This window comes from Euphorbia lathyris, chromosome 6, assembly GCF_963576675.1.
Source record: "Euphorbia lathyris chromosome 6, ddEupLath1.1, whole genome shotgun sequence".
Taxonomy (NCBI): domain Eukaryota; kingdom Viridiplantae; phylum Streptophyta; class Magnoliopsida; order Malpighiales; family Euphorbiaceae; genus Euphorbia; species Euphorbia lathyris.
In genome coordinates this window covers 54,394,668-54,466,756 of record NC_088915.1, presented here as the reverse complement: position 1 = coordinate 54,466,756, position 72,089 = coordinate 54,394,668, and the positions used below count along the sequence as shown (strand labels likewise).

The 72,089-nt window shown below is 38.2% G+C and overlaps 3 protein-coding genes across 4 annotated transcripts; 1 reads left to right on the top strand and 2 right to left on the bottom strand.

The window, feature by feature from the left end:
* Window positions 1-41,690: 41,690 nt before the first annotated feature.
* LOC136233169 (cation/H(+) antiporter 15-like) lies at window positions 41,691-46,574 on the bottom strand. The gene is made up of 3 exons (XM_066022772.1): window positions 46,254-46,574; window positions 43,752-44,729; window positions 41,691-43,152 (listed from the first exon to the last, which is right to left on the bottom strand). Exons 1-3 carry the CDS (start codon window positions 46,485-46,487, stop codon window positions 41,812-41,814), a joined length of 2,553 nt encoding a protein of 850 aa, XP_065878844.1. The 5' UTR covers window positions 46,488-46,574; the 3' UTR covers window positions 41,691-41,811.
* Window positions 46,575-48,165: 1,591 nt separating this feature from the next.
* On the top strand, window positions 48,166-50,188 carry LOC136233970 (uncharacterized protein ycf23-like). Its single transcript, XM_066023708.1, has 9 exons — window positions 48,166-48,443; window positions 48,524-48,589; window positions 48,665-48,739; window positions 48,818-48,880; window positions 48,965-49,024; window positions 49,350-49,439; window positions 49,524-49,631; window positions 49,704-49,826; window positions 49,916-50,188. The coding sequence occupies exons 1-9, from the start codon at window positions 48,249-48,251 to the stop codon at window positions 50,045-50,047; spliced, it is 912 nt and encodes a 303-aa protein (XP_065879780.1). The 5' UTR covers window positions 48,166-48,248; the 3' UTR covers window positions 50,048-50,188.
* Window positions 50,189-50,293: 105 nt separating this feature from the next.
* LOC136233971 (high mobility group B protein 14) lies at window positions 50,294-54,162 on the bottom strand. 2 transcript variants are annotated; one of them, XM_066023709.1, is made up of 6 exons: window positions 53,984-54,147; window positions 53,625-53,741; window positions 51,443-51,500; window positions 51,293-51,337; window positions 50,512-50,592; window positions 50,294-50,430 (listed from the first exon to the last, which is right to left on the bottom strand). In XM_066023709.1, the coding sequence occupies exons 1-6, from the start codon at window positions 54,070-54,072 to the stop codon at window positions 50,380-50,382; spliced, it is 441 nt and encodes a 146-aa protein (XP_065879781.1). In that variant the 5' UTR covers window positions 54,073-54,147; the 3' UTR covers window positions 50,294-50,379. The 2 variants fall into 2 exon arrangements, with proteins under 2 accessions (XP_065879781.1, XP_065879782.1); XM_066023710.1 differs by lacking the exons at window positions 50,294-50,430; window positions 50,512-50,592 and adding an exon at window positions 50,612-51,181 and having other exon boundaries at window positions 53,984-54,162.
* Between the last annotated feature and the right edge of the window lie 17,927 nt (window positions 54,163-72,089).

Below are 72,089 nucleotides of genomic sequence, written 5' to 3'. Positions count from 1 at the left end.
CCTTCCGAACTCGTGTGTAATTCCCTCAAAGTTCAGTTCATTCCACCATTTCCAAAGAGCCCAGCAGCTAACTGCAAACACAATCGGCCACTCACTTCCCTTCCAACGCTCCTTTGATATGATATTCTCCATCATCCACATTTGAATATCCCGTGTGAAGAACTCTACTTGTCTGTTGACCGGAAAAAAAAACTTCCAGAACCTCCTCGCTTCTGCGCAGTCCCTAAGGAGGTGTATCATTGTCTCGCATTCGACGCAGCTAAGGCAACTCTCATCCATGGTTAGATGTCGTCAGGTTCCGTTGACATGGGTGAGCACAGCCTCATGACCGACAAGCCACATGAACATTCGAACCCTCTCCGTCACCGCCATTCCCTATATTTCTTTCCAATCTGCACTCCTCAGCATAGTTGCCGCTTCCCTTCCATTAGAAATTTGTAAAGAATACGCAGATTTAACCGTAAACCATCCTGAGTCCCTTAGCCTCCAACACCAGCTATCAGTCTCGGTTTCATCATAGAAAAGTGCCACTACTGCGAGTTGCAGCATTACCTCGTGAGGAAGAAGAATTTTAAGCTGATTCCAGTCCCATCCTTGATCTCTTAGCCAATATTCTGCTACGATTTTGTGCTGCTTATCCTCCAGCACCGGGATTAACGCTTTATCATTTAGTAACGCCTCCCCGATCCATTTCTTATTCCAGAATTCAGTATCCCTTCCATTTTTCACTATCCGACTTATCCCTTTCTTCAGGACCGTAGCCCCTTTCATTATACTTCTCCAGTTCCCACTTCTCGGGCTTCTATTCCGAAACATCTCGAAGCATTTCCTCTCACCAGAATAGATGCCTTTTAGGATTTTGACCCAATAGCACTCAGGTTCCATCAACATTCTCCAGCTAAGTTTTGCAACATTCGCAAGGATAGCTTTACGAGATTGTCTAATGCCCAGCCCCCCCGGTCACGAGCTTGACAAACCAAATCCCAGTTCACCAGGTGAACCTTTCTTACTTCATCGGTGCTCCCCCAAATAAACTTCATACTGATTCTATCTAGGGTATTACAAGCACTTACCGAAAAAACTGTCATTTACATAGTGTAGGTTGGGAGGGCTGACAGAACGGACTTGACCAATGTCGTTCTTCCTGCAGCCGATAGGATTTTTGCCTTCCAGCCAGCTAGTCAATTTCGAACTCTATCAATTACGTGATTAAATGAATGCCTGTTTATCCTGTCGTGGACAATTCAGACACCAAGGTACTTTCCCAAGTTTGTAGTGTTGTTTATTCCCAGTTCCCCCGTGATCTGATCCTGGATATGGGTGTTAACGCTATCAAAAAAATAGCAACAAGATTTCCTAAGGTTAACATTCTGACCTGAGCCATCGCAGAAGTAGTTGAGTACCCTCTTTATCACTCGAGCCTGCTCCATGGAAGCCTCCGCCCTTAGAACAATATCGTCGGCAAAAAACAGTGAGAAATTTTAGGCCCATTCTTCGAAAGGGTGATAGCCTTCCATTCTCCTTGCTCAACCGCATCCATAATAAGGTGGCTTAGTCGTTCGATGCAAAGAACAAACAAATAGGGGGAAAACGGATCACCTTGACTTAGACCTCATGACGGGTAGAAGCGTTCCCCCTTCTCCCTATTCCAAAGGACATGCATAAACAGAGAGGTGACACGGGTCATGATGATTGAGAGTAAGTTTTGTGGAATCCCCAGTAGAAGCAGGGTGTCTTTCAGAAAGTTCCAGTTTATACGGTCATAAACTTTTTCCAGGTCAAGCTTCAGAATCACTCTGTTTTTCCTGCTATTCTGGATGAGTATCACATTATCCGAGATCTGTCTTTCGGGAACAAAGTTGCTCTGCATTGGGCCAACAATATCAGGTAGGAGGGGTTTGAGGCTGTTCACAATGCATTTAGTTATTAGTTTATAACTGACATTGCAAAGACTTATCGGTCTGAATTGGTTGAAGCTTTCAGGGTCAGAAACTTTGGGGGATCACCGATATCAAGGTAGTGTTCATTCCCTCCTCCACAATTCCCTCATTTAAACCCTTAAGAACACATTCATAGGTTCGAGCCCCCACCGTGTTCCAAAACTTCTGAAAGAAGCCTGCTTGGAACCCGTCAGGTCCCGGTGCCTTCCACGATACCATACTCTGGAGAGCCTCCTTAACATCCCTAGGTTGAAACGGGCGGTCCAAAACCTCACGATCTTCATCACTAAGTGCTGGGAACGAGTGGCGAGAGTCTATTTTAACTCGAAGCGGAATCTCCTCATGGTATAGGTTTTTGAAGAATTTCACCGCCATTGTACGCAGGCAATCGGCATTCCAAATCCAAGTCTCGTCCGTGTTCTTCAACCTAAATTTCCAATTTCGTCTGTTTCGGATGATTGTTGACATATAGAAAAAGTTTGTATTCCTATCTCCCTCATTGAGCCATTGAAACCGAGATTTTTAGGCCCAAAATACCTCTTCCTACTTCAAGATTAAATTTAGCTCAGACATAATTTTCCCTTCTAGCTGCAGCATGCCGTTCGTGCATCTCGTAGCCAAAGGTCGTTGGACGCCCCCCAATCTGGCATAAGCACGCCTCTTGCGATTGAAAATATTACCAAAATCCTCTTTATTCCAGACCATCCGCCATTCAACCATATTTTGGAGTGCAGCACCAAGCGGAGCTTCCTGCAACCACCCATGCGAGATGTGATCCTGAATAGAACTATCCTCCATCCAAGCAGCAATGAACCGAAAAAGGGTTGTTTTTCTTGCCCTCCTCATAAAAAGAAATCTACTAGAATGGGGGAATGATCCTATTGAAGCTGCTAGATATGTCTGACGATTGCATTGGGGAAGCGAATCCTCCACTCGGCGGTACAGAGCCCTATGTCCAATCTGCAAGAAACTCTGGTTCTGGGTGAAGAGCCTCTATACCAGGTGAACTTGGGACCCATGTAGCCGAGGTCGATTAACTCAAGTTGGTTGATCCAGTTCGAAAACGGACCACATCTGTCTAGAGTTTGTGCAGCTCCCCCCTTGCTTCTCACTGTTATCTTTAATGCAGTTAAAATCCCCGCATATCAGCCAGGGATTGTCCACAATTTCCCACAAGTCTTTCATATCTGCAAAGAACTTCTGCTTCTGAACCATCTGTGGTCTGACATACAGTGCAGTGAAATCGAACTCTGTATTATGCCACTCACCTCCTACCATTGTAACTTGACAATGAATGAACTGAGTGTTTCTAACTCTCACTAAAATCCTTGCCTTGGTATCATCCCAGTAGATCCACACGCCCCCACTGAACCCATCTGCTTCGACAAGTTCACAATTTGTGAGACCAATCTGCTTACCAATAGCCACAGCCCTGGCACCCAAGATACGGGTCTCCAGTAAACAAACAATGGAAGGCTTGTGAACCTTAACCATAAATCTCAGAGAACATTGAAAAGCGGTGCCACCGGCACCAAAACAATTCCAGGTAATGATCTTTATAACAAATAAGGAGAAAAAAAAGAACCAGCAGCCGCTAATCAAAGTTGATTCAAACTCGGGGTTTGAACCTCCGTATTCCTCAATCGCATTTTACTTTATGAAGTCGATCTGTCCCTCAATTTCTGTAACAATCGGCCATCCCCTTTCGAAAAATGCATTCCCAAGTCCGTGTTTGTTTCCAACTCCTTTAGCACTATTCTTGACTCTTGCTCTATGTGTCTGTTTCCCTCTACCTGTTAGGTGATCTGCGTTTCCCCCACTGGTCATCTCCTCGAGCTATAACTGATCACTCAATTCCACTTCCATCGAATTCTGCATAAGGCTCCCAAATTTATTTGTATGAATAATCTGTCCCTGGTCTCTGTTCTCTTTGTTTTTAATCCTTGCTTCCCTGTTGCTTTGCCTTTCTGTTTCTGGGTCATCATTGAAAAGGACTTCCCTACCACATTACTGTCCCTCTGATTCACTCGAAATCCCTAGAAGATCTCTGAGCTTGTGGTTGCAATATCCTTTCTGATGATGTTTGTGAAGGGGTTTAAATGCTCTATTCTTTCCTCATGTCTTTCTCTTTGTACCGTGCCTTCGACCCCTTTGCTGCGCAGTATGAACTTTCGCCTGGGTACTATCATCCACGACCCGTATATTTCCAACTTCAGTTTAGAAGCATTCTCCACTGGTTCCTTGTTTGGGAGAGGGCTAGTTCCTTCCCTTCTGCTTTGACCTTCTTCATTGGGCTCTCCCACTATCATGTCACTAGCTTCCGAATTTTTAGTAAACGAAACTTCACTCGGCCAGGTGCATTCTATTCTTAGGTGCCCATAACGCCCACAATTTGTGCAAGCAGTATGGAGACCTTCATATTCAACCCGCTGAGTGTCCCCTTCCAGTTCAAATTGAGCAATTAATGGATTAAGCAAATTAATTTCAACACATACCCGTGCAAATCTGCCTCTTGTCTTCTTTACCATAATCTCATCCACTCTCACTAATTTCCCAATAGTCGCGGCTATTCTAAGCAGCACATCTTCATCATAGTAGAGCAATGGAAGTTACGGGAGGCGGATCCAAACCATTGATTTCTCGACACTGGCCTCAGTGCGACTGAAATCAGCACACCATGTTCGGACAGTCTAATAGTGACCCTGGAAGAGCCAAGGCCCATCGTTAATAACATGATTCCCATCCAGCTTGTTATCAAATTAGACAAGATGAAATCCCTCACCTAAGTTCATCATGCTGACCCCTGCGATTGGCTTCCAAAGTTCCAGGGTCCGTGTCTATAATGCCACGTATCCCAAATTTCGTCCCAGAAGTTTGATAATCAATGTGTTTTCCCAAGGCTTGGCAAGATTCTTCTTAAGTTCTGAATTTTGTAGCCGCGATATCTTTCCAAGATAGTTTAGGAACGGTGGGTATAAAAGTCGGGTTGGGCGAGATAGAGGATGAAAAGTTGTCAGGGGGGATAAACGGCGGCGGGCGGTGGCTCTGTTCGTTAGGGTTAGGGTCAGGGGGAAGCATCGCGGCTAAAATATTTTAGGATTTTTCTTACTAGATACAGTTTTACAAAATTGGTTATTCTAATCCAAAGTAAAATATATGTTTTCAAAAACTGAAAAATTATATTGTTTTTAACTATTTATTCATTTTTTTTTATTTTTATAAGAACCTTATTCATTTAAGCGAAAACAAATCATATCAAGATCTCATTGTTAAATGAGTTAGCACATTACAAGATTGACAAACATATTGGCCCTGTTTGGTAAAGAGCGTTTTGGGATAAAAAGAGCGGTTTTGACCAACTTTAGAGGTTTGACCACTGAAACCGCTAATTGGAGTGTTTGGTGGAGAGAGGTTTGGGAGAGAGTTTTGGGATGAAAACGCTAATTTAGAAAAAGCTCTTAAAAGGAGCTTTTTCAATTAGCGTATTCCAATATTAAAATTAATGGACTTCTTTAACCCTAATAGATAGACTCCTTCTTCTCCTGTGCCAAAATTAATGCCCTTATTCGTCTTTTTGCACAAACCGCTATTATCAATCAGCTAATTTTTACCAAACAGGTTTACACAAACAGCTAATCAAATTAGCTAATGTAATCAGCTAACAGCTAACATCTAATTCCCAAACAGGACCATTCTTTTTTGTTTAAAAATTGAAAGCATGAAATTTGAAATTCATATTTAATGAAACGGTAAAATTTAAAAAGGCAGATTTAACTAAATAAAACGTTTTAAATTTAGAGACCTAATGAAGACCACGTGAATAATAAGAACGGTGTCGTAATGAATTGTTTGGGATCCAAATTTTGATTGGTAACTAAATTTATCAATTGTAGATTTATCCACTCTCATCGAAATTTATTAGTACTTATCTTTAATAAAAAAATATATTCTATAATGCTCTTAATACCAACTAATCTCGAACCATTCAAGATATAACACGTCAATATCATCATTGATAAGTGACCTTCTAATTAGTCCAAACTCAGTTAATCCATCTAGAATAAACTAGAAGACTCTCCCAAATTATAGAAATGTAATTATTTTCTATATTTAGGGAAAAGAAAAGTTAAGAGTTTTTATATAAAAGGTCCACTCCTTCGACCTGTCAAAATGCGGAGATTGCAATTGTCTATGGCGACCAAAGAAGGCAAGCAGAGGCTAGAAGGCTTCTCCAAAAGAAAATCTAGAATTTACAAAACCGCAAGTGAACTCATCACGCAAAGCGGTGCTGAGATTGGTTTTTTGGTGTTTTCACCAACTGGTAAGTCTTTCTCCTTTGGCTTTCCTTTATTGGAGTCATTAGCCAACCATTTTCTAGGACTCCCAAATGAATATACTGACCCCTCTAGTCGAAGCTCATCGAAATATGAGGATTCAAGAGCTTAATCAGCGCCACGATGAAATGATTAGCAGTCTGGATGCAAAGGAAGCCAAGGGAAAATGGTTTAAGACAGCAATGATGAAAAACAGAGGCAGAGGAAAAGAGACTAATTGGTTGGCTTAAGGATGTAATTTTTAAGGATACAAATCCTATTACTTAATAACAGGTCATTTATTTCAAGAAAAATTATCCAAATAAAAGACATCAGTGTGTATGTCACGTTGTGATTAATCAGGAGATTTTATAACAAGTCGTTTCTTTCAAAAAAATATCCAAATAAAAGACACCAGTGTATACGTCACGTTGTGATTAATCAGGAGATTCTATAACAGGTCATTTCTATAAAAAAAAATATCCAAATAAAAGACGTTAATATGTACGTCACGTTGTGATTAATCAGGATACTCCAAATTATAGAAATGTTATTAATTTCTATATTTGGGGGATAGTTTTTAATTAAAAGGTGATATAAGACTCTCCATTATAAAAAAAACCCAAATTGTAATTCTATCAAAACCCAGCTTGCAATTCTATCAAACCCGGACTTCAAAACCACAAATTTCGATTCTATCAAAACCTATATTGTAATTCTTACATTTAAAATCCTCTTCATTTGGCATCATGATGTGGTACAGTCCTTCCCCCCCCCCCCCCCCCCCCCCCCGAAGGAGGTCAGCTTCAAATCCATGCTTACATTAAGAAATTTATCCGAATAAAAGACGTAAGTGTTTACGTCATATTTGTGATTAACCGGGAGACTCCAAATTACAGAAATTTTATTAATTTTTATATTTGGGGATATTTTTTATTTAAAAGGTGACATGAGACTCTATAGATTTCTGCAATTATTTAAAAAACTCAAATTTCTGCAATTCTTTCCAAAACTCAGATTTCTCCAATTCTATAAAAGAAACGCAGATTGTCTATTATGGATATGGCGAGGAAAGAAGGGAAGCAGGGGCTTTCAAAACCCAATGAACTATTATAAGCTTGAGAGTCAAAATACGGAAGGTCCAAAGAAAATTTTGAAGTCCCCGCTGCAATTCTTTTTTAAAGATCAGAAAGCCATTTATAAATGATGAATGAGTGGACAAAAGAGCTTGTTAGAACTGAGGTAATCAAAGTGAAACGACCAGCCATTGATAATGGGGAACCTTTCTAATAAGTAAATTTAGCCATAATTTTATCTACAAGTTGTTGAAGAGAAGAGCTTCTCCGAACACCAAAGAATAGGGGACTAATAATTAAATAGGACAACAGACAACCGAATATTCACCATTCTAATTAGTGTTTAGACCATCCTAGAAGAAATATATGGCTGAAATAAACTGCCAATATTTCCCAACTGATAAGTTGCCTCGAAAGAGCATCACATAAAGCAAAAGCATCCGTAATGGATCTCATATTTGACATGGTAGCTTTATAAATACCAAAACGTCGTCCATATAAAGTAAGTCAGTAGGAAAGTTAACACCCCTCAAGTAACTCATAGGAGCAATCGAACCCTCATTGACTAGGAATATATGTCTTATTTTGTTTAGGTTAGGAAAACAATAAATAAGTTACCACTAGGTTAATATTTCTAAACCTTTTCTATTTGTATTTTTCATAACTTGATTGGAATTAAATAACAACCCTATTAATATTTAAATTATAATTACTTAGTTATAATTAAATGAGATAATATCCAATATTATCCTAGTAATTTAATTAAGACTAATTAACAAATAAAATATCCAATATCCTATTAGGGAGCGACACTATAGGATATGAGAAAAAAATTCAATTTTCAATTAAATTATATCTAATTCCAAATTAGTATAATTTTCTATTGAAACTATAGAATAAATCAAATCTTAATTAGATTAATTAACAACATATACATGTTAATTATATATAAAATATATCCAATATTATTTACAATATAAACTCACAGTTCCCTTATTCATTTTATTGTAATAATATTACATATTTTTATTAAATCTTATACTAATTTTTAGAAAATATATGTTTTCAAAAACTGAAAAATTATACTATTTTTAGGTATTGATTAATTTATTTTATTTTTATAAGAACGTTATCCATTAAAGTGAAAACAAATCATATCAAGATCTCATTGTTAAATGAGTTAGCACATTACAAGATTCACAAACATATTCTTTTTTGTTTAAAGATTGAAAGCATGAAATTTTAAATTCATATTTAATGAAACGGTAAAATTTAAAAAGGTAGATTTAACTAAATAAAAACGTTTTAAATTTAGAGACCTAATGAAGACCAAATGAATAGTAAGAACGGTGTCGTAATAAATTGTTTGGGATCCAAATTTTGATTGGAAACTAAATTTATGCACTGTAGATTTATATACTCTCATCGAAATTTATTAGTACTTATCTTTAATAAAAATATTCTATAATGCTCTTAATACCAACTAATCTCGAACCATTCAAGATATAACACGTCAATATCATCATCGATACGTAACCTTCCAATTAGTCCAAAATCAGTTAATCCATCTCGAATAAACTAGAAGACTCTCCCAAATTATAGAAATGTAATTATTTTCTATATTTGGGGAAAAGAAAAGTTAGAGTATTTATTTATAAGGTCCACTCCTTCGACCGGTCAAAATGCGGAGATTGCAATTGTGTATGGCGACCAAAGAAGGCAAGCAAAGGCTAAAAGGCTTCTCCAAAATAAAATCTAGAATTTACAAAAGTGCAAGTGAACTTATCACGCTAAGCGGTGTTGAGATTGTTTTTTGGTGTTTTCACCAACTGGTAAGCCTTTCTCCTTTGGCTTTCCTTCGTTGGGGTCCATATCCAACCATTTTCTAGGACTCCCAAATGAATATATTGACCCTCTAGTTGAAGCTCATCAGAATATGAGGATTCAAGAGCTTAATCAGCGCCACGATGAAATGATTAGCAGTCTGGATGCAAAGGAAGCCAAGGGAAAATGGTTTAGGACAGCAATGATGAAAAACAAAGGTAGAGGAAAAGAGACTAATTGGTTGGCTTAAGGATGTAATTTTTAAGTATGCAAATCCTATTACTTAATAACAAGTCATTTATTTGAAGAAAAATTATCTAAATAAAAGACACCAGTGTGTACGTCACGTTGTGATTAATCAGGAGATTCTATAATAGGTCGTTTCTCTCAAAACAAATTATCCAAATAAAAGACACTAGTGTATATGTCACTGTAACACCCGAGACGTATAATTTTTTTTTATATAAACTGGAACGATTCATTAGACAAAAGCGTTTATTCTAACTTATACTCATACTTATATTAAACATACATGTGTTAATATATATATATATCTATATACACATATATTATATCTTTATACATAAATATTACAAAATTGTCTAGACTTAAAAGTTTGTTTATTCTACATGCTTGTGATGAGAGGAGAGAGTGTGAGATGGAACCCAACAGACCGACCTTTCATCCATGGATCTACAGCTCGTTAAACTTCTAGAATCCCAGTCTAACGTGTATGTCACAACGCCATCCATTTATGTTTCGTGCAATCATGCACATGTATGCTATATCAGTTAAATCACATTTACGTTTGTCTTAGATTCTCACATGGCCTACTTGCACACATTATGCCATAACTCTCTCTATACTAATCCAAATGCCATGTGTCTTGAACCTACTGAACATAGACATATATGGGTGTAACATATCCAAAATTCATATTAATATCACTTCTACACAATATATGGCAAGTAAAATGATTCTGCCTTGTTTGTAGCCAGGAAACAGACTATCCAGATTTGAATCTATCATACTTTACTCAACCTATCTCACAATAGACACAATGGATTTTCAAATCCTTTCCCAGAAATATACTTCAAGTAGTTAGGAACACTTTTGTATGAATAAACTTCCCCAAATTCTGACCCTAAGGTCCTCAAACTGCTACCTCAATATGGTTGCCTCACATGACATTCAATTTCAAGGCAGTCATACTCCATCTAGGTTTTCTTCATCTATATATTGAATTAAAGTCCCATATTTTACAGAAAGTTTCTTAACATATATATGAACATAGTTTATTCTTTATGTATTTCCAAATTCGAACAATATCAACCTTAACTCATCCCCAACAAATCTTATCTTCATGCCTAGGTATTTCAGAATCCCAAACTCATAGAAAAGGATGCTAACACATCATACTAACCTTTAAGTGGTGTCTTTCACCTACTATGCTTCCTAACTTCATTTGTTCGACTTGAAAATGGAAGGGTTTTCTTCGGAGAGTGTTAAGGTATGAAATGAGAAGGTTTACATCCAGAGTGGTCGAAACTTTGGGGCTTGGAAGGATAAGAATCAGATCTATACTTCTTTGTGAAGCAAAGAGGCACAATTTGTCCTAATTGAGTGACACCTCATGCTTAGTGAGGTGCTTACTCCCCAAACTTCATTTCTAGCCCTCCATAAATCTAATATAATCAATTAAGGTCATATGTATTCATTCATTTAAGTCCTAACTCAATTAACCAATCGTTACACCTTAACGATGCACTAATCGCCTACTAATCGCACTATAATCGCATGATGCATATGAAACGTCCAATGAGAATGGAATGAATATAAAATGTATTCATTGAATCATGACAACATATATGAATGTGGGAAGACTCATATGTTAGGGTTTTAGGGATGTTACACTATATGAAATGAAATGCACAAAATCGAGATGTTACAGTCACGTTGTGATTAATCATGAGATTCTATAACAGGTCATTTCTATAAAAAAAATTATCCAAATAAAAGACGTTACTGTGTACGTCACGTTGTGATTAATCAGGATACTCCAAAGTATAGAAATGTTATTAATTTCTATATTTGGGGGATAGTTTTTAATTAAAAGGTGATATAAGACTCTCCATTATCAAAACCCAGATTGCAATTCTATCAAAACCCAACTTGTAATTCTATCAAACCCGGACTTCAAAACCACAGATTGCGATTCTATCAAAACCCATATTGTAATTCTTACATGTTTAAAGGGCTCTTCATTTGGCATCATGATGTGGTACAATCCTCCCCCCTGAAGGTGGCCAGCTTCAAACCCATGCTTACATCAAGAAATTTATCCGAATAAAAGACGTAAGTGTTTACGTCACATTTGTGATTAACCGGGAGACTCCAAATTATAGAAATTTTATTAATTTCTATATTTGGGGATATTTTATATTTAAAAGGTGACATGAGACTCTCTAGATTTCTGCAATTCTTTAAAAAAAACTCAGATTTCTGCAATTCTTTCCAAAACTCATATTTCTCCAATTCTATAAAAAAAAATGCAGATTGTCTATCATGGATATGGCGAGGAAAGAAGGGAAGCAGGGGCTATCAAAACCCAATGAACTATTATAAGCTTAAGAGTCAAAATACGATAGGTCCAAAGAAAATTTTGAAGCCCCGCTGTAATTCTTTTTTAAAGATCAGAAAGCCATTTATAAATGATGAACGAGTGAACAAAAGAGCTTGTGAGAACTGAGGTAATCAAAGTAAAACGACCAGCCATTGATAATGAGGAACCTTTCTAATAAGTAAATTTAGCCATAATTTTATCTACAAGATGTTGAATACAAGAGCTTCTCCGAACACCAAAGAATAGGGGACTAATAATTAAATAGGACAACAGACAACCAAATATTCACCACTCTAATTAGTGTTTAGACCATCCTAGAAGAAATATATGGCTGAAATAAACTGCCAATATTTCCCAACTGATAAGTTGCCTCGAAAGAGCATCACATAAAGCAAAAGCATCCGTAATGGATCTCATATTTGACATGGTAGCTTTATAAATACCAAAACGTCGTCCATATAAAGTAAGTGAGTAGGAAAGAATGCGAGCAGAGGCTAAAAGGCTTCTCCAAAAGAAAATCTAGAAATTTAGAAAAGCGCAAGTGAACTCTGTTGGTCCCTTATAACGTTACAAGTATAGTTCCAAGGGGGGGTTAGAAACTATTTAAACTTTTTCTAATCTTAGGGCATACTTCTTTTCTTACGAGAAAAGGTTTTAACAGCGGCGCTGAGTAAATAGCAAGATACTGGCTTAGTCAACTGGTGACTAGGTCAGTTTCTTAACTTGAGTCAGGAGATAGCACTTAGAGTCTATTCCTGAGCTCAGATGTTTAATGCGCACAACTCAGCTTGACCTCTTTACTTGGTCAGTTTTTGGTTATTTAAGCAAGCAATATATATAAGGAGTTTAAGGTAAGAAATACGTTACTCAGCATATTTATCCAGGTTCGGCTTCTAAGCCTATGTCATGTCCCCGGAACACGTTCCGAGCTTTCGAATCCTCTACTGAGCTCTTTAAAGGTAGAGCCTCAAACCCTTTACAATCTTAGCAACTGAGTATAACAAGAGTACCTTCCTCTATACCTCTACTCAATCCTAATCTCTCGCTGAGTACTATAACCGAGTACTCAGCCTCTCCTTTCTAATCTCTAGAAATGATAAGTGTTTATCCTAAACAATGATTGCTAAGACACCTTAGATGATTGAATAATCACTCTAGACTTTTACACAAAAGATATGAAATTTAGTGTAAGATTGCTTTGCTTTTTGCTTGCAGAACTTGCGTAGAAATTTGGTCAGCGTAATGGCTTGATCAAGTTCTGTGTGGAATGAAGCTTCTGATGGCACTATTTATAGAGACGTCTTGAGGCATCGGTCATTTCGAATTTCGAAATAACCGTTGGAGGGAAACGGCTTCCTGTCATTGTCATCCTGACTTGCTCAGAGCTCTCGTCCAATCAGATTTGAGTATCTTCTGTCCTCGGTCAGCTTTTGGTCAGCTCGGCAGAGTGTCTCTCCATTTATGGTAATGTCAACTAGACAGCATACTGTGTCGTCTGAACTTTACCCAAAGTGGAAACACTTTGTCTGGAAGTTTTCCTTAGCCAGCTGCTGTCTTGTACGCTTTGTCGAATCAACTCAGCAGCTTCGTTCCGAAGTTGTTCCCTGAAGGTCTTCTAGATCCTTCTTCCGCTGAGTTGCGTTTTGTCCATAACGTCAACGTTTTGACATTCGCGGGCCGAGTTGTCTTGAACCGTTTGACTTGGGCTTTGACTCTTGTATTGAGCTTGGGCCGTTTAATCCTTATGTCTTATAAGCAATTTTTAACTCAACATTGAACAAACACATTAGTAGAATAAATCAAAGCATTTAAACTTAGTGTGTTTAGAATATGTTTTTTAATTATACTTAAACAATTTTGTCAAATCAAAATTATGTGGAAAGGTGTTTCAACAAACTCCCCCATTTTGATGTTGGCAAAAGTATTCAGCGAGGAACTCAGTATTGAGCTCCCCCATGATAGTTGACCTAATATAACTTAGCAAACTCCCCCGTAAGGGTTGAGCTACTGACTTAGTTTTACTCTAAACAATTTAAGGTAAAATCGAGTAAGTCTAAGGTCAGTTTTCAGATATAGGTCAGCTCATGGAACCTATTCTATTTTACTCAGTGTTTAAGCGGAAGTTATAGCATTCAAAGAGCGCTGAGTAATTTGTTGTTCAATGAGTTTTATAAGACTATATTATATAAGCATATAAGTCAGTGTCAAACATGTTATCAGCATTGGGTTCAATCATTAAATTTTATAAGCATTAAACATACCTGATTCAATTGAAGATACATAATGACATAATACACAGCATCGTATAAAGACAATTTATAACTCATGGTTTGAACAGAAGATGCAAGTATTGATATTTAATATAGGTAGTCAGCGTTTACAAACAAAAGTTCAAGACAGGTATAGAGACTACATACTTAGCCTATACTGAGCTAGCCTATATCTATTTCTTTCTCTTTTGTTTGGACTGACTAGACTCATGCTGTGTTCTCGCTTGTTCTTTCTCCCCCGTTTTGTCAGCATCGGGAGGAGGTATCCTAAAGGCGTCGGTAAGGATGGCTTTGGTCAGTTCTGTGGACAACGCTTTAAGTCTATCGGCGCTTTCATTGACACCATCAAAAATAGCCACTCCATTATCTGAGACCTCGGTGGGTATATTAAGCTCAGTAGTGCTGATCATGCTGACTGTGAAGGCTTGAGATTTGCCTATCCATGTAAGTGCATCGGTCAGACCAGCAATGACTTGATGGAATGTTTTGAGTAAGTAGGTGTCATAGTATTGACGCTGAACATTGCTGTGACGAATGTGGTTGAAGGTTTGTCTAGTGATAGACAGCATTTCATTTTGCTTTATAGCGTCAGTATCCATCTCTTGCTTGTTCAGATTCAGCAATCGAACAGCCTCACCAATTTGCTCCACTGAGCACTGAGAATAAGAGACCATTTGCTCGTTGGTTTTTATTTGCTCGGTGTGAAGCTGAGCAAAGCGCATTTTAACTTCATCAGAAGTAGCATAGCGTGTGTTCGCAGCTGACAAAGTCTGAACTTGTTCTTGAAGAGCGTTGAGATGTTGAACTGTTGTCAGCTGGATCTCAGCCAGCTTTGCGATGGAATCCTGCTTAGCTTGCTGTGCTTGAAAGGTAATGATGACATTCAGCAAATCCTTGAATCCCTTAACTTCATTGAGAAGCTGAGTGAATTGGAAAAGTTGAGTTGTCTCAATAGTGGAAGACCCAGCAGCAGCAGGAGTAGCTTGTTGAAGGTCTTTGATCAATGCTTGCACTGAGTCGATTATTCTTTTGCCAGACTCAGTGGCATTTAAGTAGGTTCGAGAGCCTTCATTAAGTTGTCCAGTGACATCAGTATGACCGGTTGGAAGAGGAGTCAAGGGAATGATGTGGTCAGTGACTGGAAGTGAGTTTCCAATCTGCACTTGAGTTTCAGGTAGAACTGATTGATCGGTAGAGGTGTTGATTGGAGAAGAAGTAATCCGGATGCTGTCGGTGCTAACTGAAGCAGGAATGTTCTGAGTCAGCACAATACTTGGATTGACAGCATCGACGGGAATTGATTCTACTTGACTCGTAGAATTTGCGGAAGCATTCAAGTCGGCATGTTCCTTTAGTGAAGAAATAGAGGCTTGCTTTTCTAGAGAAGCCGGTGGAGTAGAGGATGGTTGCTTTCTGAAAAATTTCAGCTTAAGTGCAGAAGGGTCCTTGGTTGGCTTCTGAATAACAAAGTCAGGAAGGGTTGGTGGTTGAACAGGAATGTCACTGACTGTCTTCTGACTTGCCTTAACCAATCTTCTTCTATGATGAGGAGGAGGGTCAGCTTGAATAGACTCTCTTGAGTGAGATGGAGAAGTTTCTTCTTGATCAGCTTCTTGATCAGCATTAAGCTAGTCAGCTTGTTCTTGTACCTGACCAACATTGTGTTGGTCATGTTCTTGTTCTTCTCCAGCAGCCAACTCAGTATTGGCTTGCTCAGCTTCAACCTCACTGGTTGTTTCCTCATTGTCCTCAGCGTCATCCTGATCGCTGGCCTCTTCTTCTTCTTCGTCATCTTCTGAACTGTCACCATCTAGCTCTTCCTCAACTTGTGCAATGAACTGATCGTCCAAATGCACCTCATCTTCTTGATGCTCAGCTACAGTTCCTAGACACTGTGTGTAGTGAGAGTCACCAGGAACAATGACGTCAGCAGGGATAGCATCAATGGGAGTCAGTGAAGAAGACTTCTGCTTCTTTTGAGGCTGCACATCAGCATCTTGTCTTTCCTCAATTTCAGGTTCATCTTGCCTGCTCCTTTTCTCAGCTGACTTAGGTTCAGCACTTGACTTAGGCTTCTTTGCCTTAGGCTCAGCCTTCTTTGAAGGGGTCTCAATAGCTTTCCTCTTGCGGGTAGCTGGAGCCTTAGTTCTTCTCCCTTTCTTTGGGACAGCTGTTTCCTCAGCTTGTTGTTCACCAGCAGCAGCAGTTTTTCCTTTCTTCAGAGGCTGATTGAACTTCAAAGCCCTCAGCGAAGCTGCTGTGATTTCAGATCCTCTAGCTTTAACTTCATCAGTTAGGTCTATGTGATGATCAATGAGGATCCTGGTGATGAGCGAGCCCAGCCTTAGAGTTCCAGTGCTCCTCAGGAACCCAGCAATTAGGAATACTGGCATGTTGATCGGCTTATATGTCAGCATATGCCATATGAAGCATTGCTCAAAATTTGTTGCTGAGGTGGTGCAGTTGATCTTGGGATAAATGAAGTAGGTCAGCAGATAGTGAGCCATCTTTTGGTGCTGACCCATAGAGGAACTGGAGACTTCTCCTGAGTGGCCTTTAGGTTTACAGAAGGTGACATCGTACCCAGTACCGTCATGATCTCCAGATCTTCTCAGCTTGGCTCCTTCATTTTTCAACTTCAGCAAATTCGCCAAATAGGTGGGATTGATGAAAATCGTTTTCCCCTTTACTGCTGTTGCCAGATAGTCCTGGTTATCATCAGCGACTTGGAGGTTCTTGTAGAATTCCCTTACTAGGTCAGGATAGGTGTGATCCCTAATAGAGAACAGCTCGGTCCATCCATTTTGCGATATCCATTCGCAGAAGGGTTGCTCGGAAGTCACGAAGGACTCAGAAACCCATAGTGAGAAATCCACTTTCCATTCGCTAATGTTACCAAAAACCTTGGTATAGGTTCTGGTCTTGGTCGGTTTTCCTTTGGAGGAGGCAGCTTGTCCAGTTTTTCCTTTACTCGGCGTAGTGACCTTGGTAGTTTCAGGCACAGAAGTTTGCCTGGAGGGTTCATCAGAGCTGGTCTTAGGGTGACCGGCACCGGAGATGTTGACGGAAACTTTAGTCATCGTTTCAGAACAAGTTTGGGAAGCTTTGAGAGTTTTTAGAGAGAAAGCCTTGCTTTAGAATTCGATAGGTGTAAAGAAAATAAAGAATGGGGATTTACCCATTATTTATAGCGGTGAAGAGTGGATCTCATCGAATCCATGTGTCAGTTTTGCCTTGGGATTGTCAATCGACAAAAATCCTGGCTTTTATGACACATTCGTCGCATACGTCATCCTAGGTGGCCATAAGCGTGCTTTTACATTTAATGCAACGGATCTAACACTCAGCGTTTAGAATACTAAGCGTTTTGGATTCTGAGTGGTCAGTAATATATGAAAGGATGATTTCTCAGTTTAAGATAACTACTCGGTGTGCATATTGACTCAGTATTGATGTGTATTTTGTGTTAAGTACTCAGCATAACAATCACTCAGCATGCATTTGCATCATTCAGCATAGTAATTCACTCAGCATAAATTTTCATTTTAGAACAGGAATTTACTGAAGAGGATTAAACATACCAATGGCTTCTCTCAGTATACTGAATTGTTCATGAGCCAGTGGCTTTGTGAAGATATCCGCAAGCTGCTCATCCGTTGGGACGTAGGTCAGCTTTATCTCACCTTTGAGTACATGGTCTCTAATGAAGTGATGCCTTATGCTGACATGCTTCATTCTGCTGTGTTGAATTGGGTTCTTTGATAAATCAATTGCACTTTTGTTGTCGCATTTGACCTCAATTTTCTTTGTTTGAACACCATAGTCTTTAAGCTGTTGCTTAATCCATAGGACTTGAGCAACACAATGACCAGCAGCAATGTACTCAGCTTCAGTGGTAGACAGGGCTACTGACGCCTGCTTCTTGCTGAACCAAGATACAAGACAGCTTCCTAAGAAATGACATCCTCCAGAGGTGCTTTTTCGTTCTAGCTTGTCTCGACCATAGTCAGCGTCAGTGTATCCAACGAGTGTAAAGCCATGAGTGTTGGGATACCATAAACCTGCGTTCACTGAGCTTTGCAAGTATCTAAGGATTCTTTTTACAGCTATGTAATGAGATTCCTTAGGGTTAGATTGATATCTAGCACAGTAGCATACTGAGAACTGAATGTCCAGTCTACTGGCTGTTAAGTAAAGTAGAGAGCCTATCATACCTCGATACAATTTGCTGTCTACTGACTTACCATTCTCGTCAGCGCAGAGGACAGTGTCAGTGCCCATAGGAGTGGATATTGGCTTGCAATTTTCCAAGTCATATTTCTTTAATATCTCCTTGGCATATTTGGCTTGACTGATGAAGATGCCATTCTTTCCTTGTTTTATTTGAAGTCCGAGGAAGAAGTTGAGTTCTCCCATCATCGACATTTCAAACTCAGTCTGCATTTGTTTGCTAAATTCCTTGCACATTGATTCGTTAGTTGCACCAAATATTATATCATCAACATAAATTTGAGCCAGCAGGGTATCTTTACCCTTTCTCTTAATGAATAAGGATGTATCAGCTTTGCCCCTGACATAGTTTCTAGTCAGCAGGAAACTGGTAAGCCTCTCATACCAAGCACGTGGTGCTTGCTTGAGGCCGTACAGAGCCTTTTTGAGCTTATAAACGTGATTTGGGAATTTAGGATCCTCAAACCCTGGAGGTTGATTAACATAAACTTCCTCGTTTATAACTCCATTAAGAAATGCACTCTTAACATCCATTTGGAATAATTTAAAGTTCATGTAAGATGCATATGCACATAAGATCCTAATAGCTTCTAGCCTTGCCACTAGGGCAAAGGTCTCACCGTAGTCAATACCTTCTTGCTGACTGTAGCCCTGAGCTACAAGCCTTGCTTTGTTCCTGACTACGTTTCCTTGCTCATCCAGCTTGTTTCGAAAGACCCATCTTGTTCCAATGGTCTTCTGACTCTTTGGATGTGGCACTAGCTCCCATACATCGTTTCTTCTGAATTGGTCAAGTTCCTCTTGCATTGCGCTCATCCAGAATTCATCTTCCTCAGCATCAGCGAAGTTCTTAGGTTCCTGAACTGAGACGAAGGCTACATTGCTGAGGTACCTCCTGAGTTGATTCCTCATCATCAGGGTATTCCCAGTAGAATCAAGGATTGCACTCTCTGAGTGCCCTCTTGGAATCCTTATCTCTTTAGGTAGATTGATGTCTTGTGTTGTCTGTGTTTCAACAATCTCTGCAGAAGTAGACTGGTCAGTGAAAGTAATCTTAGGTTCACTCTTACTCTTGGTCAGCCTTTTAGTGAATGACTCAGCAGCTGGTTCTTGGTCAGCGGTTACTGAGTGTGGATCATCCTCGGTCAGTGGCTGGTATCTACCTGCATGGTTAGTCTCGTCGAACTCAACATGTACTAACTCTTCTAAAGTTTGAGTTCGTTTATTGAAAACTTTGTATGCTTTGTTGTTTGTTGAGTAGCCTAAAAAGATAGCTTCATCAGCTTTTGAGTCAAACTTTCCTAAGCTATCTTTGGTATTCAAAATAAAACATTTATAGCCAAAGGCACAAAAGTATCCAATGTTGGGCTTTCGTCCTTTCCAAAGTTCATAGGGGGTTTTCTTTAATATAGGTCTAACTAGAGCCCCTATTAAGAATATAGCACGCTGTGTTAACAGCCTCTCCCCAAAAATACTTTGGAAGTCTATGCTCATCCAGCATTGTCCTGGCTATTTCAACCAGAGTTCTGTTCTTCCTTTCAACAACCCCATTTTGTTGAGGTGTTCTAGGAGCAGAAAAATTGTGGTCAATGCCGCTGGCTTCACAGAATTCAACAAACTTTTGGTTTTTGAATTCTCCACCATTATCACTTCGGATGTGAGCCAATTTTAGGTCTTTATCATTTTCAATTTTTCTAACCAAATTTGAAAATGTCTCAAATGTCTCATCCTTGCTACTCAGCAAGATGACCCAAGTGTACCGAGAGAAGTCATCTACAATGACCAAGGAAAATCTTCTTCCACCCAGACTCAGAGGCTGGACTGGACCGAAGAGATCCAAGTGTAGTAATTCTAACGGACGCTTAGTTGAGACAATGTTTTTGCTATGAAAAGATTGTTTGGTTTGTTTTCCATCTTGGCAAGCGTGGCATAATTGATCTTTTTCAAATTTAAGTTCAGGCAGTCCCTCAACCAATTGCTTTCTTGCTAATTTGGCCAGGAGGTCCATGCTTACATGACCAAGTCTCCTGTGCCATAGCCAGGAATTTTCTTCCTTTGATACTAAGCATACAGTTTTTGAAAACTTTTTCTCTAAGTTTAGCATAAAGACATTATCTATGCGAGGGGCAGTTAAAATTAACTCATTTGTTTTACCCTCATATATTTTACATCTAGTAGCATCAAATATAACTTTTCTCCCATTATCACATAGCTGAGCTACGCTGAGTAAGTTATATTTGAGTCCGCTGACTAGGGAGACTGACTCAATAGTAGGATTACCTCCGATGGTTCTTGACCCTACTATCTTACCCTTTTTGTTGTCTCCAAAACTTACGCTTCCTCCTCGTTTACGCTCAAATGTGATGAACTGAGTTTCATCACCAGTCATGTGCCTCGAGCATGCGCTGTCAATATACCACATCTTTGACTTCTCAGCACACCTCAGGCTTACCTCATTTGATTGCTCTTCATCGTCAGATGCAACGGAGGAGACAGCATGCTCAGAGATGCACGGCTCAGCAAGTTCGTCAGCCATGAAGCATATCTTCGCTGACTCGGTGGCCTCAGCTTCTGTTGATGAAGACTCATCACTGTCGCTCCATGTAGCCACCATTGCCTTTTTGCCGTTCTTCTTATCTTTCCTCAGCGTGGGGCAGCTTGACTTTATATGGCCAGTTTGATGACATTCAAAGCATGTAATGGGCTTTGAGTTGTCTTTCTTGTATTTGCTGTCGCTGGACTCAGCTTTATACTTATCAAACTTTATGTAAGGCTTCTTAGAGTATTTGTCATTTTTCCTGAACAGCCTTTTCATTTTCCTTGTGAACATAGCCATCTCTTCATCATCTGTTGAGCTCCCATCAGTGGAGTCAGCTTTCATGACAAGAGATTTCTGCTTCTTGTCTTCAGACTTTTCCTTCACCTCGAAGTTTTTCATTGATATCTCATGGGTCAGCAACGAGCCGATGAGTTCGTCATATTTGTCGGTGGTTAAGTCCCGAGCTTCCTCAACAGCGGTCTTCTTTGCTTGCCAGTCTTTAGGAAGACTCCTGAGTATCTTTTTGACTTGTTCTTCCTCAGTGAAGATCTTCCCAAGTCTCTTGAGCTCATTTATGATGTTCGTAAATCTTGCATTCATGTCAGATATGCCCTCATCATTGTTCATTTCGAACAGCTCGTACAATCTCATCTGCTGGTTCACCTTGGACTCCTTTACTTTGTTGGTTCCTTCTTAGGTGACCTCCAGCTTTTTCCAGATCTCTTGCGCCGACTCACAACCTAAAATTTTATTATATTCTGCAGCATCGAGCGCACAGTGAAGCATATTAATAGCCAAAGCGTGATTTTGAAGCTTCTTGAGATCATCCTCTGTCCATTTGGCCTCAGCTTTTACAACTGTTTGGCCAGCCACAACTTCGACAGGTACAAATGGGTCTTGCACTATAGATAGCCAGGCACTCATATTTGTATCCTGAATGAAATTTTTCATCCTATTCTTCCATAAGGTATAGTTTGACCCAAAGAATAGGGGAGGCCGAGTGATGGATAGCCCCTCAGGCAATATCTGAGTTGTTTGGTTTCCTGGGAGAAACCGAGTACTGTTTTCGTCCATAGTGGGGATCAGCTCAAGGTTGTTAAACCTTTTACAGTGAGCTTTTAGGCTCTGATACCACTTGTTGGTCCCTTATAATGTTACAAGTATAGTTCCAAGGGGGGGTTAGGAACTGTTTAAACTTTTTCTAATCTTAGGGCAGACTTCTTTTCTTACGAGAAAAGGTTTTAACAGCGGTGCTGAGTAAATAGCAAGATACTGGCTTAGTCAACTGGTGACTAGGTCAGTTTCTTAACTTGAGTCAGGAGATAGCACTTAGAGGCTATTCCTGAGCTCAGATGTTTAATGCGCACAACTCAGCTTGACCTCTTTACTTGGTCAGTTTTTGGTTATTTAAGCAAGCAATATATATAAGGAGTTTAAGGTAAGAAATGTTGAAATACCTTTTCACAAGATTTTGATTTGACAAAATCATCCATGATTAAGAGGCAATTAAATTTAAATGCTTTGATTTAATTGTACTAATGTGTTTGTTCAATATTGAGTGCAAAAATATATATAAAGTAAAGACATGACAAAAGTCAGCACAAGCAAAGCTGAGTAGAACAGAACTCAGCATGACAGAATATAAGCTGAGTGGAGTAGGACTCAGAAGCAAAACGAAGCCGACTAAAATTGAAGACTTCCTCAGAAGCGTTTACACAGAACGGAGCTGACCAAGAATGAACTCAACTTAGAAGTTGAACATCCGAAGATTACGAAGAAAGCTGAATGACAGTCAGGACAGCATGAAGGATCCATTCACTAAAGGACAAAGTCTGCCAACCTTCTGCACCAATAATTGGAACCTCGAAGACACACAAAATACTAATTCCAAGAGACATGGGTCATTGGATTATTGGTAAAAGACAACTGGCACAAAAAGACAAGCCAGACGCAAGAAGACAAACCTGACGCCTGAAAAAAACAGAGAAAAGGAATGGCGGAACAGTCTGAAGCTGACCAGAAATTGTTCCCCAAAAGAGCCGTTTTGGTGTTAATGGTAACAACAATTCAAATGATCCAAATCTGCAATTTCCTTCTATAAAAGGACAATGAAGAACCTTGGATCATCACTGAAGCATCAAGAGAAAAATACAAGGAGAGAAAATCTTGAAAGCACTCAAATACGAAAAGATCTTACACCAACTTTTCATTCTCTGTGTAAATGCTAGATTGATTGTTGTATAATCATCTAAAGTGTTCTTTAGCATAAAAAGAACAAGTTTGTGATCAATAGGAATATTGGGAGTGTGAAGCTGAGTGCTTGGTTGTAAGCATTCAGTGATAGAGAAATCTAGGTGCTGGGTTGTAGCACTTAGTAGGAGTTGAGTAGACGAATAGAGGAAGGTACTCTTGCATATTCAACTGCCTTGTAATTGGTTTGTGCTCTACCGTTAAAGAGCTCAGTATTGGACTCAAAAAGCCCGGAGGACTCTTGGGACTGGACGTAGGCAGAGAGGCCGAACCAGGATAAGTGATACTGAGTAATCTATGAACTCTCTCTTATATTGCATGTGTTGTTTGCTATATTTACTCAGCATATAAATTGCCTAAGCTGACCTTGAGTAAGTAAGTGGTGCTGAGTTAGAAGCTGACCTCCAAGAGTGTCAATTCTCAACTCACAAGAAAACAACTTTAGTCAACATCTGACTAAAGCTGTCTTGAAACATATCTCACCAAGCTGACCAAAAGCTGAGTTAATAAACTCTCAAAATAACTTCCAGTCAGCTTAATTAAAATGGGAAAAAGTTATATTAGTTCCTACCCCCCCCCCCCCCTTGGAACTAATTACCAGGGACCAACAAGTGGTATCAGAGCCGAAGCTCACTACTCAAAGATTTAACAATCTTGAGCTGATCCCTAAAAATGGGTGAGAATAGCACTCGGTTTCTTCCAGGAAACCAAACAACATAGATACTCCCAGAGGGATTATCAATCACCAGACCTCCCCTATTCTTTGGGTCAAATTATACATTCTGGAAGAATAGGATGAAGAACTTTATACAAGCCACAAACATGAGTGCATGGCTTGCAATTGTTCAAGGTCCACATGTGCTATACAAAACTGTTAACAATGAGAAAATTGTTAAAAGTGAGGCTGAATGGACAGAGGATGACCTCAGAAAATTACAAAATAATGCTTCGGCTATAAATATGCTTCACTGTGCGTTAGATGCTGCAGAATACAATAAGATTTCAGGTTGTGAGTCAGCACATGAGATTTGGAAGAAGCTTGAAGTAACCTATGAAGGCACAAGCAAAGTTAAGGAGTCTAAAGTCAATCAACATATGAGACTCTACGAGCTGTTTGAGATGAATGAGAATGAAGACATCTCAGAAATGAATGCAAGATTCACAAACATTATAAATGAGCTAAAAAGTCTTGGAAAGAACTTCACTGAAGAAGAACATGTGAAGAAAATTCTGAGAAGTCTGCCCAAGAGCTGGCAAGCAAAGAAAACAGCTGTAGAAGAAGCCCAAGACTTGACTACCTATAAATATGATGAGCTGATCGGATCCCTGCTGACCCATGAAATCTCTATGAAAAACTTTAAAGCCAAAGAGAAATAAAAATCAGAAGATAAGAAACAAAAATCACTTGTCATGAAAGCTGACTCAACTGAAGCGGGGTCAACTGATGATGAGGAACTAGCCATGTTCACCAGAAAGATGAAGAAGCTGTTCAGGAGAAATGATAGAAATGGCAAAAGGTCATTTAGAAGAAAGGACAAATACAAAGCTGAGTCAAGTGATAAGTACAAAAAGGACAGCTCGAAGTCTGTCACATGTTTTGAGTGTCATCAAACTGGGCACATCAAATCAAGCTGTCCCAACCTCAAGAAAGAAAAGACGGGAAGCAAAAAGGCTATGGTAGCCACATGGAGTGACAGTGATGAGTCAACATCATCTGAAGCTGAGCAAAATGAAACAGCCAACATATGTTTCATGGCAGATGATGGAGCTGACCAATCCCAAACTGAGCAAGCTGACCTTTCTGATGAAACTAACCAGGAGGATCACAACAATGAGGTAACATCCTTACTTTTGCTTAGAGACGAAATGGTAAATGCCCTGAGTGACTTATATACACTAACTAAGAAGTGTAACAAAAAGATTAAATCACTCAGCAGGCGCTGTGATGAGATTGAAGAGGTCAAGCTGAGTGACCTCCGATATCTTCTCCATGACAACTCTGACTTGCATACCAACATGCAAATCTTACATAAGTTTGTCACGGAGATTCAATCTGAGTCAAACAAACTTAGAAAGGATATCACAACGTTACAGAGTCAAGGGAAGGGCTCAAATAGAAATAAACCCCATACTGAGTATGCAAATACTAGTTAGCATAAGCAATTCACTCAATGTGAGTGTTGTGGAAAAAGGGGGCACACAAAGGATGTGTGTTGGCATAACAAGCGGATTGTCCAATGTGACTTCTGCGGAAGAAAAGGGCATTCCACAAAAGTATGTTGGCATGCCCAACACAATAATGCTGACCATACTCAGTTCAACCCACAAAGGGTATCTTTTTGTGATTTCTGTGGTAAGCCAGGTCACACCATAAAAGTATGCCGTCACAAGTTAAAATATGATTTTGCACCTGTTTATACTAACAAGAAAGGACCCAAAAGGAATTGGGTACCTAAAAATGAATAGTTTAAACTGCAGGTCAGCTTAACATGCGTGGAGAAGTCAAAACTATGGTATATAGACAGCACATGCTCAAGGCATATGACAGGTGATGAAACTCAGTTCATCACACTAGAGCTTAAACGAGGTGGTAGTGTAAGCTTTGGAGACAACAAGAAGGGTAAGATAGTCGGTTTAGGTACTATCGGAGGTAACCCAACCATTGAGTCTGTCTCCTTAGTTAAAGGTCTCAAATACAATCTACTGAGTGTAGCTCAGCTTTGCAAGAGCGGCAGAAAGGTTGTATTTGATGATACTAAGTGTCAAATACTCGAGGGAAATACAAATGAATTGATTTTAACTGCCCCTCGTGTAGAAAATGTATACATGTTAAACTTAGAAAAATAGTTTTCTAAAAACATATGCTTGGTGTCTAAAGAGGACAACTCCTGGCTATGGCATAGAAGACTTGGGCATGTCAGCATGGACCTTCTTGCCAAATTAGCTAGAAAGCAATTAGTTGAGGGATTACCCAAATTAAAGTTTGAAAAAGATCAACTATGTAAAGCTTGTCAGCAAGGCAAACAAACTAAAGAGTCATTTCATAGCAAAAATATCGTCTCAACCAAAAGACCATTGGAATTACTACACTTGGATCTTTTCGGACCTATCCAGCCACTCAGCTTGGGAGGTAAGAAATTTTCCTTGGTTATTGTAGATGATTTCTCTCGGTACACTTGGATCATCTTGCTGAGTAGCAAGGATGAAACCTTTGAGATGTTTACCACATTGATTAAAAAACTGGAAAATGACAAAGACCTAAGAGTAGCTCACATTAGAAGCGACAATGGTGGAGAATTCAAAAACCAACAGTTTGATGAATTCTATGAAACCAGTGGTATTGACCACAATTTCTCCGCTCCTAGAACACCTCAACAAAATGGGGTTGTTGAAAGGAAAAATAGAACCATCGTCGAAATAGCTAGGACAATGTTGAGTGAAAATAGGCTTCCAAAGTACTTCTGGGGTGAAGCTGTTCACACGGCATGTTATATACTGAATAGGGCTCTAGTTAGACCTATACTTAAGAAAACTCCATATGAGCTTTGGAAAGGACGAAAGCCCAATATTGGACACTTTCGTGCCTTTGGGTGTAAATGCTTTATACTCAATACAAAAGACAACCTCGCTAAATTTGATGCTAAAGCTGACGAAGCGATCTTTTTAGGGTACTCAACAAACAGTAAAGCATATAGAGTATTTAATAAAAGAACTCAGGTTGTAGAAGAGTCTGTACATATTGAGTTCGATGAAACTGACCCTACAGGTAAGTCAGCTCAGCTTGAAGAAGATGAACCAAGCTCAGCTTCCACTGATCAACCAGAAGCCTCTGCGTCATCTATACAGAAGCTGACCTCAGGTAAGCAAGAAATTGAAATATCATTTGCTGACCAATCTGTTCCTGTAGAGATCGTAGAAACACCTCTTCCAAACAACTCACATTGCCCAAGGAAATAAAGATCCCAAGAGGACATACAGAACAGGCCATTCTTGATGCTGCCAACAACAAGTTGATGACCAGAGATCAGCTTAGAAAATACCTTAGCAATGTTGCCTTCGTCTCAATGCTTGAGCCAAAGAATTTTGCTGATGCTGAGCAAGATGAATATTGGATAAATTCCATTCAAGAAGAACTTGACCAATTCACCAGAAATGAGGTATGGGATCTAGTACCTAGACCTAGGAATCCAAAGCCCATAGGAACCAAGTGGGTCTTTAGAAATAAACTAGATGAGCATGGAAATGTGATTAGAAACAAAGATCGACTCGTAGCCCAAGGCTATAGTCAGCAAGAAGGTATAGACTATGGAGAAACATTCGCACCTGTTGCTAGGCTAGAAGCTATACGTATATTGTGTGCCTATGCTAGTTTCATGAATTTTAAACTGTACCAAATGGATGTAAAAAGTGCATTTCTTAATGGCCTTATAAACGAAGAGGTATATGTAAATCAACCTCCTGGGTTTGAAGATTCAAAGTTTCCAAACCACGTTTATAAACTCAAAAAGGCCTTGTACGGCCTAAAACAAGCTCCAAGAGCTTGGTATGAGAGGTTGACCAATTTCCTGCTGACCAGGAACTATGTCAGGGGAAAAGCTGACACAACCTTGTTTATTAAGAAAAAGGGTAAGCATACCCTACTTGCACAGATATATGTAGATGATATAATATTTGGTGCTACTAACGAATCTTTGTGCAAAGAATTTAGCCAACAGATGCAAACTGAGTTTGAGATGTCCATGATGGGTGAACTCAACTTCTTCCTTGGACTTCAAATCAAGCTAGGCAAGAATGGCATCTTTATAAGTCAGTCTAAGTACACCAAGGAAATGTTAAAGAAATTCAGCATGGTAGATTGCAAACCAATATCAACCCCCATGGGTACTGATACTGTCCTATGCAAGGATGAGAAGAGTAAGTCAGTTGATAGTAAACTCTATCGAGGTATGATAGGTTCTTTACTCTATCTCACTGCTAGTCGACCTGATATTCAGTACTCAGTATGCTATTGTGCTAGATATCAAGCTGACCCCAGGAAATCTCATCTAACTGCTGTAAAAAGAATTTTTCGATACTTGCAAAGCTCAGTTGATGCAGGTCTGTGGTATCCAACTTCAAATGACTTCACACTCATTGGATATACTGATGCTGACTATGGACGAGATAAGCTAGAACGAAATAGTACTTCGGGAGGATGTCATTTCCTCGGAAGCTGTCTAGTATCTTGGTTCAGCAAGAAGCAATCATCCGTAGCTCTGTCTACAACCGAAGCTGGGTACGTGGCTGCTGGAAGCTGTGTTGCACAAGTCCTATGGATAAAGCAACAACTTGAGGATTATGGAGTCAAAACAAAGACAATAGAGATCAAATGTGACAACAAAAGTGCCATTGATCTATCTAAGAATCCAGTCCAACACAGCAGGATGAAACATATTAGCATAAGGCATCACTTCATCAGAGACCATGTACTAAAAGATGAGATCAAGCTGACCTATGTGCCAACAAATGATCAGCTTGTAGATATCTTCACTAAGCCCTTGGCACGAGAACAATTCAATATACTAAGGGAAGCCATTGGTATGTCAAATCCACTCTAAATAATTCTGTATAATTGAATGTTGATCGATTGCCATATTGAGTGGAAATTTGAATGAATGTGCAAATGCCATGCTGAGTAAATTAACAATAAATATCTACTCTTTATTAAGCTTAAAAATAGAAAAATAACCTCATGTTGAATTGACATAAACATTGAATGGTTATTCTGAGTAGATACAAATGTTGAGTAAACATCCTATGTTGAGTAGATAAACATATTGAGTAATCACCCTATGCTGAGTTGATAAACATGCTGAGTGATTGATGTATGTTGAGTTATTTAGAGATAGGAAATTCATGAAAGCCAGGCACTCAACATCGCGGATGTTTCGAATTCTAGCGAAATCCCGTAGAAATCCACTCGCGTAAAATAAATGCCTACACGTGTAACTACTGGCACCTTGGAAAGACGCAATTTAATGACATATCCCATGCGAGGAAGATGTCATAAATAACAGAATCCTTGTCGGTTGAACGTCCCTACGCAAAAACGGCTAGTTAATTGAATAGGGCCGCCGAAAATCTAGTATAAAAAGTGGAAGGATCCCCACTCATTCCTCTTTACGCCTACGATTTTCTGAAATCAAACTCTTCTCTCCCCAAAACCTCAAAACCTTCAAAAATGGGTTCCGGCAAAGACAAAACCCCTAAAACTCAAACCTCAAACAAACCCACTCAGGGTGACTCCACAGGTCCTTCAACGCAAAGTGAAAGGAAGATGATCAAAGTACACAAAAAGGTCAACAATCTGGAGGTTCTGAAATGCAGATGGTTCTCTCCAGGATTCGTCACCTCTGAGAAACCATTTTGTGACTGGATCGAGAAGAACAAGTGGACTGGTCTCTTCTCTCTCTCAGGAAAAACCTATCCTAGGTTAGTACGGGAATTCTATTCGAATCTACATGTTGATGAAGATGACTCTGATTATCTGGAGACCACAGTTAAGGGTCAGAAAATCATCATAACCCCTGCTTATCTAGCAACCTTACTAGATTTACCAGACGAAGGAATTGAGTTTAGAACAACAAAGGAGAAAGTGCCAAAAGACACGGCTGAGAAGATCAAGGGGTTCTGTAAACCCAAGGACCATAAAGGTGAAATACCCAGCACATGTATGGGGAAAGAACAAAAAATGGTCCATTACATGCTGACCAACTTTATCTTCCCCAAACTCAGCTCAGCTTCATCCGCCTCTAACTTTGAGCAGTGCTTCATATGGCACATGCTGACCTACACTCCGCTCAATCTCCCCGTCTTCCTAGTTGGAGCTCTTCAATGAGGTGGTAAAAAACTCCGCTTGGGCTCTCTAATCGCAAAAATTCTTGAAGACAAACAGATCGAGACGATAAATGAAATAAGTAGCTTGGGGAGTGAAATCACTGCAGTTCTGCTGCATGGATTGTTGTACAATCAACCCTTAAAAGGATATGAAGAAGCTGGAGATGCTGAGGAAGATGAAGAAGCTGAGCAACCAGAAGTTGAGCTTCAAACTGAGCCAGAACAAGAAGTGGAGACTCATACTGAGTCCCCTAAGATAGCTTAGCCTGAGCAGAAGAAGAAGAAAAGAAAGGCTATTGAAACCTGCTCTAAAGACATCCATGCTGTCCCCAAAAAGGTGAGACTTGTGTCTCAGGAAAAAGCTAAAGCTGACAAGGCTAAAGAGCAAGCTAAATTAGCAGAGAAGAGAAAGAGGCCAGAAGGGCCTGAAGATGAGGAAGAAGAAACTTCAGAATCCCCTTTAATGAAAAGGAAGAAGGGTAATTCCTTAAAACCAGTTGAAGCTGATCCGATAGATTGGATTGTATCCTCTAAAGGTCATGGAACTGACCTAGAAAAGGAAACTGAGAAAGAAACTAAGCAAAAGGGCTGAACAAGAGCAGGAAGCTGAGAAAGGAACTGAGCAACAAGCTGCAGATGAAACTCATGCTGAGGAAGAATTTAATACTCAGCAGGAAGAACCTACCAATGTTGAGAAATCTCAGGATGATGCTGAGCAGGGAGAAAGAGAAAGTGATGCTGTTGAGGGTCATGTTGAGCAACTTGTAGAAGAGGAGACAGTTGCTACTGAATCCAGCGACGAAATTCAAGCTGACCTTTCACTACCCAAAGCTCCTCCACGAAGGAGACTCAAAAAGAAGGCCCAAAAGCCAATTGATCTTATGGATGCCTTCTCTCCAGAAGAAATTGAGGATGACCTCTCCACCATCCAGTTCAAATACTTCTCGAATGAGACTGAGTCACCACCAGAAAATCCTGTAGAAAAACAAGCCTCTGTTACTCAGGATGAGGAACAAGCCAAAAACCCTACAGATCCAATCCAAGCTGCTCAAGGTGGCACACTTCCTGTTTCCACTTCACCCATTCAAGCTGAGCAGATTAACTTGTCTAATCAAACTCCACCTCCAACTCAACATGTTGATGACTCAGCTCCAGAAATCCATCAAAGTCCAGTTACCAATCAAGGTACTCAATCTGGCAAAGAGCCACCTCCTCCACCACCATCAAGCTCAATACCAGCCTCTGAGCCTAATGCTGCTCAATTCGCATACTTGAATGCTACTGAGTCCGGACGCCGTGTCATTGCTTCTGCTCAGTCCTTGCTTTAAGATTTAAACACTACTCAAACTGATGCACACCAATCCACTCAAGCTGAGTCCACCCAACTATCAGGTATTACTCAGCTTCTAAATGAACTCAGAGGATTGAAAGATCTGGCCAGTGTCATAACTACGGTTCAAACTCATCAACCCAATCAAGGCCAGATAGCCAAACTGACTGAACTGATGCTGACAATGGCCACCCATATGAATTCGCTTGAAGGCAAAATTCACCAACTGTCAAAAGTCAATCCAGGGTATGCCACTTCCACTGAGCTTCAAAGCTATTTTGCTAAGCTAACAGCGGAACTGACCACCTCTAGCGCAACTGCCAATCCTGAGTCTGCTACCTCTGATGAGTTGCAAGACTGCTTTACCAAGCTGAATGCTGAGCTGACCAGTACACGTGACTTAGTATCCTCCTCTTCTCAGTGTACTATTGACCAACTAAGTGAAGCGGTCAGACTACTAAACATCGACAGAGCACAGATGGATGTTGATCCAGTCTCCAACAGTGAACTCATGAGCTTTTCACAAGCTATCATGAAGGCAATGCGCATCAACAATGCCCAGCGCATGTTCTATGATTCTGCCTTGCTCAAGCTGTACCATCAATCTTTTGGTCAGATCACCAGCTCGCTCACCTGGCTGAGCAAATCCCATGAATGCCTCCTTAGCATGATCAGCAGCTCCCTTCGGGTTCCTAGGCATGTCTAGGATGATAGTGTACCAGTAATTGATGGTTTGGGTGAAAGCACTAAGAGGCTTCAGCGCTACTCCCATTATCTCTCATCTGCAGCTCGGAATGAAACCTTCCTCTACAAACCCGATGATGGCAAAACGGGGGAGACAAGTCAAGGAGGAACTCAGCCTGCAGGTAATTCTTCAGGGAGTAAAGAGAAAGGCAAAGGAATTGCTCAAGCTGATCACCCGGCTCAGAAAAAGAAGAAGTAGAACTAGATGTAGTCTAGTAAATGTTGTTTGTTTAGAACTTGCATAGAAACATCTATATGTTCTGGGTAGCTTTATTGTTTAGCTTTATCTTTTTGCTTAAATCTATGGCAAGTACAATTTCCTCAAACTGGTCGATAAAATTGAACAAACAAATTAAGAAGTAAAGAATACTCAGTTACAATAACACCTAGGTAATAAACTGAGTAACAACTTGAAAGCTGACTTAAAATTAAAAGAAAAATCAGATCTTGAAAAATCCAATATTTAACTAAGTCAGCATGCACAAATGTCTTAAAACTAATTCAATTAAACATTGGAAGGTTTAGAATTAAGTTAAGACAATATGTGCAACCCTTACGGGGGAGTCATTTCAAAAATATCAATCATGGGGTAACTTATAACTGAGTTCCACAACCTGAAATTTTATTATATTCTGCAGCATCGAGCGCACAGTGAAGCATATTAATAGCCGAAGCGTGATTTTGAAGCTTCTTGAGATCATCCTCTGTCCATGAGACTCTCTAGATTTCTGCAATTCTTTAAAAAAAAACTCAGATTTCTGCAATTCTTTCCAAAACTCATATTTCTCCAATTCTATAAAAAAAACGCAGATTGTCTATCATGGATATGGCGAGGAAAGAAGGGAAGCAGGGGCTATCAAAACCCAATGAACTATTATAAGCTTAAGAGTCAAAATACGACAGGTCCAAAGAAAATTTTGAAGCCCCGCTGCAATTCTTTTTTAAAGATCAGAAATCCATTTATAAATGATGAACGAGTGAACAAAAGAGCTTGTGAGAACTGAGGTAATCAAAGTAAAACAACCAGCCATTGATAATGAGGAACCTTTCTAATAAGTAAATTTAGCCATAATTTTATCTACAAGATGTTGAATACAAGAGCTTCTCCGAACACCAAAGAATAGGGGACTAATAATTAAATAGGACAACAGACAACCGAATATTCACCACTCTAATTAGTGTTTAGACCATCCTAGAAGAAATATATGGCTGAAATAAACTGCCAATATTTCCCAACTGATAAGTTGCCTCGAAAGAGCATCACATAAAGCAAAAGCATCCGTAATGGATCTCATATTTGACATGGTAGCTTTATAAATACCAAAACGTCGTCCATATAAAGTAAGTGAGTAGGAAAGAATGCAAGCAGAGGCTAAAAGGCTTCTCCAAAAGAAAATCTAGAAATTTAGAAAAGCGCAAGTGAACTCTGTTGGTCCCTTATAACGTTACAAGTATAGTTCCAGGGGGGGGTTAGGAACTATTTAAACTTTTTCTAATCTTAGGGCAGACTTCTTTTCTTACGAGAAAAGGTTTTAACAGCGGTGCTGAGTAAACAGCAAGATACTGGCTTAGTCAACTGATGACTAGGTCAGTTTCTTAACTTGAGTCAGGAGATAGCACTTAGAGTCTATTCCTGAGCTCAGATGTTTAATTCGCACAACTCAGCTTGAACTCTTTACTTGGTCAGTTTTTGGTTATTTAAGCAAGCAATATATATAAGGAGTTTAAGGTAAGAAATACGTTACTCAGCAGATTTATCCAGGTTCGGCTTCTAAGCCTACGTCCTATCCCCGGAACACGTTCCGAGCTTTCGAATCCTCTACTGAGCTCTTTAAAGGTAGAGCCTCAAACCTTTTACAATCTTAGCAACTGAGTATAACAAGAGTACCTTCCTTTATACCTCTACTCAATCCTAATCTCTCGCTGAGTACTATAACTGAGTACTCAGCCTCTCCTTTCTAATCTCTAGAAATGATAAGTGTTTGTCCTAAACAATGATTGCTAAGATACCTTAGATGATTGAATAATCACTCTAGACTTTTACACAAAAGATATGAAATTTAGTGTAAGATTGCTTTGCTTTTTGCTTGCAGAACTTGCGTAGAAATTTGGTCAGCGTAATGGCTTGATCAAGTTCTGTGTGGAATGAAGCTTCTGATGGCACTATTTATAGAGACGTCTTGAGGCATCGGTCATTTCGAATTTCGAAATAACCGTTGGAGGGAAACGGCTTCCTGTCGTTGTCATCCTGACTTGCTCAGAGCTCTCGGCCAATCAGATTTGAGTATCTTCTGTCCTCGGTCAGCTTTTGGTCAGCTCGGCAGAGTGTCTCTCCATTTATGGTAATGTCAACTAGACAGCATACTGTGTCGTCTGAACTTTACCCAAAGTGGAAACACTTTGTCTGGAAGTTTTCCTTAGCCAGCTGCTGTCTTGTACGCTTTGTCGAATCAACTCAGCAGCTTCGTTCCGAAGTTGTTCCCTGAAGGTCTTCTAGATCCTTCTTCCGCTGAGTTGCATTTTGTCCATAACGACAACGTTTTGACATTCGCGGGCCGAGTTGTCTTGAACCGTTTGACTTGGGCTTTGACTCTTGTATTGAGCTTGGGCCTTTTAATCCTTATGTCTTATAAGCAATTTTTAACTCAACATTGAACAAACACATTAGTAGAATAAATCAAAGCATTTAAACTTAGTGTGTTTAGAATATGTTTTTTAATTATACTCAAACAATTTTGTCAAATCAAAATTATGTGGAAAGGTGTTTCAACAAACTCATCACCGTAAGCGGTGCTGAGATTGGTTTTTTTTGGCATTTTCACCACCTGGTAAGCCTTTCTCCTTTACCTTTCCTTCGTTGGAGTCCATATCCAACCATTTTCTAGGACTCCCAAATGAATATACTGACCCTCTAGTCAAAGCTCATAGGAATATGAGGATTCAAGAGCTTAATCAGCGCCACGATGAAATGATTAGCAGTCTAGATGCAAAGGAAGCCAATGGAAAATGGTTTAAGACAGCGGAAAAAAATCTTCTGTCCCGAATTCCCTGTCCCCTTCCCTGTCTCCCATTCAATTTTTGACACGTGTCCCTTTAACTACACTTTAACCAAAGTTAAGTATATCTAACCATAGTTAGTAGCAATAAAGTAAGATAAAAGGGACACGTGTCAAAAATTGAATGGGAGACAGGGAAGGGGACAGGGAATTCGGGACAGAAGATTTTTTTCCTAAGACAGCAATGATGAAAAACAAAGGTAGAGGAAAAGAGGCTAATTGGTTGGCTTAAGGATGTAATTTTTAAGGATGCAAATCCTATTACTTAATAACAGGTCATTTATTTCAAGAAAAATTACCCAAATAAAAGACATCAGTGTGTACGTCCCGTTGTGATTAATCAGGAGATTCTATAACAGGTCGTTTCTTTCAAAAAAAATTTATCCAATTAAATGACACCGGTGTATATGTCACGTTGTGATTAATCCGGAAGTTCTATAACATGTCATTTCTATAAAAAAAAAATATCCAAATAAAAGACGTTAATGTGTACGTCACGTTGTGATTAAGCATGGATACTCCAAAGTATAGAAATGTTATTAATTTCTATATTTGGGGGATATTTTTTAATTAAAATGTGATATAAGACTCTCCATTATCAAAACTCAGCTTGCAATTCTATCAAACCCGGACTTCAAAACCACAGATTGCGATTCTATCAAAACCTATATTCTAATTCTTACATGTTTATAGGCCTCTTCATTCGGCATCATGATGTGGTACAATCTTTCCCCCACCCCCGTGAAGGAGGTCAGCTTCAAATCCATGCTTACATCAAGAAATTTATCCGAATAAAAGACGTAAGTGTTTACGTCACATTTGTGATTAACCGGGAGACTCCAAATTATAGAAATTTTATTAATTTCTATATTTGGGGATATTTTTTATTTAAAAGGTGACATGAGACTCTTCAGATTTCTGCATTTATTTTAAAAACTCAGATTTCTGCAATTCTTTCCAAAACTCAGATTTCTCAAATTCTATAAAAAAAAACACAGATTGTCTATTATGGATATGGCGTGGAAAGAAGGGAAGCAGGGGCTATCAAAAACCAATGAACTATTATAAGCTTGAGAGTCAAAATACGATAGGTCCAAAGAAAATTTTGCAAGCCCCGCTGCAATTCTTTTTTAAAGATCAGAAAGCCATTTATAAATGATGAACGAGTATACAAAAGAGCTTGTGAGAACTGAGGTAATCAAAGTAAAACGACCAGCCATTGATAACGAGGAACCTTTCTAATAAGTGAATTTAGCCATAATTTTATCTACAAGTTGTTGAAGAAAAGAGCTTCTCCGAACACCAAAGAATAGGGGACTAATAATTAAATAGGACAACAGACAACCGAATATCCACCACTCTAATCAGTGTTTAGACCATCCTATAAGAAATATATGGCTGAAGCAAACTCCCAATATTTCCCAACTGATAAGTTGCCTCGAAAGAGCATCATATAAAGCAAAAACATCCCTGATGGATCTCATATTTGACATGGTAGCCTTATAAACACCAAAACGGCGTCCATATAAAGTAAGTGAGTAGGAAAGTTAGCACCCCTCAAGTAACTCATAGGAGCAATGGAACCCTCATTGACTAGGAGTATGTGTCTTATTTTCTTTAGGTTAGGAAAACAATAAATAAGTTACCACTAGGTTAACATTTCTAAACCTTTTCTATTTGTATTTTTCATAACTTAATTGAAATTAAATAACAACCTTATTATTATTTAAATTATAATTACTTAGTTTTTAATTAAATGAGATAATATCCAATATTGTCCTAGCAATTTAATTAAGACTAATTAACAACTAAAATATCTAATATCCTATTAGGGGAGCGACACTATAGGACATGAGAAAAAAAAAATTCAATTTTCGATTAAATTAAATTTAATTCCAAATTAGTTTAATTTTCTATTGAAAATATAGAATAAATCAAATCTTAATTAGATTAATTAAAATATATACATATTAACTATATACAAATATATCCAATATTATTTACAATATAAATTGACAGTTCCCTTATTCATTTTATTGTAATAATATTACATATTTTTATTAAATCTTATATTAATTTTTAGAAAATATATGTTTTCAAAAAACTGAAAAATTATACTGTTTTTAGCTATTTATTAATTTACTTTATTTTTATAAGAACCTTATCCATTAAAGCAAAAACAAATCATATCAAGATCTCCTTGTTAAATGAGTTAGCACATTACAAGATTGACAAACATATTCTTTTTTGTTTAAAGATTGAAAGCATGAAATTTGAAATTCATATTTAATGAAACGGTAAAATTTAAAAAGGCAGATTTAACTAAATAAAACGTTTTAAATTTAGAGACCTAATGAAGACCAAGTGAATAGTAAGAACGGTGTCATAATGAATTGTTTGGGATCCAAATTTTGATTGGAAACTAAATTTATGCACTCTCATCGAAATTTATTAATACTTATCTTTAATAAAAATATTCTATAATGCTCTTAATACCAACAGATCTCGAACCATTCAAGATATAACACGTCAATATCATCATCGATACGTCACGTTCTAATTAGTCCAAAATCAGTTAATCCATCTCGAATAAACTAGAAGACTCTCACAAATTATAGAAATGTAATTATTTTCTATATTTGGGGAAAAGAAAAGTTAGAGTTTTTATTTAAAAGGTCCACTCCTTCGACCTGTCAAAATGCGGAGATTGCAATTGTCTATGGCGACCAGAGAAGGCAAGTAGAGGCTAAAAGGCTTCTCCAAAAGAAAATCTAGAATTTACAAAAGCTTAAGTGAACTCTTCACGTTAAGCGGTGCTAAGATTGGTTTCTTGGCATTTTCACCGACTGGTAAGCCTTTCTCCTTTGGCTTTCCTTCGTTGGAGTCCATAGCCAACCATTTTCTAGGACTCCCAAATGAATATACTGACCCTCTAGTTGAAGCTCATCGGAATATGAGGATTCAAGAGCTTAATCAGCGCCACGATGAAATGATTAGCAGTCTAGATGCAAAGGAAGCCAAGGGAAAATAGTTTAAGACAACAATGATGAAAAACAAAGGCAGAGGAAAAGAGACAAATTAGTTGGCTTAATGATGTAATTTTTAAGGATGCAAATCCTATTATTTAATAACAGGTCATTTATTTCAAGAAAAATTATCCAAATAAAAGACATCAATGTGTACGTCACGTTGTGATTAATCAAGAGATTCTATAACAGGTCGTTTCTTTCAAAAAAAATTATCCAAATAAAAGACATCAGTGTATACATCACGTTGTGATTACTCAAGAGATTCTATAACAGGGTATCCCCATTTGGCATCATGATGTGGTACAAACCCAGAGTCCATAACCAACCGTTTTCTAGGACTTCCAAATGGAAATATTGACCGTTTGGTTGAAGCTCATCAGAATATGAGGATTCACGAGCTTACTGAGCGCCACAATGAAATGATTAGCAGTTTAGAAGCAGAGTAAGCCTTTCTCCTTTGGCTTTCCTTCGTTGGAGTCCATAGCCAACCATTTTCTAGGACTCCCAAATGAATATACTGACCCTCTAGTCGAAGCTCATCGGAATATGAGGATTCAAAAGCTTAATCAGTGAATAATACAGTGCTTAACTTCCAAAGGTGGGTAAATAAAATAGGACCGAAAGGGAGGTTTCATTTTCGCATTTGATCCTGGAAGAAGGGAAATCAAGTATGCCCGCTTACCCTCACTGATAAAGGTAAAAAAGGATGATGAGCAAAGACACATAGATTGCTGTTTTGCACGAGGAAATTGTTCTGACTCTTTTCAAATCATCATCAGAGGAGAGAAAAAGCACCATTTCCACTCGTTAAGAACGATTGCCTATAGTCCGCCTTTCTCATTCGATCATGTAAGAAGAGAATCACTTTTTGGTACCGGTTCGAAATCCCAGTTGAGGCAAAGGTATTGAAGAGCGGATAGACCCGAAAGATTCCAACCTTCTAGATGAAGCCAGGTTAGGTCACTTCGATCGCTTAAGTCCTTATTGCGGTAGAGTAGGACGCTTTAGTTGGCACTGTGTTATGGTCTCGATTTCAATTATGCCACCTGTGAAAGAAAGGTTGCCAAAGATGTTACGAATGGAATTTCCATCGATTGAGGAGAAAGAGCCAGCCGTAGTCCCACTAATCTAATGGTTTAAAGGCCAATGGAACATGCAACTACTCGGTCAGGAGGGAATTAGGCTCTCTCGTTGCTTCTTTCATTCCATCTCCGCTCCTCTTCATCAAGTGTCTAGTTCCTCTACAAGACTTGAAGACATGTGCCTAAGGAAAGCGATTGAGCAAAGCAAAGAAGGTTCACGATGCAATTGAGCTAAAGTGGGAAAAAAAGATCCCACTTTCACAAACTATGCTTGATCACGGGATTTTACTTCCTGCTAATAATCCTGCTTTATAACTGGCCGGTAACCCCACCTAGGTAACCTATCACTCCAACTTGAAGGGCTTACCTTCAAACAAAAAGTGAAGCCAAGGGAAAATAGTTTAAGACAGCAATGATGAAAAACAAAGGCAGAGGAAAAGAGACAAATTGGTTGGCTTAATGATGTAATTTTTAAGGATGCAAATACTATTATTTAATAACATGTCATTTATTTCAAGAAAAATTATCCAAATAAAAGACATCAATATGTACGCCACGTTGTGATTAATCAAGAGATTCTATAACAGGTCGTTTCTTTCAAAAAAAACATTATCCAAATAAAAGACACCAGTGTATACGTCACGTTGTGATTAATCAGGAGATTCTATAACAGGGTCTCCCCATTTGGCATCATGATGTGGTACAAACCCAGAGTCCATAACCAACCATTTTCTAGGACTTCCAAATGGAAACATTGACCGTTTGGTTGAAGCTCATCAGAATATGAGGATTCACGAGCTTACTGAGCGCCACAATGAAATGATTAGCAGTTTGGAAGCAGAGGAAGCCAGGGGAAAATGGTTGAAGACATCGATGATAAAAAAAAAGGCAACGAAAAAGATACTAATTGGTTGGCTTAAGGATGTAATTTTTTAGAATGCAAATCCTATTATTTATTAACAGGTTGTTTATTTCAAAAAAAATTATCCTAATAAGAGATGTCAGTGTGTACGTCACATTGTGATTAATCAAGAGATTCTATAACAGGTCGTTTCTTTCAAAAAAAAATATCCAAATAAAAGACACCAGTGTGTACGTCACGTTGTGATTAATCAGAAGATTCTATAATAGGTCATTTCTACCAAAATTCAATTATCCAAATAAAAGACGTTAATGTGTATGTCACGTTGTGATTAATCAAGAGACTTCAAATTATAGTAATGTTATTAATTTTTATATTTTGGGGATAGTTTTTATTTATATTTAAAAGGTGATATAAGACTCTCCAATATCAAAACCTAGATTGCAATTCTATCAAAACCCAGATTTCAAAACCTAGATTGCAATTCTATCAAACCCGGACTTCGAAACCACAGATTGCGATTCTATCAAAACCCAGATTGCAATTCTTACATTTTTAAGGGCCTCCCCATTTGACATCATGATGTGGTACAATCCTTCCCCGAATAAGGTCAGCTTCAAATCAATGCTTATATCACAAAATTTATCCAAATAAAAGACGTAAGTGTTCTCATCACAATTGTGATTAACCGGGAGACTCCAAATTATAGAAATTTTATTAATTTCTATATTTGGGGATATTTTTTATCTAAAATGTGACATGAGATTCTCCAGATTTCTGCAATTCTTTAAAAAAGTCCAGATTTCTGCAATTCTTTCCAAAACCCAGAAATATCAAATCCCAGATTTCTCTAATTCTATCAAAACAAAAAAAAATAACGAGATTTTCTATTGTGGATATGGCGAGGAAAGAATGGATTTTTTTTTTCTTTTTGTTTCTTTAGTTAGAGCATCTCCAAGAGACTCTTAGTGAGCTCTCTAAAAATAATATAAATAATTGACTCTTAGTGATTTAAGAGTGACTAAGATATATCATCTCCAACAATGCTCTTTATATTAACTCCTTATTTATTATTTTATTATTAAGATTATTCTTTATTGTTACATTACCAATAGTGTGAGGAGAGAGACACATCAATAATAAATTATTAATAAAAAATGAAGTTAGGATGCACTAAGAGGTGGAGAGAGACTCTCTATTAATAGAGAGGATAGAGAAGCTCTTAGTGATTTGAGGAACCACTAAGAGGCTGTTGGAGATGAATTTTCATTCTCACTTCTCAAATTTTAACTTAAGAGCCAATTTAAGAACCTGTTGGAGATGCTCTTAGTTAGTTAAGTTTTTAGACTTTGAATTTTAATGCAATTTTGAAAATTTGTACTCATGTGTTTTAATGGAAAGAAATAATAAAAAAGATATGTTGTGGAAATTGTTTGATTAATTCTGATAATTTGACTAAGTAGTAAATGATGTAATGGATGATTAAGCGAAACCAATTTTCAAATAAGATTGATTGGGATGATTAAGGAAATCTAAAGATTTGAAGATTTTATCGCATAAACAACTTTTAAGACGAAAATGAAAATAAAAATGAAAAACCAAAGTTGAAGATAATATTCTATAATTCCTAACTAGCTGCTGTAAATCTTCATTAATCACGTAGGAAACAAAAATTAAACTGTATCAGTTACACTTACACAAATATTGTGTATTTGCAAAGGAAAAATAAAATGAAAACTAATCAAAACCTTAATTTGATTGTATCTTTTACACATTGTCATCACTATGAACAAAACGATCATTAGATTTTTGCATAGTAGCTAATGGATCCGTCTCCTTACCTCCTACTATTTTGCAGGAATTCGATCGCCACTCCGGTGAGTAATCCGGTCTTCCTGTTCCATCTTCAGATATAATATCCTCCATATCTGTTTCATTATTAACAAATTCATCCCCAAATCCAGTATATTGTTGAATCACCAAAACTGAACCCTCTACAAAGGTCGACGTTGTCAATAAATCCCCTAAAGCCCCCAATTCTGGATATTCACACCAATCCATCAATCCAGACGTTAATGGCGATTTCATCCCTGCTCCTTTTCCCACTATATAAAGATCATACGCATGATTCAGTTCTTTTAATGTTGATATTAGTTCTTCATCGTCTCTCGCCACTCTTTCTTCGTAATTAATCGTCTCAATTCCGGCACATTTCAGCCTGAAATGGTTTATAAACTCATCATCCAAACTTCTTTGTCGATCGATTAATTCCAGCGCGATTTCCGATGAATTTTCATCGATAGGGCTTTGATCTGCTTCAACTTCCACCGCATCTCCGACCACAAATCTCAAAACCTCTAAACAAATACCGTGCCCCGCCCCCATCCTCCACGCATACGCTAATGCTTCGCGATCATCGGGGCCTCCGAGGAAGATCATGATAAGTTTTCGCATTTCCAGATTTGATTCTCCGGTAGCTCCATATCCTCTATCTACGAAGATTGCGACGGAGCAAGGAGCATCGTTTAAAACGTGGAGATTTACACCTCGAAATGAGCTGCTACCTTCTTCCTCTAAATTCCCGTCCCGAGTCGGCAATTTGTGGAACGGAAGGATCAACAGAGACACGTGTTTATCTTCGGCGACGCTGCAAATATCTTCGTGCATTGTGGAAAACGGCGACAATGCGGTTAAAGGTTGAGCAGCTACATAATCCTGAAGATTGGAGTAAGTCTCGAACAAATTGACGATCTGTTCAGAAAAGTTGCAGGTTTTGCGGTTGGTGGAAGTGCCAGGGGTGTGGACTATAAGTGAAGCGGAGGCACGGCCGGTGAGCTCGACAAGGTGGAGGGCGAAAACACAGAGAGGCGAACCTTTAGAGGCATTGGAAGAGTCTAAGAGATTGATGGTGCCTAAGGCGTTTGCTGAACTCTGTAAGCAAGTGAGAATTCGGAATTCTCTTCCGAGTCTGATGTTCTGAATTGTCCTTAGCTTGTAATTGCTGAGACGTTTGTTTGGGTTGTAAATTGATGATATAATCGACGGCACTACTGCGGTCATCACCACTGTGCTTATCACCATTACCACATAATCATCACTATCCAAGTACTGCAACCATTTCAATTTTACAAATATAATCAGAAAGAATTACATAAATTCAAGATCCAAATTTGATGTTAATGTTTTCCTGGGCTCTAGATTTATTCCCGTAGTTATTGGAGGAGAGCGGATTTAACCTCTATCTAGAATATAATGCAAGCTTAAATCTACAGTTAAGTTTAAGATTGCATTGTTTCTACCATGGATGCTGAATCCACTATCCTCTAATAATTATAGAGATAAATTTGTATCTTATCTATCAACCTGAATCAATTTAGGTATAAATAATAGCACATCCAACAATTTTGAAGCCAAATAACAGTACTTATATAATAAGATTTTTACAGAGAGGCAAAGACATTGGAGCATCGGTGAACCCATGCTGTCAGAAACCACCTCTTAAGGGGTGGTTTCGCTCTTGCCCTCCCCTCTACCTTCATTTGTGGGTGTTGATTGCACCCCCAGCAAATGAAGGGTATACATCTTTTTTGATTCCCAATTTAAGTTAAAAATTGCATTATCTGGGTTCAAATTTGCATTATCTTGCTGTTGAACTTTTCAAACCAATTTGAGCATTTAAAGAGTTAAGGAGTTTAGGGAGAAGTTACCGATTTGTCAAATCCCATGTTGAGGACAATGACAGCCAAGATGCCTTTGGTACTTGTAAGAACACCAAGAGCAAAACTGTCTTTATGGGACATCTTGTAGAAATGTGAAGCCACAGAAACACTAGCAACCTTTACAAGACAGCATATAAGTATCATGAACAAGGAGACAGGCCAATTTTTGACTGACCAAATGTCGAGTCTTTTCCCCATAGCAGTATAGAACAAAGGCATCAAATAAGAACCAATAAAGTCGTCAAATTTCTCCAAAAGTACAGTAGCAAGTGCTCTATCAGGCATTATAAGCCCAAACAAGAATGCTCCAACTATTGCATTAGTCCCCAACATATCACTAATCAAAGCAAAGAAAGAAACTCCAACCAAAAACGAACAATGATAGTATTCTGTCTGTTTGTTTACTTTAAAGGTCTTCCTTATTAAATATCTTAGACAAGGCCTAACTGCAACAACAGAAACAGCTGCATAACCAGCTGTTGCTGCAACTGCGTAGATTACGTTCAACACACCAATTTGAGCTGGAATTAGTATTGTAAGGAGAATCCATGTTATCAATTCATTCACAATCGAAATCGAAAGTGCTAATCTTCCGAAATCAGTGTGTAACAACTTCTGTTGTGCTAGAATTCGGGCAACCAGAGGGTAGCTTGTCACGGAAAGAGTCACAGCCCAGAAGATGAAACCGTTGTCTCCATGAGCAGCATTTGTTGCGAGATGTACAAACATGAAGTAGAGGCAAATGCCTAGTATGAAGGGGAGGAAAGCGATGATGATGGCGAAACGGATCGTACTTTTGCTTATTCGGGCAAGGGAACCTAAGTCCATTTCTAAACCAGTTAAGAATAGATGGCAAGTCAGTGCCCAGTATGCAGTAGTTTCTACCATCGTTATGCTTCTCATCGGAAATATCACTGCGAAGGAACGAGTTCTGCCTAATACTGATGGCCCTGTCAATATACCAGCCTGCACCAAAACATTCTTCATTCATTCACATAACCATTATATAAAGGACTGCTCCAACAATACATTTATTTTACGACAAAACATCAGCGACGGACAAATTTGTCCCAGATATCGCCAGTAATACTAAATCCATTTAACAAAAACTAAACAGGGTTGAGTGCCCCTTTGTAACTCCATGTCTCTCCATCCCTGTAATTCGTAGCAAAACAAACATAATTTAAAAGTGTAATAGCTTAAATTGGTTCTCCAAATTCATTTTGAAACATTTTACTGAAAATTTTAGAATGATCCCAAACCTAAACAACAACAAACAACAAAGTCTTAGTCCTGAAATGATTCGGGGTCGACTAACATGAACCGGCTTAAGAAACCGTGAAATCAAATCATGTCAGCGACATAAATTCTCTCCTTCCAATCCGTCCTATCCACTACCATATTTTCCTCAATCACCAATAAACTCATATCACTCTCAATCACCTCCTCTTAAGTTTGCTTAGGTCTTCCTCTACCCCTCACCATTGCATCCTTTTGTCACTCTCCAGTCCTCTTAATCGGTGCATTTAGCGTTCTTCGTCTTATATAGCCAATCCACCTTAGTCAGGTTTCCCTCATTTTATTCTTAATAGATGTAACCCCTACTTTTGTCCTAATTATTTCATTACTCACCCGATCCTTTCTCGTATGACTACACATTCATCTCAACATACGCATCTCCGCCCCCGACATCTTATGAATGTGACAATGTTTCACTGTCCAACACTCCGTACCATACAACAATGCATGTCTAATTGTCGTATTGTATAATTTTTCCATCAATCTATTAGGCATGACGGGATCACAAAGGAAACACGTAGTACTCTTCCACTTCGACCAACCAGATTTAATCCTATGAGCAACATCTCCATCCACTTCTCCATCCGTTTGAATAATAGACCCTAAATAACGGAAGCAATCCGAGCCCTGGACAACCCTCTCATCCAGGGTGATTGTCCCTGCCTCCATACTCCTATTGCCGCTAAATTACACTCCAAATATTCCGTTTTACTTCAGCTCAACTTAAAGCCTCTAGATTCCAAAGTTTATATCTGTAGTTCCAACTTCCTCTCCACGCCTTCTTTCGTCTCATCAACCAACACAATATTATTGACAAACAACATGCACCATGGTATACGAGAATGATCCTAAGCCTAACTAATGAAAAAAAAATTAAATATTCATTCTAACCATATATGATGTGTTAAAAGGTATTGTTCAACCACAATAAGTATATATTTTGAAATGAAATTTTTTGACAAGTGCTAGGATCAAATGTGGAGAAGTTGTGCGATTACTTCGATTTAAATTTTGTTCATTTGATATTTTTCCTTTTAAGTTTTCACAAAATGTATCTCTAAAATAGAATTAGCGACAAAAGAATTAATCGTTAAATGCATAGTTTTTGTCTGTATAGTTTCACCCAATTCATAATCTTTAGTGGATATGACATGAGATTCTGCGGCGGAATTTGAGAAAAAAAGAGCGTACCAGAATATCGGTGACGATTCGAGGAACATTGAAAGGTTTGAGAAGGTAGAAGACAATGCGATTGATCAAGATAACACAGGCAAGCTGCCATACAAGGAGAGGAAGAGCTTGGCTTAAGGGATTTTCATCTTGCCAATAAGCATGTTCCGCCGTTATATTCACAACATAACAATGAAAAGATACATTCTCTGGTCTATGTGTATGATAGTAATTTTGAGGGCCGTTTATGTCCATTTCTAACTTTATCCACCGTTCCTCCACCTCCCAGCGCCGGCCGTAATTGGTTCCGGCTGGTGGCGGCGGCCGATAAAGCTAATTCCGGGCAAGAAAGTATCAAAACGAGAATGACATTTACAACATTGGGAAAGGGAACCATTTTGGCCTTTTAGATGGTAGCTTCAAATTCCATGGTAATCCGTTGAAGTTGGAGGCTGTTTTCTTTTTTCTTTTTTATGCCAAGTGTTTACTGCCATTTTTATTTATAACACTCTTTTCCAATTAATTAACTTATTCAAGTTTGACTGTCCATTTGCTTATTTTACTTCAAATCAGAAATCTAAAATGTTCCGTAAAATTAAAAATTAATAAGTATAGTTATTTTAGAATATCGATTTTATGAACCCGTTTAATTCAGTTGTTTGTTGTTTTCTATTACTGATAAATTGTAGATATTAGTTGATTTTACAGCTAAAAATGATTGTTTTCAATTATTATCAAACACTTTTTATATCCTATTTCGAATTAAGAGATAAAAAAAAATTTCCAAAAATTGAACCAAACACGTACCAAATTTAAGTTATCGCTCAATTGATACATATCTACTAAGGAGAGTGATTATAAGTAATATAGATCCAAGATTAACTAACAAGGGTATTGATCACATGCACCTTAATGTCTATGTGAATGCTAAAAAATTAAAAATTTATATACAGATATAGAGTTTTTCGGCGAACAAACTCTCTTTCAATCCTTTTAGATCCGTTCCTGATTTTGGAAAAGAGAAAATATCATAATTTAAAACTTAAACCTAGAATAAAAAAAATTAATTTTCTTTTAAAAAAACTGATATTATGTAATAATTTGCTTTTTTTTTTTTTTATCAAACTCAATCTAAAATGGCATGTATGAAAGACCATTAAATGATATATTAATATCTCTCGCTTTTGGGCTAATTTGATAGAAAATCAAGTTGTGTGTATAGAGTTTATTTTACCCCAAAATTATCATGTTTGTAAATCAAGTTTAGGGTGAAAATTAATCAATAACTCAAAACAAATCAAATTAGGCTGCAATTTAATCTAGCAGAATTAAAAGAAAAATGAAATCAACCTATTGTGAATGCTAATGTTCTTTTTTTTTTAATGATCCCAATTCAAGAAAATTATAATGTTTTTTAAAAAAAAAAAATTAAAAGTATAGCTCTCTTCATTAAGAAGAAAGTAGACATGTTTATGAGTTGGACCTTACTATATTTAGACTTGGTCTAATTGAATTTTACATTAAACTATTTTGTCCAAGTCCAATCCGCATTATATTTACATCGACAGGACCAAAATAGGAAAACTAATTTTCAAACCCAACTCAGCTCGTCGAATTAATATATATTATATTAAAAATTTAATAAAATTAAAATTAAATTATAAATATAATAAATTAAAAAGTTATTTATTAATTCAATAAAAATAATTTTATATCAAAATAATAAAAAAATCAAACCAAGGTAAGAAAAACATATATATGAAATGTATATAATAGAAGGGGCGGATCGGACCGAATTAGGCTCGAGCTTGTCAATGGATCCAAGCCAGGTTAGATCTATTCTTAGATATATCTATTTAAGCTCAATCCATGGGACTGAGTTCTAGAAAAAAAAAGTGAGGCCTTACAGCCCAGATAGATCTGGAAAAGAATATCTTTTGTTGAAGGATTAGCTTAGCTTTTTATTTTATTATCTCTTCCCTCCAAACCTGTTTTTGCTGAGCCCCAATTTGGAGAATGAATTCTTCAATCTTCACCCCAATTTCATCCTCATCTCATACTCTTTTCAACCCGAACACTAACCTTTTTGCTCCTTCCAAACCCCTTGAGGGAAGAAGAAGAAGAAGAAGAGCTAGTTTCAGTACTAGAGCTCTTCTCTCAGATTCCAAAGAAACAGTCTTAAAGTACTTCCATGAAAGAAGAGCTCTCAAGGTCTTCTTTCTATCTTTTTCCTTTGATTTGTGCACTTGCTTTAATTGCATATTCAATTTTATGTGCTGCTACATACACAGATCATCTCAGGTTTGCAGAATTTTAACAGAGACAATGTTGCTTCAGTTGTTATCGCAGCAGACAAGGTACGTAGCAGTAGTAGACAATTCACATTACTTCCTTAATTTCATTTTCTGAATCTGAATCTATCTTTTTCAAAGGGAGGAGCAACTCATGTGGATATAGCTTGTGACCCTGAATTAGTGAAGCTTGCCACCACATTAACTTCTCTTCCGGTAATATATTCTTCTTCACTTTGATTTCTCTGCTCTACTGTAAGTATCAACTGCTTGCTAAGCTTCTTTTATTTGCAGGTCTGTGTTTCTTCTGTGGATCCGGCAGCATTTCCAGCTGCTGTTGAAGCAGGAGCTATGATGGTTTGTTTGATTGCATACTTCATTTCTCACCTATAACTCTTTAAATCCCATTCCATTTTACTTACAGAATCAGATAAGATGCAGGTTGAAATTGGGAACTATGATTCATTTTATGACCAAGGATTGACTTTCTCTCCTGAGCAGGTACCTTTAAATAACCTTGGTAAAATTTATCTTGAACGGTTTCAATTTTGAACATTATTTAATACGGTAGATGGAGAAATTTTAAATTTAAATAATATAATTGCTACTAAATATAAAAATATTAATTGATAAGATTTAACGTTAAATATTTTCACCGTGATTTTTAATTTCATTGAATAGTAACAGTTATCGGATATACTAAATAATATTTAATATTTTAATTTAAGTGATTAAGTTAATTATTAAACTTGACCTTAGACTTTAAATCGTAACCAAACAGGGGAAAAAAAAAAAAAAACCTTACATTTACAGGTAATTTGTGCAGATATTAAATCTTACCAAGGAGACTAAGAGAATCCTTCCATACGTGACGCTATCAGTCACTGTGCCTCACACCCTAAGTCTTCCAGACCAGGTACCAATTTTGCATTACTATATTAAAAATCGATTCATAAATAACATGAGGTATCTGTTCTTTTTTTTTTTTTTTTACAAACAGGTTAAGCTTGCAGAGCTTTTGGAACTGGAAGGTGCTGACATTATACAAACTGAAGGTGGAAAATGTTCTAACCCTTCTAAATCCGGTGTTCTTGGTTTGATCGAGAAGGTAAAAATCGAAACTTTGAAATTCAAAGCGACTGATACACTATGATAGTCTCAAATGATTCTGTGATTGTAGGCAACACCAACATTAGCTGCAGCTTATTCAATATCAAAGGAAGTCAAGATTCCGGTGATGTGTTCATCCGGACTCAGTGCAGTAACATCACCAATGGCAATTACAGCAGGGGCTTCTGGTGTGGTAAGCAATCAATACACCATCTTTACCTGCAATCATTTTATTCTAAGACTAAGACAGCTATTAACATTAGCCTCTGTTTCGAGCCGCAGGGTGTGGGATCAGCAGTTAACAGACTAAATGATGTGGTTGCAATGATTGCAGAAGTTAGAAGAATTGCAGATTCAATTGGCATATCAGCTGATAGGATTCCAACACCTCAATCCACAACTTTGGCATTGTAATGTAGAGTTAGAGTGTCTTATTTTTATACTCCAACCCATGATAATATCATCAATAATAGTCACTAATCATACAATTCCTGCTCTGTTACAAACAGATAATTTGGTTAAGGTAAATTGAAATTTGCAAATTTATATGTCCAATCTGCATTGTAATGACCCTAGATGCAGTTGAATTTACATGAGAATTTATCACCCTAGATGAGGTTGAATTTACATGAGAATCATTGCATTAGTTTCAATGGAAGATAAGAGGAAAGTGAATATACCTTATGGTCCCTTATGGACCTCCTACTCCTAAAACAATGAGTATCCATTAAAACTATCCTAGAACACTACTCGTCATACTCAGAATCATCCTCGGTTTCTTCATATTCACCACTTTCCTGCAAAAGAAATATTAGTTTAAGGAAATGATAGTACCAACTTTCAAAGAGAGAGAAAGGTAAGGTGTTTAGTAAATATACCTTTTTCTTAATATATTCTGCCATGGCTTGATCAAACTCCGCTCTTCTCTCTGTGGCAATATCGTAATATTTAACTTTTTCCTGTTACATTTAGAATTTCTTAGAGGGTTTTTCTCATGACAAGTAGCAAAAGGTTTTTGTTATTTTTTTTATCTAATTTTTATCTGATTAAACCAGTAAGTAACCCCTCAGGATTCAATAATTCAGACTCTACTCCTTTAGCTGGGACTAAAAAGTAGTGATTTATGGCTGTAATAATAACAAGAAATGTCATAGAGTGGAGCTACAGTTCACTCTGCATATAAGTACAAGTTAACTGAAACTGCTAAATTACGTCAAAAACCCTGTATACCGAAAAATAAGAGAGAAGCCTCTAAACAACAATACTCTTTGTTTTTCCTTTTCTAAATTTATAAGAAAATACCAGATATATATATATATGTATAATCAGTTACTCATAATTCTGAAGTAATATTATAACAAATGCTAACGTTTTCTGAGGTCGCTTGTAATCACAGTCAATAAAATAATACGGTCATACGTTGTATCAGAAGAAAATGGCAAGGGAAGCAGCCTAAAACAATGTTAAAGGGGATGCAGTGCAGGATGCCTTAATGCAGTGTGTGTACTTAGGTGGGATGCCATTGTCATCTTGTAAGTGCAGCTTTACCTGCTCCACATTCTCAAAACTCAAAACAGTCCAGAAATAACAAGTTTTAGTAGTAATGTTTGTTGGATTACTTTGTTTCACAATTTAAAAATTAAATCACAGAGCACAAACCTCATACGTCATCGTTTTCCACTTTTCACCACATGCCTTTCCAACCTGAAAGAGAAAAAAAATTGCATAGTTCACTAAAGTGTGATGATGAAAACAATACAGGTACAGTTAAATTTCCAAGCTAAGTCTTAGTCCAATAAACGAACATACTTCACGCATTGACTTGACATCGGGATTTTGCTCTTGATAATCCTTACGGAAATCCTCCCTTCAAAAGATCAAAGAAGAATTCAGTTAGCAAGAGGGGAATAAAGAAGACATTTGGTTGTGCACGTACTGATACACCCTATGAAGCACCGATACGGGTACGCATACGGGTGCGGGTACGCGTACGGGTACGGCAAACGGCATTTCTAAAAAATATGAGATACGGGTACGGCGGGGATACGGCAAATTTTATATATAATTAATAATATATATATCATTTATAATGAAAATTCAAAAGATACATAAATATATAAATCACAAATCATATTCATGAAGTCATTATAAAAACACAAATAATACTCTCAAGTCATTATAAAACCACAAATACCAGTAATCTTGGATTATTTCATTTTAATCCTTCTATTTACTGTGTTTTTTTTTTTAAAAAAACCCTTATACTTTCAAAGTTTTTTTAAAAAAACCCCTAAAGTATCCCCGAAGTATCCCCGACGTGTCCCCGAAGTGTCCCCGGCGTGTCCCCTCATTTAAAAAGAAAAAGAAAAAAGGGGATACTTCCCAGGCGAATCCCGTACGTATCCCCGCGAATCCCCGGCGAATCCCCGCACCCGGAGTATCGGATACGCGTACGGTGACCTCCGGGAAGTATCGGTGCTTCATAGGATACACCAAAATGAACTAATCCCCTAGATGAACTAATAAGAATTGAAATGACAAGCATATCCACAAGAAAAGGATAAGAATTGACAGAGATATCGAAGCCATTATCCTTGGAAAAGTCCAACAAATTAGCTTCAAGTTGTCACATGAAAGTTAGGTGAATTAGCAGATGAATGTATCAGGAAAACCATAAACTTAGACTATTCAAAACCAAGCGTATTTACTTAGACTACTCAAAACCACGCGTAAGAAATATGCTGGTCAATTTTTGACACAACACGATTTACAGAGACTCCATCTACATGTTTGACATGATTATCATTTTTGTTGCATTTATATCATATATAATATAATCACTTGGAATATATAGATCACATAACACGATGATGACACGACAACCCATTTTGACATCCTTGATAGAAACAAATATAGAAGATAGCACTTGGGATTCATTTTCATAAAATAATCCATGAATTTTCGGTTTTGATTTTGACCATAATTTTCATTTTTCACATAACTGAGCACTGAAGGATTGTGAAGCCATTTAATTGCTTCCTCTCAAATATTTTATCAATAAATCAACAACTGTTTGACATAAATTCAGCAGTCCATCTATGAAACCTTTTCCTTTACATTCAATGAATTCACCTTCAGACAGTTAATGGTTCTTAGTGATAAATATAAATTAAAATCAGCCATATATTGGTAAAAATAATAATGAAAAAGGTGGTAACAAAAGGAAGAAAACAACTATAGTTGCCTTTTTCTCTTTTCATTTTAACTCCCCTATATATATATCTTATAATCTTTGTTCTGCTCAAGAATTTTATGTAAATTTCCATTCTACAGCTACAGCATTATAATCAAGGAAAAGTAAGATCCCAATCTATTTATATCTACCAATATCACATAGACCTTTGGACCATTATTGCGTAGGAAACAGAAATAGTTGCAGATTTAGGATTACTTCGATGAACCCGAGCATTTGTAAACAGGAACATATATAAATGATTTTTGTTAGTCATCAAAATTAACTTTTAGTTTCCACTCCAAGAAACTACAAAGAGCCCAAATTCCCCTATACAATTTATGATTTGAGGAAGAACTTCATTAACCTTCTATAAACTATGAGAACCAACCAACCTGCTGCTTTAAACATGCAGAGGTTCTTGTTCCACCAATGACCCAAACCAGCCCATTATTTTTTAAATTCATCTGTTAAAGCAAAAGGTGCACCAGGGAGACCATAAACATGTGCAATGCATTAACAGCTACTCAAACATTGCACTATTTCCTTGAAAAAATAAACTATTGAGCTTTTGAAGTAGTTTTTATGCCATGGGCAATTTAGAAGCATAGGATAAAGAAATTGTTATAAAACAACATAAACTTCAAGATAATTAGCAGTCAGAGAACAAAAAGACAAGCATATACGTAGCGCCCAACAACTAAATATGCATAAGAAATCAATAATAGGAGAAAAATATCAAAGGAAGAACTCACATACAGGAAGAAGAAAAAAGCAGTTGGAGGCTTCTTGGGAATTTTAGCATCAATTTTTACATTCTTTCTCTTCAGCTTCCTTTTCGGTTTTATTCCTGACTTTGGCCTCTTCTCTTTGTCACTAGTGAAGTAAAGCAAAATCCACCAATTAGCAACTTAATCTAGTGAAACCCAGCAAAAGATTGAAAGCAACAAAGCATAAACCCACAATTCACAATAAGGTGAGTTTCAAATAATGGCAAAAGAGAACAGCGAAAATTGCCAATTTCAACTTGTCGATTTTGTTTGCAGTTGGAAGTAAAAGTGCAAAACGAATTGACAAGTGAAGAAACCAAAAGAAAACAAGAGAAATGGAATAATTACCTAGTGGAAACTTTTTTGATGGTGTTAGAAGATGCAGATGTAGCTGAAGAAGATCCAACTTTCTTTGATTTTGAAGTTTTTTTTGCCATTTTAGCTTCCTTCTTTCTCTAGTCCTCCGCCTTCGCTTAAGTGCATTTTTGCTGTTAGGACCAGGAATCCTTATGGAATTGTACGGCGTCGTTTTGTTTCTGGACTAATGAGACGCTGCGTTTTGTCTGGATGATTAACAAGATATAGGGTTTTTGCCCTTTCTAATTGCTTGCTCTCTTCTTCTGTTCCAAGAAATGCGAATCTTTATGCCAAATTTTTATTTTTTGGGTGTCGAACTAATTTTTAGTTATTATTAACCGAGAAGTATATCATGAATTTAGTTACTAATATGCTATATAATCAATACTCAGTAACATATTAAAAATATAATATATATGTATACATGTGAAAAAAAATAATTAGAAATATATAATTTTGATCTCTTATTTTATACTAGATTAAAGATATATATGTATATGGGTTTTTTTTTTTAATTTACGTGTCTGTAATTAATGTGTGAGAGTGGAAATAATACAATTTATGATTGCATAAAGTATAATGATATTAAGAATAAAATTAATATAACTTGCTAATTTAAAACGTCATTTTCTTAATTAATTATATTAGCTAGCTAGCATAATTTTTACATATAAGTCTATAAATATAAAATAAAATGTATATTTCATAAATTTGAAATTTCATATATTTGAAAACTGTAGGTTTCAGTGGAGAAGCTTAATGAATTTCTCTAAGGGACAGGTAATGAATCCGGATCTAATAATAAGTAAATCAATAGTTCTAGGTTTATCTCTTGTAGCGCAAATCCGTTAAATAGCAGCGAAAGTAATTGGCATTGGCTCCGATCACCGATCTAAAAGGTTACCACACCAAATGAGTAATCATCATTGATTCACGAATTAAGAACGAAACTCGAATACAAAAGGAGAGAGAGGGGCGCGTAGGAGAGAGCGTGTCTCTTTCTCTATTATCTTGTGTTAGGGTTTTAGTCTCCTTAACTATCTATTTATAGTTAGGTCAAATCTTAATCCTAACCCTAATCCTAACCAAACTAGGTTACGTGCGGGCCATAAATGGATCAGTAAATGGGCCAAGACCCGTTTACTCTATTTATCCCTACATCTCTCACTCACAGGTAACAGAAACATATTTCATCACTTTGTCTTGTTCATACTCGCAAATAGTTCGTGCAACTGTCATACAATCGAGAATTCAAATGTTGTATACTTGTTGGAGATATGAAACCTCTCGAATTACGTGTGTAATTAAAAAATACTTCATATCACATCCATTGTAATTGTCATTATCTCAACAGTTCATCTATATTCACAAGCGTGCACATATGCATAGCTATCCTGATTTGTGAAATATAGGACTACAAGATATGAACTTGATAAAGTCTTTCCCTCTTACTACGTTCTTCCATAATAATTCATTTTACTTGTCCAGTTGATCCCTATCCGAGCGGGTAAATTACATACGTGGTGTACAACTTTTATCCTGTTTCACACTTTGGTGTACAACGTTTATCTTTGCACACAAAACTGTACGAACTTATGGTAACCTCACACTAAAGTGTACAACAGGTAAAGATGACTGGTCAATCCAGTCAAACTGACATATCACCAATTTTTAACTCAGTTTTCAATAAAAAGTGGGATCCACCATCTTCTTCAACTTTATATTTTCATTTTCTCTCTCCTCCATTTTTTTTACAAATATCACTTCTCTCTCTAACTATTCTCTCTTTAATTCTCCCTTTCTCTCTAACTCTCCTTTCTCTCTCTCTCTCTCTAATTCTGTCTTTCTCTCTCTAACTCAAGGCATAAGTTAGCATAAGGAAAGCCAAAAATCAAGATAAACCACATTTAAATCCATTATGCCAATTGGAACTATTTATCCCCAGTATCAGTAATGGGTGGAACCTATCTTTTAAATAATCAGATTTCAATTGAATTTTATTGTGATTGAAAATTAAAAATTGGAATAAAAATTACAGTAAGAAGTCGATTAGTGCTAAGTGGAAGGAGAAGTCGTTAAATAAAGAGGGGTCACGACGAACAAAAACAAAACCAGCATTGATCCACTACGTCACATAATTAAGCGGTTAACCTCGTCACGGGACAAATCCAGATCCAAAAAATAAAAGTTCAATTTCATTCAATCAAAATGAAAATCAATTTTCTAGCACGCTTCAGTGTGTAAGAATCAGATCATGAACAAATAAATTTTATCTCACTGAAATCCGTTAAGATATCTAAGAATGAACAACAAAAAGAATGAAAGAAAATAAGGGAGAAGGAAAGAGCAATACAAAGAGAAGAAATGCATGTGCTGGCACAGTCAAGGGTTAATCTTCAATTTTTAGGAAGAAGAGTCTCGGATCAGAAACTCTAATCCACGAATAATTGCTTCCTCACAACAATTATTCTTAGAGAGAGAAAGACGAAACTAGAGAGATGAGACTTCGAGAGAGAAAAAGAGAATTAGGGAGAAGAGATGTTTGCTGAAGAAAATGGAGGAGAGAGAAAGATGAAACTAGAGAGATGAGACTTAGAGAGAGAAAGAGAGAATTAGAGAGAGGAGAGAGTTAGAGAGAGAATAGATGTTTGCTAAAGAAAAATGGAGGAGAGAGAAAATAATGATGAAAATATAAGGTTGAAGAAGATGGCATGTCCCACTTTTTTATTAAAAATTGAGTTAAAATTTGGTGATGTGACAGTTTGACTAGGTTGACTGGTCATTTTTACCTGCTGTACACTTTAGTGGGAGGTCACTATAAGTTCGTATAGTTTTGTGTGCAAAATAAAAGTTGTACACCAAAGTGTGAAACGGGATAAAGGTTGTACACCACGTACGAAATTTACCCCTATCCGAGCTGAATTAGTACCTAGCTCTTAAGGGCATCATTCCAAAGTAGTTAAAATGAATTACACTTCTTGAACTAGTTGGGTATCGAGGATAACGTTTTGAGAAAAAACTTGTTTTCACGTAAAGAGTCTCACGCTAGGAAAAAGTGAGATTGTCCTTTTTCCATCTCTTGGTCACTAAGCACACATGGTATGAAAAATATGTGCTATGGTATTCTGATCCTTCCATCTAAAGAAAGTGCATGTCTATGCTCAAAACAACACCATATGAAGGTTTCAATTTTAATGTGTCATACCATCTAACCTTAATCTGTCTTATTATAGGACTACCTTTGGCTATCTAAGGCAGAAGATTTCATTCAAGCAGCTCTGATTGAAATCTCATATTATAAACAATCTTTTATATACATATTTATCCACTCATATGTATATTTCTATCCAGCAAGCTAATGAACCTAGATCCATTATTAATGCAAGATGGCGTCAATTATTAAGCGAGTTCTTGTTTACTCAAAAATTTACCTCATCCTTATCTTTGCCACCACAATTAACAAAATGAGGGTAAGCGGTCGTGTGAGTGAGCTGCTACTTTGTCTGGCATGCTCAATTGCAAATATTAGCATACAATATTTACATATACGTATATTATAGGTGATTCAAAAAGACGCTATATTGAATTTGAAACACATGTCACAAAAGTTACATGTAGTAGAAATATGTTTAGATCCTAAGCAATCCATGAGACCTAATATGTTTCACAAAAACGTCTCTCTTGATAGGTTTTGTTAGAGGGTCAGCAACCATGTCATGAGTCAAAAAATATTTCATACAGACTTCTTTATGGGCAAAATTAAAAGATGTACACCAAAGTGTGAAAACGGATAAAGATTGTATACCACGTATATAATTTACTCCATAGAGGAGTAATGAAATTCGGCTAGCGCTTAAGGAGCTTCGAGACAATTTTTTGTCAATTGGTTCAAGAATATAAAGTCATAAACCCATTAGTATTGGTTTAACCCTCTAGATGGGATCATGTGATTATATATTCTTTTTCTCCTTACCAAATCGCATCATAATCCAATTAGGAATGGTATATTTCTAATTAGTAATTAGGTAGGTTTTAAATTTTTAATTAGTATATTATATATTAAGTAACTGAATAAATTTTTATAAGGAAATATTACTAATTTATTATTCCCATAAAATCTAATTTAAAACTTTCCTAATTAATTAATTCAAATATATATAATCGTCTTTCTTATTACATTAATTTAAGGGATAATTACTAATCTAACCCAATCAAAGACCCCAATTTACATATCTAACCCACCTTGCTTCCATTTTACCAAATTAGACATTTAAACCCATTTTGGACAAAACTACCCTTATTTTAGTTTGAAGGTTCATCTCCTACCTCTCGCTGCTTCCACTTCGACTTCCTCACCTGACCTTTCCCATTCAACTTCATTGTGGTTCATCTTCTTCAGTTTTAGTGTGTTTCAACTGCATTTTACGTTTTGAATTCATCACTATATATAATCCGGGCCGTTCTTCTCTGCATTTTCATTTTGATTTTCATCTCCTACCTCGCGGCCCGTTTTCATCTGCTGCGCACGGCGAGGATGGCGAGAAAATGGAAGGCGACGGCGGCGGTTGTTAGATTTCAAATGATATTGTAATAGCATGTTTTTTGTTGTATATTATGTTTTATTTATGTAAGTCTATTGTGTTCTATGTTCTCATTTAAAAACCTTGTCGCATTTGATTGGAATGCGCTCAAATGCAACAAGTAATATTCATAAAGGAATTTTCTGAACCGCATTTGAGCGCATTCAACACTCAAATGCGACGAGGTTTGTTGCTAACCTTGTCGCATTTGACTGGAATGCGCTCAAATGCGACATTAATATTCATAAAGGGAATTTTCTGAACCGCATTTGAGCGCATTCAACACTCTAATGCGACGATTTTTGTAAACAACCTTGTCGCATTTGATTGGAATGCGCTCAAATGCGACAAGTAATATTCATAAAGGAATTTTCTGAAAAAACAAGGTAAAGTTGGCTGCCCCATAGAATCATAAAGTCTTAAAACAAGCACAATGTTAAGGACAAATGATATTAATCAACTCGATCATAAATGCTTTGAGGTAGTAGTGTTAGAACAACTTGTTGAACTTGAGATTACACTAGGAAGCCGTGTAGTGTTTGGAAGCATGGATGGAAAATTCAAATGATTATGACCGATGCTCCCGCATCTGCTACACCTTGTGCGAATTACATCTTCACCCACGGATGGCCTTCTTTTCTGACCTTTTGGTCGACCAGCAGACCGCCCCTCCTTCTTAGGAGGAAGCACCTTCATAGGATTCTCGTTCACTTTCCATTCCGATTGGTGACCAAGTGGATATATCGAGTCACCCCATGCCAACTTAAGTGACTCGTTGGTGTAGTAACGATGCACCCACCTATAGGCGTTGTCCATCCTATGTTTGGAAGCAACTTTGCATACGTGTTCACATGGAAATTGTGCTAGTTGCCATTTCCTGCATGTACATGTTCCTGCATTTAAATCAACAAGTCCCCCTTTTACCCGATCACCGATTTGAAAGGTGTGATTATCCACAGGGAAATACGAACAACGTACTGCTGCCCCTACACGCTTTATCATCTTTTTTTCTGGCAACTTGGCCAAATACCCCACACGTTCTTTTGCAGAAACATATTAATCTCATAAATAGTTATGTATGATAAAAATAAAATAAAATAAAAGACACGTTTATAACCTGCTTCTGTACGCCTCTCGTAAAACCATTTCTGTAGTGTCATGCGTATGAACTCAACCAACATTGTTATTGGTAGACGTCTAGCCTCCACTGTTGGTCCCTTATAACGTAACAAGTTAGTTCCAAGGGGGGGATAGGAACTATTTAAAAATTTAATACGTTAAGGCTGCCTTCTTTTTCTTTGAAAAAGGATTACACAGCGCGCTGAGTAAATAAGACACTAGCTTAGTCAACTGGTGACTAAGTCAGCTTCTTTCGTTGAGTCAGGAGATAGCACTTTGAGTCTATTCCTGAACTCAGACACTCAATGCACACAACTCAGCTTGACCTCTTTACTTGGTCAGTTTTGATTAAGCAAGCAATATATATATATTAAGGAGTTTAAGGTTAGAAAGATATTACTCAGCAAATTTATCCAGGTTCGGCCTCCAAGCCTACGTCCTGTACCCGGAACACGTTCCGAGATTTCGAATTCTCTACTGAGCTCTTTAACGGTAGAGCATCAAACCTTTTACAACTTAGAAGCTGAGTATAACAAGAGTACCTTCCTCTATACTTCTACTCACTCCTAATCTCACGCTGAGTACTATAACCGAGTACTCAGCCTCTCCTTTCTAATCTCTAGAAATGATAAAGATTTGTCCTAAACAACAATTGCTAAGACACCTTAGATGATTGAATAATCACTCTAGACTTTTACACGAAAGATATGAAATTTGGTGTAAGAATTTGCTTTGCTTTTTCTTGCAGAACTTTGAGTAGAACTTTGGTCAGCGTAATGGCTTGATCAAGTTCTGTGTAGAATGAAGCAACTGAAGGGCTCTATTTATAGAGACGTCTGAGAGATCGGTCATTTCGAATTTCGAAATAACCGTTGGAGGGAAACGGCTTCCTGTCGTTGTCACTCAGTTTTGCTCAGAGCTCTCGGCCAATCAGATTTGAGTATCTTCTGTCCTCGGTCAGTGTTGAGCAGCTTTTAGTCAGCTCGGCAGAATGTCTCTCCATTTATGGTAAGGTCAACTAGACAGCGTTCTGTGTCTTCTGAACTTTACCCAAAGTGGAATTACTTTGTCTGGAAGTTGTTCTTGCTCAGCTGCTGTCTTGTACTCTTTGTCGATTCAACTCAGCGGCTTCACTCCGAAGTTGTTCAACGAAGGTCTTCTAGATCCTTCTCTTGCTGAGTTGCGTTTTGATCATAACGACAGCGTTTTGCACATGCGGTCCGAGTTGTCTTGATCTGTTTGACTTGGGCCTTGACTTCCGTATGGGCCTTGGGCTTTTTATTCTTTATGTCTTATAAACAATTTTAACTCAACATTGAACAAACACATTAATATAATAAATCAAAGCATTTAAACTTAGTGTGTTTAGAATATATTTAATTTTACTTAAATACTTTTGTCAAATCAAAATCATGTGGAAAGGTGTTTCAACAAACTCCCCCATTTTGATGTTGGCAAAACTATTCAGCGAGGAACTCAGTGTTGAGCTCCCCCATGATAGTTGACCTATTATTGCTTAGCAAACTCCCCCGTCAGGGTTGAGCTACTGACTTAGTTTTAACTCTAAACATTCTAAGGTTTAATCGAGTAGGTCTAAGGTCAGTTTTCAGATATAGGTCAGCTCATGGAACATATTCTATTTTACTCAGTATTAAGCGGAAGGTGTAACATTCAGAGAGCACTGAGTAATCATTTTGTTCAATGGTTTTTATGAGACAGTGTTTTGTAAGCATACAGGACAATGTCAAACATTTGATCAGCATGGGATACAATCAACAAGTATTTAGACAGTAAACACAGTTGATGTAATTGAAGATACATAATAACATAATACTCAGCATCATATGAAATAACTCAAGTTAGGATAAAAGATGAAAGTATTGTATTTAAGTGAAGTAGTCAGCATACATAGAAAAAGATAAGCATAAAAGAACATATAGACTAGAGACTAAGTTAAACAAAGCTGAGCTAGCCTATTTCTACTTCTTTTTCTTTTGCTTAGACTGACTGCTTCTAGGAGCCTCCTGCTGAGTTCTAGCTTGTTCTTTCTCCCCCGTTTTGTCAACATCGAGAGGAGCATGAATTCTAAAAGAGTCGGTTAAGACAGCGGCGGTTAGCACGGCGGACAGCTCCTTAAGTTTGTCGACACTTTCATTAATGCCGTCAAAGACAATAACGCCTTCATTCAAGACCTCTTTTGGTATGCCGATTTTAGCGGCGCTGAGTAGTTCCAGTATGTAGGCTTGAGACTTACCTACCCAAGTAATTGAATCTGTCAAGGCAGCAAAGACTTGATGAAAGGTCTTCAGCAGTGCAGAGTCATAGTATTGGCGTTGGATATTATTATGACGCACATGTGTGAAGGTCCTTTGGGTAGTGACCAGAATCTCATTTTGCTTCATCTGGTCAGTGTCCATCTCTTGTTTATTTAAGTTCAGCAGACGAACTGCTTCGCTTATTTGCTCCACCGAGCATTGAGAGTAGGAGGCCAGCTGATTGTTGGTCTTGATTTGCTCAGTGTGAAGCTGGGCAAAAAGCATCTTAACTTCATCAGAAGTGGCATACTGAGTATTCGCAGCTGACAAGGTCTGGAATTGGCCTTGAAGAGTGTTAAGATGTTGAACAGTTGTCAGTTGTAGTTCATCCAGCTTGGTTATTGAGTCCTGCTTGGGCTGATGTGATTGAATTAAAATCATATCAATTAGCAGATCCTTCAGTCCTTTAACCTCATTTAAGAGCTGAGTGACTTGGGACAGCTGAGTTGATGCATTGTTAATAGATGCAGCAGTAGGTTCAGCAGATTGATGAATGTCCTTAATTAATGACTGCACCAAGTGGATGAGTTTTCTACCAGACTCGGTGGCATGCAGATAGTTTAGGGATTCATCATCATGTTGCCTAGTTTCCTCAGTATGACCAGTTCGTGGAGGAGTCAGAGTTATGATAGGGTCAGTGACTGGAAGTGTGTTTTCAATCTGCACTTGATGTTCTGGAAGAGTTGATTGATCGGCAGTAGTGATGGTTGGTGAAGTAGTAATTCTAATGTTATCAGTGCTGACTGGGGCAGGAATGTTCTGAGTCAGCACAGTGCTTGGAGCAACAGCATTAACGAGAACTTGCTCGATCTGACTCGTTGAGTTTGCGGAAGCATTCAAGTCGGCTTGTTCCTTTGGTGAAGAAACAGAGGCTTGCTTTTCAAGAGAAGCTTGTTGAGAAGAAGGTGTTTGCTTATAGAAAAACTTAAGCTTAAGAGAAGAAGGATCTTTAGTCGGTTTTTGAACAGGAAGGTCAATAATAGATTTCTGACTTGCCTTTATTAATCTTCTTCTTCGAGGAGGAGTGTCAGCTTGGATAGACTCTCCTGAGTGAGAAGGAGAAGTCTCTTCTTGATCAGCATTAAGCTGGTCAGCTTGTTCTTGTTCTTTTTCTTCACCCAACTCAGTATTAGTTGGGTCAGCAGCTTCTTCTTCACTAGCTGTCTCCTCAGCGTCATCCTGGCCGTTTTCTTCTTCTTCTTCTTCCTCAGCATCCTGATCTTTGTTATCTAGTTCCTCTTCAACCTGAGTGATGAAGTGATCATCCAGTTCCACATCATCTTCTTGATGCTCAGCTTCAGTTCCTTGACATTGTGTGAAGTGAGAATCACCAGGAACAATGATGTCAGTGGGAATAGCATCAATAGGGGTCAGCGTAGAAGACTTCTGCTTCTTTTGAGGTTGCTCAGCTTCCAGTCTTTCCTCTGTATCAGGCTCATCTTGCCTGCTTCTCTTCTCAGCTGACTTAGGTCTCTCCTGACCTTTTTGAGAAGCTAACTTTAGCTTATTAGTTTGAGGCTCAGCCTTCTTTGAAGGAGTCCCAACAGCTTTCCTTTCTCGGGCAGCTGGAGCCTTTGTCCTTTTGCCCTTCTTTGGGACAGTTGTCTCCTCATCAGCCTCATCAGCATTTTTGCCTTTCTTAATTGGTTGGTCATACTTCAGGGCACGCAGCGAAGCCGCTGTGATCTCAGACCCTTGGGCCTCAGTTTCCTCGAAGAGATCAATTTGATGATCTTTGAGGATTCTGGTTATGAGTGAGCCCAACCTTAAAGTTCCAGTGCTCCTCTGGAAGCCGGCTATTAAGAAAACTGGCATGTTGATGGGCTTGTAGGTCAGCATATGCCATATGAAGCATTGCTCAAAATTTGTCGCTGAGCTGGTGCAATTAATCTTGGGGTAGATGTAATTGGTCAGCAGATAGTGTGCCATCTTTTGGTGCTGGCCCATTGATGAACTTGAGATTTCTCTAGAATGGCTAGCGGGCTTGCAGAAGGTGGCAACATACCCAGTTCCTTCATGATCACCCTTCCTTCTCAGCTTTGTTCCCTCATTCTTCAATTTCAGCAAATTGGCAAGGTAGGTAGGGTTAATAAAGATTGTCTTCTCCTTTACCACGGTTACCAGATAGTCCTGGTTGTCGTCGGCAACCCGTAGATTGTGATAAAATTCCCTTACTAGGTCAGGGTAAGTGGGATCTCTAATTGAAAACAGCTCGGTCCAGCCATTCTTCGATATCCATTCACAGAATGGTTGCTCGGTTGTTACGAAGGCCTCAGAGAACCATCGTGAGAAGTCTATTTTGCATTCCCTAACGTCTGCGAAGACTTTGGTGTAGGTTCTGACCTTGGTCGGCTTTCCCTTAGAGGATGTGGCTTGGCCAGCTTTGCCTTTGCTCGGCGTAGTGACCTTTGTGGTTTCAGGCGAAGTAGTTTGCCTGGAGGGTTCATCGGAATAGGTCTTAGGGTGACCGGCACCGGAGATATTAACGGAAACCTTAGTCATAGTTTCAGAGAAAGATTGGGAAGTTTTGAGAATTTTAGAGAGAGAATGCTTTGCCAGAGAATTCGGTAAATGTAAAGAGATAACAATGGGGATTTGCCCATTATTTATAGCGGTGAAAAGTGGATCTTATCGAATCCATGTGTCAGTTTTGCCTTGGGATTGTGAACCGACAATAATCCTGGCTTTTATGACACATTCGGCGCATACGTCATCCTAGGTGGCTATTCGCGTGCTCTAGCATTAAATGCAACAGATCTTATACTCAACGTTTAGAATACTAAGCGTTTTATATTCTGAGTGGTCAGTTTTATACATACGAATGATTTCTCAGTTTGAGATAACTACTCGGTGCCAATGTTTGCTCAGTATGTGATATTCATTCATTTAACATTAAACACTTAGCATACATTTATTCACTCAGCAAACAATAGATCATTCAGCATGTTAATTCACTCAGCATGAGTCTATATTAAGAGCTGGAATTTACTGAAGAGGATTAAACATACCAATGGCTTCTCTCAGTATGCTAAACTGTTCACGAGCCAGTGGCTTTGTGAAGATATCCGCAAGCTGCTCATCCGTTGGGACATAGGTCAGCTTTATCTCACCCTTGAGTACATGGTCTCTAATGAAGTGATGTCTTATGCTAACATGCTTCATCCTGCTGTGTTGAATTGGGTTCTTGGATAGATCAATTGCACTTTTATTGTCACATTTGACTTCAATTGTCTTTGTTTGAACACCATAGTCTTCAAGCTGTTGCTTAATCCATAAGACTTGACCAACACAGTATCCAGCAGCAATGTACTCAGCTTCAGTGGTAGACAAGGCTACTGACGCCTGCTTCTTGCTGAACCAGGATACAAGACAGCTTCCTAAGAAATGACATCCTCCAGAGGTGCTTTTCCGTTCTAGCTTGTCTCGTCCATAGTCAGCGTCAGTGTATCCAACGAGTGTAAAGCCATGAGTGTTGGGATACCATAAACCTGCGTTCACTGAGCTTTGCAAATATCTAAGGATTCTTTTTACAGCTATGTAATGAGATTCCTTAGGGTTAGATTGATATCTAGCACAGTAGCATACTGAGAACTGAATGTCCGGTCTACTTGCTTTTAAGTAAAGTAGAGAGCCTATCATACCTCGATACAATTTGCTGTCTACCGACTTACCATTCTCGTCAGCGCAGAGGACAGTGTCAGTGCCCATAGGAGTGGATATTGGCTTGCAATTTTCAAGATCATATTTCTTCAATATCTCCTTGGCATATTTAGCTTGACTGATGAAGATGCCATTTTTCCCTTGTTTGATTTGAAGTCCATGGAAGAAGTTGAGTTCTCCCATCATCGACATTTCAAACTCAGTTTGCATTTGCTTGCTAAATTCCTTGCACATTGACTCATTAGTAGCACCGAAAATAATATCATCAACATATATTTGAGCCAGCAGGGTATCTTTACCCTTTCTCTTAATGAATAAGGTTGTATCAGCTTTGCCCCTGACATAGTTTCTAGTCAGTAGGAAACTGGTCAGCCTCTCATACCAAGCACGTGGTGCTTGCTTGAGGCCGTACAGAGCCTTTTTGAGTTTATAAACGTGGTTTGGGAATTTAGGATCCTCAAACCCTGGAGGTTGATTAACATAAACTTCCTCGTTTATAACTCCATTAAGGAATGCACTCTTAACATCCATTTGAAACAGTTTAAAGTTCATATAGCTTGCATAAGCGCATAAAATTCTAATAGCCTCTAGCCTTGCCACTGGGGCAAAGGTCTCACCGTAGTCAATACCTTCTTGCTGACTGTAGCCCTGAGCTACAAGCCTTGCTTTGTTCCTGACTACATTTCCTTGCTCATCCAGCTTGTTGCGGAAGACCCATCTTGTTCCAAGGGTCTTCTGATTCCTTGGATGTGGCACTAACTCCCATACATCGTTTCTTCTGAATTGGTCAAGTTCCTCTTGCATTGCGCTCATCCAAAATTCATCTTCCTCAGCATCAGCGAAGTTCTTAGGTTCCTGAACTGAGACGAAGGCTACGTTGCTGAGGTATCTCCTGAGTTGGTTTCTTATCATCAGGGTATTCTCAGCAGCATCAAGAATAGCACTCTCTGAGTGTCCTCTTGGAATCCTTATCTCCTTTGGTAGATTTATGTCTTGTGTTGTCTGTGTTTCAACAATCTCTACAGGTGAAGACCGGTCAGTGAAAACAATATTTGGTTCACTTTTACCTTTGGTCAGCCCTTGAGGGAATGACTCAGCGGCTGTATCTTGATCAGCGGGAACTGAGTGTGGATCATCCTCGGTCAGCGGCAGATATCTTCCTGCAGGGTTAGTTTCGTCGAACTCAATATGTACTGACTCTTCTAAAACTTGAGTTCGTTTATTGAAAACTCTGTATGCTTTGCTGTTTGTTGAGTAGCCTAAAAAGATAGATTCATCAGCTTTTGAGTCAAACTTAGCCAAGCTATCTTTGGTGTTTAAAATAAAATATTTACAGCCAAAGGCACGAAAGTATCCAATGTTGGGCTTTCGTCCTTTCCAAAGTTCGTAGGGGGTTTTCTTTAGTATAGGTCTAACAAGAGCCCTATTAAGAATATAACACGCTGTGTTAACAGCTTCTCCCCAAAAGTACTTTGGAAGCCTATGCTCACTCAGCATTGTCCTGGCTATTTCAACCAAGGTTCTGTTCTTCCTTTCAACAACCCCATTTTGTTGAGGCGTCCTAGGAGCAGAAAAATTATGGCCAATGCCGCTGGCTTCACAGAATTCAACAAACTGTTGGTTTTTGAATTCTCCACCATTATAACTTCGGATGTGAGCCAATTTTAGGTCTTTATCATTTTCAAGTTTTCTAACCAAATTTGAAAACGTCTCAAAGGTCTCATCCTTGCTACTCAGCAAGATGACCCAAGTGTACCGAGAAAAGTCATCTACAATGACCAAGGAAAATCTTCTTCCACCCAGACTCAGCGGCTGGACTGGACCGAAGAGATCCAAGTGTAGTAACTCTAACGGACGCTTAGTTGAGACAACATTTTTACTATGAAAAGATTGTTTGGTTTGTTTTCCAGCTTGGCAAGCGTGGCATAGTTGATCTTTTTCAAATTTAAGTTCTGGCAGTCCCTCAACCAATTGCTTTCTTGCTAATTTGCCCAGGAGGTCCATGCTTACATGACCAAGTCTCCTGTGCCATAGCCAGGAATTTTCTTCCTTTGAAACTAAGCATACAGTTTTTGAAAACTTTTTCTCCAAGCTCAGCATGAAGACATTATCAATGCGAGGGGCAGTTAAAATTAACTCATTAGTTTTACCCTCGAATATTTTACATCCAGTGTCATCAAATATAACTTTTCTCCCATTGCCACATAGCTGAGCTACGCTGAGTAAGTTATATTTGAGTCCGCTGACTAGGGAGACTGACTCAATAGTAGGATTACCTCCAATGGTTCCTGACCCTACTATCTTACCCTTTTTGTTGTCTCCAAAACTTACACTTCCTCCTCGTTTACGCTCGAATGTGATGAACTGAGTTTCATCACCAGTCATATGCCTTGAGCATGCGCTGTCAATATACCACATCTTTGACTTCTCGACACATCTCAGGCTTACCTGCAATGTAACTAGTTACTTTTAGGTACCCAATTCTTTTTGGGTCATTGCTTGTTAGGTTCAACAGGTAAAGCATCATATTTTATTTTATGGCGGCATACTTGGACAGTATGGCCATTCTTTCCACAGAAGTCACAGCTGACCTTCCGTTTAGGATTTTTCACTGACTGGTCAGCACTCCAGTGCTGAGCGTGCCAGCACACCTTTGTGGTGTGTCATTTCTTCCCACAGAAGTCACACTGGACATTCTGCTGGGGATTCCATCTCTGCTAACCAGTACTTCGGTACTGAGCATTCAGAGGAATATTTCTTTTGTTTGGAACCTTTAGTTGGTTCTGAATGGATGTGACGTCCTTTCTCAGTTTCTTGGAATCTGATTGGACCTCAGAGACAAACTTTTGCATAATTCCGATGTTACTATGCAAATCTGAGTTGTCCTGAAGAAGATATCGAAGGTCACTCAGTTTGACCTCCTCAACCTCGTCACATCGCCTGCTGAGTGCTCTAATTTTCTTATTACACTTTTTGACAAGTGTGTAGATGTCACTCAGGGCATTAACCATTTCATTTCTGAGCTGAGGAAGTGATATTATCTCATTTGATTGCTCCTCATCGTCAGATGCAATGGAGGGGTCAGCATGCTCAGAGATGCACGGCTCAGCAAGTTCTTTAGCCATAAAACAAATCTTTGCTGACTCAGTGGCATCAGCTTCTGATGATGAAGACTCATCACTGTCGCTCCATGTTGCCACCATTGCCTTTTTGCCGTTCTTCCTTTCTTTCCTCAGCGTGGGGCAGCTTGACTTAATATGGCCAGTTTGATGACATTCAAAGCATGTAATGGGCTTTGAATTGTCCTTCTTGTATTTGCTGTCGCTGGACTCAGCTTTATACTTATCAAACTTTCTATAAGGCTTCTTAGAATATTTGTCATTCTTTTTGAACAGCCTTTTCATCTTCCTAGTGAACATAGCCATCTCCTCATCATCTGTTGAGCTCCCATCAGTGGAGTCAGCTTTCATGACAAGAGACTTTTGCTTCTTATCTTCAAACTTTTCCTTCACCTCGAAATTCTTCATCGAGATCTCATGGGTCAGCAGTGAGCCGATGAGTTCATCATATTTATAGGTGGTTAAGTCTTGAGCTTCCTCAACAACTGTCTTCTTTGCTTGCCAGTTTTTAGGAAGACTCCTAAGAATCTTCTTGACTTGTTCTTCCTCGGTGAAGATCTTCCCAAGTGTCTTGAGCTCGTTGATGATGTTTGTAAACCTTGCATTCATGTCAGATATTCCTTCACCATCGTTCATTTCGAACAGCTCGTATAGTCTCATCTGCTGGTTCACCTTGGACTCCTTCACTTTGTTGGTTCCTTCGTAGGTGACTTCCAGCTTCTTCCAGATCTCTTGCGCCGACTCACAACCTGATATCTTATTATATTCTGCAGCATCAAGGGAACAGTGAAGCATATTTATAGCCGAAGCGTGATTTTGTAGCTTTTTAAGATCATCCTCTGTCCATTTGGCCTCAGCTTTGACAACTGTTTGGCCAGCCACAACTTCAACAGGAACAAACGGGCCTTGGACTATTGAAAGCCATGCACTCATGTTTGTTGCCTGAATAAAGTTTTTCATCCTATTCTTCCAGAAGGTATAGTTAGACCCGAAGAATAGGGGAGGCCGAGTAATGGACAGCCCCTCAGGTAAGATCTAAGTTGTTTGGTTTCCTGGGAGAAACCGAGTGCTGTTTTCAGCCATAGTGGGGATCAGCTCAAGGTAGTTAAACCTTTAACAGTGAGCTTTTAAGCTATGATACCACTTTTTGGTCCCTTATAACGTAACAAGTTAGTTCCAAGGGGGGGATAGGAACTATTTAAAAATTTAACACGTTAAGACTGCCTTCTTTTTCTTTGAAAAATGATTACACAGCGCGCTGAGTAAATAAGACACTAGCTTACTCAACTGGTGACTAAGTCAGCTTCTTTCGTTGAGTCAGGAGATAGCACTTTGAGTCTATTCCTGAACTCAGACACTCAATGCACACAACTCAGCTTGACCTCTTTACTTGGTCAGTTTTGATTAAGCAAGCAATATATATATTAAGGAGTTTAAGGTTAGAAAGATATTACTCAGCAGATTTATCCAGGTTCGGCCTCCAAGCCTACGTCATGTCCCCGGAACACGTTCTGAGATTTCGAATTCTCTACTGAGCTCTTTAATGGTAGAGCATCAAACCTTTTACAACTTAGAAGCTGAGTATAACAAGAGTACCTTCCTCTATACCTTTACTCACTCCTAATCTCACGCTGAGTACTATAACCGAGTACTCAGCCTCTCCTTTCTAATCTCTAGAAATGATAAAGATTTGTCCTAAACAACAATTGCTAAGACACCTTAGATGATTGAATAATCACTCTAGACTTTTACACGAAAGATATGAAATTTGGTGTAAGAATTTGCTTTGCTTTTTCTTGCAGAACTTTGAGTAGAATTTTGGTCAGCGTAATGGCTTGATCAAGTTCTGTGTAGAATGAAGCAACTGAAGGGCTCTATTTATAGAGACGTCTGAGACATCGGTCATTTCGAATTTCAAAATAATCGTTGGAGGGAAACGGCTTCCTATCGTTGTCACTCAATTTTGCTTAGAGCTCTCGGCTAATCAGATTTGAGTATCTTCTATCCTCGGTCAGTGTTGAGCAGCTTTTAGTCAGCTCGGCAGAATGTCTCTCCATTTATGGTAAGGTCAACTAGACAGCATTCTGTGTCTTCTGAACTTTACCCAAAGTGGAATTACTTCGTCTGGAAGTTGTTCTTGCTCAGCTGTTGTCTTGTACTCTTTGTCGATTCAACTCAGCGGCTTCACTCCGAAGTTGTTCAACGAAGGTCTTCTAGATCCTTCTCTTGCTGAGTTGCGTTTTGATCATAACGACAGCGTTTTGCACACGCGGGCCGAGTTGTCTTGATCTGTTTGACTTGGGCCTTGACTTCCATATGAGCCTTGGGCTTTTTATTCTTTATGTCTTATAAACAATTTTAACTCAACATTGAACAAACACACTAGTATAATAAATCAAAGCATTTAAACTTAGTGTGTTTAGAATATATTTAATTTTACTTAAATAATTTTGTCAAATCAAAATCATGTGGAAAGGTGTTTCAACAGATCTGTCCTAAACAACAATTGCTAAGACACCTTAGATGATTGAATAATCACTCTAGACTTTTACACGAAAGATATGAAATTTGGTGTAAGAATTTGCTTTGCTTTTTCTTGCAGAACTTTGAGTAGAATTTTGGTCAGCGTAATGGCTCGATCAGGTTCTGTGTAGAATGAAGCAACTGAAGGGCTCTATTTATAGAGACGTCTGAGACATCGGTCATTTCGAATTTCGAAATAACCATTGGAGGGAAACGGCTTCCTATCATTGTCACTCAGTTTTGCTCAGAGCTCTCGGCCAATCAGATTTGAGTATCTTCTATCCTCGGTCAGTGTTGAGCAGCTTTTAGTCAGCTCGGCAGAATGTCTCTCCATTTATGGTAAGGTCAACTAGACAGCGTTCTGTGTCTTCTGAACTTTACCCAAAGTGGAATTACTTTGTCTGGAAGTTGTTCTTGCTCAGCTGCTGTCTTGTACTCTTTGTCGATTCAACTCAACGGCTTCACTCCGAAGTTGTTCAACGAAGGTCTTCTAGATCCTTCTCTTGCTGAGTTGCGTTTTGATCATAACGACAACGTTTTGCACACGCGGGCCGAGTTGTCTTGATCTGTTTGACTTGGGACTTGACTTCCATACGGGCCTTGGGCTTTTTATTCTTTATGTCTTATAAACAATTTTAACTCAATATTGAACAAACACATTAGTATAATAAATCAAAGCATTTAAACTTAGTGTGTTTAGAATATATTTAATTTTACTTAAGTAATTTTGTCAAATCAAAATCATTTGGAAAGGTGTTTCAACATCCACCATTAACGCGTT

Excerpts from the sequence above, each read along its gene's own strand:
- LOC136233971 (XM_066023709.1), bottom strand. The coding sequence starts at position 54,072 with ATGGCAAAAAAAACTTCAAAATCAAAGAAAGTTGGATCTTCTTCAGCT. Across the intron at positions 53,742-53,983 it reads ATCAAAAAAGTTTCCACTAG|TGACAAAGAGAAGAGGCCAA; the intron begins GTAATTATTCCA and ends TTACTTCACTAG. Across the intron at positions 50,593-51,292 it reads GGAAAACGATGACGTATGAG|GAAAAAGTTAAATATTACGA; the intron begins GTTTGTGCTCTG and ends TAAATGTAACAG.
- LOC136233169 (XM_066022772.1), bottom strand. The coding sequence starts at position 46,487 with ATGGACATAAACGGCCCTCAAAATTACTATCATACACATAGACCAGAG. Across the intron at positions 44,730-46,253 it reads GAATCGTCACCGATATTCTG|GCTGGTATATTGACAGGGCC; the intron begins GTACGCTCTTTT and ends GTTTTGGTGCAG. Across the intron at positions 43,153-43,751 it reads ACATGGGATTTGACAAATCG|TACTTGGATAGTGATGATTA; the intron begins GTAACTTCTCCC and ends AAATGGTTGCAG.
- LOC136233970 (XM_066023708.1), top strand. The coding sequence starts at position 48,249 with ATGAATTCTTCAATCTTCACCCCAATTTCATCCTCATCTCATACTCTT. Across the intron at positions 48,881-48,964 it reads TTGAAGCAGGAGCTATGATG|GTTGAAATTGGGAACTATGA; the intron begins GTTTGTTTGATT and ends GATAAGATGCAG. Across the intron at positions 49,025-49,349 it reads TGACTTTCTCTCCTGAGCAG|ATATTAAATCTTACCAAGGA; the intron begins GTACCTTTAAAT and ends TAATTTGTGCAG.